We start from the raw sequence: 60,948 nt of genomic DNA, 5'->3' as shown, positions 1-60,948 counted from the left end.
AAAACAGTGAATACAAAAACTGTTTACGCTAACAAGGCCCATTAGTTCAGAGGACTGTGAATATCCACTCTTCCTGTTTGGCCACTATGGATGGCTGAAACCTCTGTGTGTGTGCTCCAGGGGAAGGGGGTGTGTGTGTGTGATTTTGTGTGTTTGGAGGAAGTGGAAGGGCTAGTGGTTAACACAAGCCTCCCTGTAAGCTCAAATTGATTGAGACAGATTGAGACACTTGCAGTCATTCAAATAATTTAAACCACCTTTCCCAGAGCTGGCAACAAGTAAATAATGTGCTGGGGCGAGGCAGTGCTCTGACTGGTCAGTTGTAGATGGTAACAATTTTCTGATTGGTTCATTATAGATAGCAACAGTGATCTGATAGCTCAGTTTAAGTGTTTAACAGTGCTCTAATTTGTCAGTCATAGATGGTAACAGCTCTCTGATTGATCAGTTCTAAACCATAACAGTGTTCTGATTGGTCTTCAAAAGACATAGAGAGTGCTCCAGTTGATCCATTAGATGATAACAGTGCTCTGATTGGTTGGTTGTAGACAGTAACAGTGCTCTGGTTAATAATATACAGGTCCAGTGTAATGATTGGTCAGTTAAAGACATGGAGAGTGTCCTGATCGAGCATTGATTCTCATTGACTGAGCTAATAAATTAGTTAATTCTAGATATCCTGAGGGAGATGCACACTGTTTGGCCATTTTCACCCCTTGCTCCCACCCGTCTCTCTCTTTCTATCCTAAAAATGCTGATTCTTCTTTCTCCACACATTCCAGCACAAATCTCTCTGCCTGACTGGTTCAGTAAAAGCATGCTTCTGGAATCCACCCCCACCTTCCTGTTTAAAATCCATACTGACGTGTAACAATATAAACACTCTGAATGTTACTGATAGGTTTTTTATACATATGATTCTCTCACTGAAGTCGAATTAGCCTTTTAAGTGCTTCCCTTCAGCCGAAGCTTCTAATGTAAAGCTCTTAGAACAAAGCACACTTAGATCTATTATAAAAAGGTCTTTCGAATAAGCTCTCAGCACAGGCCTGCTGAAAAAACCAGCATATGTTGGTTAGGTATGTTTTGACGCTGGGATGCTGGTTTATGTTGGTCCTTTGCTAGTTTATGCTGGTCCATAAACCAGCAAAAGAACCAGCATAAACCAGCATCCCAGCATCGAAACATACCTAACCAGCATATGCTGTTTTTTTTTCAGCAGGGAGAGCCAAAGGCCCCTGCTTTATTAAGGTATTTCCTACTAAAACGGGAAGTTGTGAAGGATCGAAAGGCTTATACTTTTTTTTTATTAGCTAATAGCTAGGACATGCAATTTTTTATTTATTTATTTTTTTTGTCACGTTTTAGTAGTACATTAGCTAATCAGTGTTAGCATCTATGCTAATGACCTCAAGTCCTCCAGGAAAGTTTATTTTTAAGAGTTCAAAAGTTGCAATTATGACACGATGTACAAAAAAATGTACATAAAACAGAACCGCCACCTAATAAATTGACTAAATGAATAGTATTACTGTATTTTGTATAACCAGTATCAGCTTGATTCTATCATGATATTTTAATAGACATGTCCTCTACTCAAAAAAAATTATAGCTCAAAGAAAATTTCACAGATGGTAATGCGACATTGCGGTGGCTTTCATGTGCAGACATCTTGTAAATACAATCCTTCCAACATGACTTGAAGGCAGCATAACATATATGGACTTAAAGTCATAAAACTCTGATTTTGTTTATATGAGGTCTTTAAAATATTCTTTAATCATGCTCCAGACTGCAGTGAAGTCTCCTGAAGCAGTTGTGAATATACAGCTGGGCTGTTACTGTGGCAAATGCTACCCAAGTTTATGGTCTGATGGGTACATGTGGCTGCAATAAATAGCAGCATGCCTATAACAACAGCAGAGACGACACATGCAAGAATTTTTTAATGTGCAGGTGATCATGTGTAAAGATTGGCTGGTCCATAGAGAGCTTTTTGAACAGCGTGTGTGGGTGATTGTGTGCTGCAACACTCAAGGTTAGGTACTGGAGTGTGGTAGTTTATGAGAATTCAAAGTAGAAATAATGCTTTTAATCTTCACTCTCCCACACACGCAAATAAACAAACAAATGCACACCTTAACCACCTGAAACTAAGAACCATATAGAGCCATGAATTCATAACCTATAACGCCAGCTTGTATGCATGTGGAGTTTGCACATAGCGAATGCCATTATACTTAACCGCTTGCTGTCAACAGAAAAAGCAATGTTCACTGTGAAGCAACTGAATGAGAGGTGTGATAGGAAAAGTGTGTGTGTGTGAATGAGATTGTGACGTGTAGCAAGAGGAAAGTTACAGATATTGCTCTAATCACCATCCCTGTGTAAGACAGAGCGAGCGTGTGTGAGAGAGAGATAGAGAGTGAAAGAGAGAAGCATGTTTCTGTTAAGATAAAGTGCCAGCTCTCACATACAGCTTATGACAATAATAGGAGCATCAGAAATTAGCCAGTGGGAGATAAGAGCTTACGAATATCTGAATGTTAATAGGGGTCATCTGATGCAAAACTTACTTTTAAATGTGTGTTGGCAGTGTGTGTACACAACCACCCTATAATGATAAAAATCTACCTAGTGGTATTTTTTAATCTCTATTAATAATATCCCCTTCTTGTCTTTGTGAGGTCACACAGACCCAGGCCCCTCCCACGATTGTTGAATGACACTGACGTATGTTCGTGCAAATTATTCGTGATCCAGCCTCACCTACAGATGAAGTGATTATAGGGATTTTTTATAAATCTTTGCAAATCGCCTTTCCTAATAATGTGCTAGTTAGCAAGTTTTCACAGCTAAATGCGGCTAAAGTAAACAGGACGGCTCGTCACCCCACAGAAGAGTGGGGCAGGGTGAGCAGAGCTCATTGGCATTTCAAGGGAAATGCAACAAAACGGGTTGCTGTGAATAGAGCTGATTTTAATGAGGTAAAAAGGGTGATTTTTACATTACCTTTTATTAACCAAAATCTTAACCAAAGAATGTTATAGACTTTTCATTAAGACCCTAACTTGTGGAAAACGGTACTTTGTCATACAACAATTGGTCTGCGCAGCGCAAACAAAGCCAAAACGTGGATATTTTAGGCAATATAGAAATCCTGGCCAGGACGTGTCCTGGGAAAATGGCACGTTTGTTCACCCCATGCAAGGCAAAGGCATTTAAAGTGCGAAACGACCGCTGCTGACACAGCTGACTGACATCTCGTCCTAATAATATAATGTACACCACATTAAAGACTTTATAAATGAAACAAAAAAGTTGCATTCATGTATCTGACTGATCAAACATTTTAGAGAATAGAATTGTCACGTTGCATGCATGTTTTTGATTCTGTTTTATTTTCATTGAGTGTTTTCTGTGTGTGTGTGATTTCCCTTGGCCTAGTTTTCCTTAGTTGTCTGATTAGTCATTCATTCCCACCTGTGTTCATTAATTAACTCATTGGTCCCTCATTTGGTGTAGCACTTATAGTCTTGCATTGCCTCAGTTTCTTTGTCTTGTCTATTGTTGTTTTAAGAGATCGTGTTGTTCTGATCCCCAATGTGGATTTACTGATAACAAGGTTATGGTACAATAAAATGATAATCATTTACTTCCAGGGTATGCATCATTGGAAAACATTACCATTTGATGCCATAACTATTACCATATCACCACCAGCACAGTACGTCTTCTGTACGTCATCTGTGTCTGCTAGCACAGTATGGAGTTCACAAACAGAACACTGCTAACAGGCTGTCTATAAAAGTACACACACACTAGCAGCCTTGCACCATATTAAATATTACAGAAACACCCCAAAAACATGGCCATGCCAAGATTCACACACAAGCCTAATGTATCCAGACCTCCCTTCAGGGACACAGCAAGGGCTAACACTGTGAGCAGCAGTTTAGATCTTAATTAGTCCTTGATTAATTTATTAAGTGTGGGAGAGTGTAAAGACCCAGTGAACTGAAAGAATGAACTCATTCTGCTCTGCTGGGATGTGTTTGTGCTTGTTTCTCTATACCTGCGAGGGACACATTTATAAAAATGTTCTCACAAATAAATCAAACCTTTTAAATAGGGCAGTTTATAAAACAGGCCAAATAAGGATTTAATAAAAATGTATTTAAAATGGAAGGGAAAGCTGTCAGTAGGTTTAAAGTATCATAATTAGCTTATTTTAGTCAAGTATATTTTTGGCATTTCATTGTTGGTCTTTTGGTTTAGGTGGTTGCCAGGCCTTGCTACGCAGTTGCTTAGATATTGTGTATTGTGGGTGGTTACTATGGTATTGGTGTTGTGGGTGGTTGCTAAGTGGATTTCAGCTGTCTGTCAAACAAAGGGTGCTTAGTAAGACAGAGCATAGTATTATACAGTCTAATAAAACTAGTCCATAGTTTTTATTTCTCTTTAGTTTACTACATTACATCCATAGCAAACTATTTTTAGATGATGCATGTTATTATTTATTCATTTAGTGCAATTTAACTCTCAGACTGAATGTAATTTGGAGTAGTTCATCACAGTAGTACATGCGTCAAAATACACAAAACCGAATTTGAATAATAATGGAAACTGTGGTGATATTGACTGCTGAAATAAAAAATATCCTGCTGTCAATTTCTGACATCTTGTCAGCTTAATCTAGGCACACTTAAAGATTAATGATTGTCAGTTGTATTTTACCGCTCTTTTACCATGTTAAGATTCAAGATTAAAGATTCAAGATTTTTATTCGTCACATACATAATTATATAGAGCATATATAACCAGCAGTGAAATGTGAGTCAGGTCCCGCTCCATGGACAGTGCAATTATTAAAGAATACAACACAGATGAAAATATACATAAATATACATATGAAAGAATGAAATAAAAGTAAACAATAAAAATATAAGGATAATATATATATATATATATATATATATATATATATATATATATATATATAATATATAAAGATGTATACTGTAGAATTTAATATAGATATAGAACTGTTAAGGCAATAATTCTGTTTTGTTTATTTTTTTTTCTTCTATTTCTCCGAAAGATTTTAAGAGATAAAGTAGATTTCTTATATTAATATGCACACACAATTTAATCTGCATTTCAAATCCATTTGACACTATTCTCAAATGATGGTGCTCACTACATAAAAGTCTACACACAATAATCCAATGTTGCGTTTTTAATTTAATGGACAGATTTAGGGTTAGGTTAGACTGTTGGGTTAGGGTTAGTAGAATAAGTGGACCTACATGCAAAGTTGCTTAAAGTCAGTAAAGCGTCTCTTGAGTGACCATCAAAATAAAATGTTACCAGACATTAAGCAGAGAGTCTACTAATAGTTGACATATAGTTGCAAAGTTACTTATACTGTAGGTAGTAGAATGTCTAAAGTAGTCTATCAAAATAAAGTGTTACCTCTGTTTCTACCTCTCTCTCTGTCTCAATCACTTACAGCCACTATCGATTCCCTCTCCAGCTGTGAATCATTCCATACACACACTTATAAGTCACATCATACACCGACTATTCACAGATTGTATACTATCCCACAAGCACACAGAGAAACTCATTACTCACAAACAAACCCTTATCATTGATTTTCTCAGGCAGAGAGCTGCCAGCATACATTTCTGCTCTGCTATTGGCTGACAGTGACACAGAAATATAGAAAAGTCAAGAGGGAAAGGAAAATGGGAAAACAGAAGGGCAGCGGGCAGGAATAGACAGAAATGGGGCAAATCTGAATATATGAATCAATGGAGGTGAGTGATGGAGAGCAGAATGCATGGATTATGTGCATTTAAAAGCACAGGCTTTGTCGCATACCAGAAAGTATCCTACCTTGATTATGTTTGGAATGGCATACTACCATACTCAACCATACTCAAAATGTCTTCTGACCTTTATATAAAACTCCCAAAACTTACCTATACATACAATGTACTGACGTTTCCAGCTAAAACAATAGTGGCAGTAAAACACTAACAATTTACTTTTCACACAAATTAGGATTACAGGGATAGATTATCACTTAACAGACACTTTTTTTCACACAGCTCCTTTCACAATGTTATGACCTCAGACAGTTTACCATTGTGCATGATTTGTTAACTAATACTAATACTTATACATTGTTTGTATCACAATAACCAGTTTCATACAGTATGTATGGTAAACTTGCTCAGTACAGCACTGCAGAGCGCTCAGGTACGAGTCCAGTTAAACAGGAGTCATGATAAAAGAGCTCGAAGACTTGAAGGAAAAAGCTAAAATGGCATGGTTGACTAGACAACATGCAATGTGATAAAGCATTGCTGAATTCACGTTCACCCATTTTGAATAAAACTCAACTCGGTTATCATGCAGCTTACTGGAAATTGTACCTTGAAAGTGTCACATGCAAGAAGCAATGTAATATCATTTTGCAGAAACGTCGCCACCGATACTTTTTTTTCCAATGAGCCTGGGTTGATCATATCCTGCTATATATGCAGCATGCAGGATTAATAATGTGTGCAGCATGTAAATTTTCTCTTTGCATAACAGATGACCTTCTACATATGCTAAAGTATACACCGTGCTGGGTACTGTATCCCACAAAGCAATGCGCTCCTGACTTTCCATTTCTCATGTGACAAATGAACTGATTTTTAGGTCTCTTTCTTTACTTATTTGATATTTTATACACAAATTTCGAAGAAACAATGTTAAAATAATTCAGATTTGGGCAGTGCAATTAAGTCATGTGATAATATATCACAGTCATTCCATATGGCACACTGCTGTATACTATTAGGCAATAAATACTGTGTATTACACATTCATATCTATTTGGAATCAAGTATGCTGGTACTCCATACTTGATTCCAAATGGTTCTAAATTCAGTCATTGTTTCTTTAAAATTCAGACGAAAATTGAAAAAATTGAATACTCCATGGCTGTTTACAGAGTACATACAACTATAGGCTGTTTTGTTGTAAATTATACATTATTAAGGGGAAAAAAATGACATTGTGGCCACAAATTAAGAATTCATTCATACAACTTGAGAACTGGCCAACTTTTATTGTGGCTATTGTGTACTAATCTGTTTTATTTAGTTAAATCATGGCCACAATTTAACTAAAACAAGAGAAGGAATTAGTACAATGTGACATTAAAAATTATCGTTTTTTATTATTTCCTCGTTGTACTTTAATCATGGCCATGTTGTACTAATTTATTTAATTTAGTTAAACAGTGGCCACAAATTCTTAATTCATGGCATGTGTAAAGCTCCATACATGTTGCAATGGTAAATGATTCAGATAATATAATGCTAGAATAATATCACATGACCTCACTGTGTTGAATATTTAATTCAGTCCAGGAAATAAATATAGCTATTTTACATTCTTATTCCAAGTTGTAAAAATAAAAAATAAATAAAATCTATTACTCTTACTGTATTTGCAGTATATAGTATGTATACTGTATGCTTGGAATATCCAGATTATCTACATACCTAATGTTAAGTATACAATACAGCATACTCTGTGAAATGTTGTTTCCCACAATGCAGTACACTCTGTTCTTCCTTTTCTAGCATGATGAATTTTCATATGCAAAGAAAATTTCAAATAACACATTTTAAGTCATTTTAAACAGCTTTTGTTTTTAACAGACGGCCAAAAGATAAGACGTCTTTTCTCCAAACTGAATTCAAAATAAAGAACCTTTTGTGAAACAGAAAGGTTCTTCAGATGTTAAAGGTTCTTTAATAAACCTGTCTGACAAAAAAGGTTTTTCTATGGCATCGTGAAGCACCTTTATTTATAAGAGTGTATACACTGTCTACATAGTGTACTGCAGAAATAGTAGTATGCTATTATCACATAACCAGTTCTGTGGTATCTTGCTATCATTCTTATGCAATCCTTTTACTTTCTCTTTTTTCTTCTGTGGATTTATATATCTTTCAATCTCTTTTCGTCATCTCTCACACGCATCTTTATTTTCCTCAAGGATCTCTGCCACCTTCTTTCTCGCTTTCTGTTGTTCTCTTGCTCTCTCACTCGCCTCCTATAATAATATTTGATTTAGCAGCTTTCTTTTTTGTAGTTGATACATCAGAGAGGAGAGTGAAGGGCAGCTAGATTGCAGAAGAGTAGGAGGAGGAAGAGGAGAGAGGCAGGCGCTCACACCTCCTGCTCCCGGGAGTGAATAATTGCTCTGATGATGTTGGCGGAGGGAGGGAGGGAGCGTGACGTAGTGCGGGAGGCGTGAGGATTCAGGGAATACCCTCATGAAGAGAGACAGAGAGGGTGTGTGGGTGTATGATGAAGAAACGCTCTCAAATGTAAAACCTCTCTCTCTCTCTCTCTCTCTCTCTCTCTCTCTCTCTCTCTCTCTCTCTCTCTCTCTCTCTCTCTCTCTCTCTCTCTCTCTCTCTCTTTCGTTTCTCCTTCAGTGGTGTGTGGCGTGAGAAAGCTGAGCCTCCAGCCCATGTTTAAAGATTCATGATGCAGAGTTCTGCGTCTCAGCAGAGAGCTCCACTTACACACACACACACACATACACTCCATATGCTTCTGTACCAGCAGAGAAACATTGTTCATGCTCACATTCACCATGAAGATGTGTGTAAATTAAATGCAGCTTAGACGTGAATGAACTGCACATCTAAGATGTTTTATTTTGTTTTATTTTGCTTGTTAAGTAAATGTATGTTGATTAAAGTAGATATTTATACTTGAAAACAAGACAAAAATAGTGTAGAATCAATTTTTGACTCATAAATTGCTACAAGACTATCTTGTTTTATTTTGCTTAAGTAAATGTATGTTGATTAAAGTAGATATTTATACTTGAAAACAAAACAAAAATAGTGTAGAATCAATTTTTGACTCATAAATTGCTAGTAAATTTCTCAAATTATTACAAAGACATGTAAAAGTTGCATTAAACATGTTGAAGTAGAAAGACTAAAATATTTTTTTCTTGGAAAACATACTCCAAATAATTCTCCATATAATTCTCCAAACATATTCCAAATAATATTAGAAGACATTTTTTTGATCAAGAACTCATGATTGTATGCATAAAACCTTAATTCAGAGGGATATTTTTTCCTACCCCACTGACAATTTTTTTTGTTTAAATAATCATGCAAAATAGGACAAAAGAGTGCACTAAATGTTTCAATCACTTATCCATCTTTATTCCCTGCATTGCAGCAGAACGATTTTGCAAATTTCATGTTAGAATTGGCCGTATGACACGTTATGCTTCATAATGCAGCACTGAACTTGCTTATCACTGCATGCCGCTATTTATAGTGCTTCCCAAGAGCAGAGAAAGACTCCCATCTGAAAGAGCACACACACACACACACACACACACACACACACACACACACACACACACACACACACACACACACACACTCCTGCTGAGGGAAGAGAGTAGCTGCAGTGGGAGGGGTAGAAAAAAAAGGAGATTTCTGAAACTCTCAGAGTGAGAACTTGAGAACAAGGTTAGACAGAGAAGGTTAGAAATACATGGATATGATTGATGGGCACAACACCAAATGAAAAGAGGTGAAGGAAGAATATAAAGGAGGTGAGACTGGAAGTGGAAGAATAGGAGAAAGATGAACAGCATGATGAATATTTCTAAAATCATCCATCTGAAAGATGTGCATTTTGCTTTTACCATGAATAAGGTACAAGATAAAGGAAAGAATGCTGCTGTCTGGCCTGAGAGGCAAAAGTTCTGTCAGATGACCAAAAGGATAATTGACATGAGAGCCCTCTAGTGGTTGGGCTCATGACTCCAGCCAAAGGTGTTTTGGTACAGCCATTGCCTGCATTACTGCCCATAGTGATAAACACGCAATTGTGATCACTGCCTGGCAACTGTAACCACACTACAGTTATTATTGGGTTGAAGAAAAAATATTTAGCATAATTAATATTAAATTAAAACTGTAACATCAGTGAATCACAATGGCTCAAGCCTTAATGGCCTCAGTAAACACAAACATCTTCTATTTCCTCACTTTTAGAAGGAAGTTGATTTAAAGATTATGCCAACATGCCAAATTATATCAGAAGGAAGTTCCCTGGTGTCATGTTATTATTATTATTATGGCAACCGATATAGATATCGATGACACTGTCTGAACAAATGGTTCAGATTTCATCACTGACATCAATATGACAGTGTGGACAATAAATACTAAAGCAAGCTGGAATTGTGTTTTCGCATACCGAAGAAGATCAGAAAGGAAACACAACAGCTTTTTGGGCGCATATTTTGCTTATCAGAATTGTGAAAATCTCAAGCACACTTAAAGATTTTATCTTTTGCTTGTCTTACGTTTCCCAAATCAGAATTCCAGAATCAACTTTTTCCATATCATGCTTACATATCTGACTTTATTCCTGCGGTGCGATTCCTATCTGAAATAAAAGCCAAGAATCTTGACTTTGTCAAAGAAACCCGCAGATGCACGTGAAGTAGAGCTGAGCCAGGCTTTGAGATGCTGAAGAGTGATTATCTATCACCGTTCATGTCTACATGTCATGCAGAGCGGTGTGGCGTCTTTGTGAGAAAACAAATGGAAAACATCCTCAAGAGATGCGGATAGAGCACCGTCGGAATTCAATCTGGCATGTCAAAGTCATGCAGAGAATGTAAATCGCATATAAAATGACTAGAGGTCTGGTTTGTATGAACATCGTCCAGAGTGTATTCCAAAAACAGGCACTCCTGGACAGATTGGTTGTTGTATGCCACAGCAGTGAATGATGAGATGGTGGGATTCGGTGAAAATGGCAACATACTATTAAAATCCCATCAAAACTGGGGTTTTGTGGCTTCTACTGTACTCAGTAATTATTAATAACCCACCATGCATTCATGGTCATAAATAGTTGTTTGATAAATGGCCTTCTAAGATGACCACCTGTCAGCGAAGTCATCATAGATGGGGAAACTTCTGTAATGATGAATGGGAGACTGCAGCAAAGATATTTTTTTGTTTTTCCATTTGCTCCAAAAGCAAAATAAAAAAATTGCTATAGTATTCATAGCATTTGCATGACCCTCCAAAAGAGGAAAAATATTAGAGAGACTGAAACCAATTTTTATACTAAAGTATAATACGATTATTATATAAAGTATAAGTATAAATCCCTTTTTAGTGCTCATTAAAACAAGAAAAAAAAATAATAATAATAATATATATATATATATATATATATATATATATATATATATATATATATATATATATGTTGACAACTTATACAAAGGAATCATGCATAAAAAATGATATGGTACATTCATAATACTGAGCTAACAACAGTTTAATATAAGTCATCCAAAACTTCAGAAGTGTATGTTGGCTGATCTGGATGTTCTGGAATGTTCCAGAAAGCTAGAATATTAGAAATAGAATATAACAGAAACTTCTAGAATGTTCTCATCCTTGCAAAATAAGTACAAAAATACCATCAATATTAAACCAATGTTTTATAATTAATAATAGAATTTCTCAAATTGACCTGAACTGAATATTTATCAAAATATTGATACATTTTTCAGGGAAATGTCCAATAAATGTCCAATAAGAACACACTAACCTTTGTGTTCAGTTTTATCTAGAACTGGTTTTATCAAAAAAAAAAAAAAAAAAAGTATTATGTTGGTTGTTGTAGGTATACTGCCGCAGTTCAGAAATGTCTGCCGAGTAGCTCTAAAAGTGAATTGCTTTATCGTGTTTGAAAATAACATAGTAACTTACACTAAAGCCAACCCTTAACCTAACTGAACATGTTAATCCCAGAAGCCTCAAGTCAGTCCATCACATCAGCATCTACGACAACAGAGACAACACCAACCACTGCTAAAGTATTGTATCATTTTTTCATGTACTGTATTTTCATTACACATAGTCACATGCCATTTTAGCTTGCTTCTACAAGACTTAAGCTCTATTATCATGACTCATGTGTGTTTAGAATCATATGTGCAATGCTGTACCAGGTGAGCTACCGAGCAAGTTCACTATGTCAGTAAAGCCACACATTTGGAGCAGGTTGTGTAATGCAAATTTTACCTTTTACATATTACCTTTAGCCCTGATGAAGACCTGTGCACAGAAACACGCTGGCACATTGACACATTGATAATCTGCCCCTGTAATGGTCATTTATGTGAAAAGGAGTACAGGTTGTTGGTGTTTTGTTGTCACTAGTGTTCATTTCAGCTGGAAACTGCAGTGAATTGTATGTATGGGTACATTTTTGGAGTTTTGAATTGTAAGTAGAGGCACTGCTGCTTTTGATGATAGTCACTAATGAAGGACTGACGCAATCAAGTGTTGTCATGACATTGTTTTCCTGAGACACTGGCTCTGCTGTTGACCTTCAGTGATTCTCATACCTCATCAGCCATTAGAATCAAGGAAAGATATGCCCATCTTTATACACACAAAGAGACCATTTCATCCATTCAGTGTACTGTTCTAGAGCTTTAAGCATCTGACCTTTCACTGAGCGTTTCACTGAAGTCCTTGTTGTCATATCGCCCATGTTTGCTTATTTCGTCCTGCTCTAGGTAAGATGAGCAGATTCAGCTGTCTTTACTGCTGTCTGCATATCCTGATCACTGCGAATTACAAGCAGCTGCGCAGCCATTATATACACTAGCCACAGAGCAGCAGCTGTGCACACCGTGATACATCCTCAATAAATAACAAGTAAAGCTGGCTTTGTAAAATCTCGAACTCAATGAAAGCAGTGCAGATCATAGAGTGAAAGAGAACAGCAAATAGGTTAGTCTGCAAAGAAAACATGCTTGTTTCCTGTGCTGAAAAGATCCCTCCTTATTTGCAGGCTAAATTAGATTCAAATGGGTTGGAAGCATTATCATTTTCCACATGCATGGAGATTTTGGCACCTCATTTGACTGAGTGACACTGACAGTGGTCAGTCTTTTTTGCTTATTTACATTTTTTATTATATATATATATATATATATATATATATATATATATATATATATATATATATATATATATATATATATATATATATTAAAAATGTTATTATTTTGTGCATACAATCACTCAAAAACACCTCTTCTATGATAAACACATTTTAATTTCTGAACTCAAATTCATACAGAAGAATAAAGTCAAACATATTAACTGGCCTTAAAACAAAATTCATTCTTTGAAAGAATTAATATTTACAAATAAAAGGAGTTTGGCACAATCTTTAAAAACATTGTTTTAAATAAATATCCTTAAGTAAAAAAAACCCTTTAAATATAAAAATCCTTGTATTATTTAAACAATTTACTTTTATTTTTTACACCAATTTTTTACATTATTTTTTTTTATATTGTTTTAATATTATATATTTAATATCATAAACAAAAATAATTGAGATATATATGTTCACATATATTCAAAGTGTAAGGAAAATATGTTATACTTTATTTTTGTCGGTTACGCTAGAGTCATTAAACTGAAGAAATAAAAAAGTGAATTCAAAAATGTATCTGAAACTTGCTACATATGTTTACAACTAATTTTTCCTTTTCTTTATTATGGACAGTTCTATTTCACTGACCCATTTATCATGAGCAAGTATTCTTCATAAACCAGCTCTGGCTTTGACCATAAGTCGAGATCCATCTGAGAGTTGTAAAATGAAATGTTGCAATATTATAAAAGTAGATTGGATTAACTGCTGACTGAGTGTGGCTTTAACCGGGCTTCTTAACCTACATTTACTTATCCTACTGGCATGCAACACTCTTTACTTATTCATGAAGACATGCTTCTGCCTGTTCTTGACTTGAGAGTGTAAGTATGGAGGGGCTATACTGTATATCCAAATCTACATTTTTAATGTATGTATGAGTGAGATGTGATGTGCAAACTTAAATCCCTGTAGATATAAAACATAATTCCACATGTGTTTACTGAAAATTAGTACAAAACCAGACGAATTGCTAATCAAATCTAGTCCAATCATAACCAAAACTAGCCCAGTTACATTCTGGGGCAACTTAGCTATCAAGATCGTTTCAAAATGACATTTCAGGGGGCTCCACCTGCATTCTGGGAGGGCAAGGAGTTTTGCTTCAACCCACAGACTAAAAAAACAACCCACAGCAACAGTATGACAATGACCACGACGACAACGTGACATACAGCCAAGTATGGTGACCCATACTCAGAATTCGTGAAAATTAAATTTCATTTTTTTGCTATATTTTATATTTCTTTTTTTATTATTTGTTAACATTAATACATGCGTATACATTTGTATGTGTATATGTATCTGTGTTTAATATAAGTATTGTATGTAAAATGAAACAATATATATATATACTGATAAATCCATCTCACCCCTTTCATGCCAATAAAACACAATCCATACACAAATGAAATATGACAAAAGAATATTGGAAACCAAACATTTTTGGTGACTATTGACTTCTACTGCATGGTCACGTGGACATTTCTCAAAATTGTTTCATTTATCTTCCACAGAAGAAATGAAGCCATACGCATTTAAAATGTCCAGTAAATGATAATTTTCTTGTTAAAATGAACTATCCTATTAGCACGGCTAGATTAGTCAGACACAAACCCTTCGAACACAGAAGCATCGTCACACCTAGGATGCATTTCCTGCTGCTGTGCCACTCTGGTAACCATGCCGACCACACAGATGGCCAATCCAATCTATTCCAATCAGAGCAGTGGCCTCCGCCACTCTTGCAAGGAATTATTAATAGCTGACAACCCCAGAGCCACATCAATCTCTCAGCAAAGCCATCATCAGCTGAGCTCATAATCATCCTGCTTGATGAAGCTCCCGTCCGCGAGGCTCTCATTGGACGACCGGGAGACTCTCCACAGTGAAACACGACCTCACAGCATCTGGAGGTCATGCCTGAAAAGGCCCCTAGATCTTGCAAACAACCTCTCTCATCCGTGTGATAGTTTTGTGTACGTCTGAATGATGACCTCTAGGAAAACTGCGTGCCAGTTCATGTCACACCGCAATCTGCTGTGATAATGAGAATTTCAGTGTTGCCGCTGGCTTCATATTTAATCTACATTTTATTTCTGGAGTGTTTCTGTCTTTTTTTTAGTTTTTTTTTTCTGCTTCTTTTGAACATAGCCAATGGATTAATGGATGGATATATGAATGGATTTCTGATCGAGCATCTAGTACTGTTATAGTCAATGTTGTTTTAACCTAAAATGTATTAATAGTGAGATTAGTTAATACATTTTAATGCAAAAGAAATTCTACATTTCAAATTTGAAAAACCCATATTGGATGACCACATCATGAATTTCATGAATGATGAATCTATGGTGATAATGGCCCTGGTACATTTGGTTTGAAGTGGGGAAATGTAATTTATTCAGGTCGCCTTTTCAAGTGGCTATGAAAAAACAAATGTTCTTCATTTTTCTGGGACAAAATTATACTGTTTCCAGAGAATGATATGGGGAATACATTTTCATTCTGTGGCCATGGCAAGAAATTCTCAGACTTTTTTTGCTCCAAGAAATTATGCTATTGGCGCACTAGATCTGCTATGCACACTGCTGCTGCAGAGCAAGTATGGACTCACTACTGCCAAGAGATACACAGACACACTGCTGTAAGCATGCAAGATATGATGCTACTGTATGAATAGGCATACGTAAATCTCGTTGTAGATCTAGACAGGTGGAGCTGGTGGAGGTGGAGGTTTTCTCATTCAGATCTCATCTCTGTCTATCTATACACACACACACACACACACACACACACACACACACACACACAAATACACATAATCCAATTAGGATTCATTACACTTTTTATAATAGTAGGTGTAAGCAATGTCACCTGCATCAACTTATTTCTTTTGTCTGTCTACAGGCAGTTGCTCTTTCCACGAATTTGTCTTAATGGGAGGTGGCAGAGTGGATATTTTTCTGTGCAAATACAGTGCTGCAAACATTTTGAATAGTAATTATCTCAGTCTGTGAGAACAAGTATGAACGTGATATAAAAATCTGTTGCCGTCTTACTGCATGCTTGGGGAGAGAGTGAACAAGGAGCAAGTTGCCTTGGCAACCGAAAAGACTTGTATGCTCATTCAAAGCGGCAAATTAGATTTTTGTGGCCAACTGGGTTCGTTTGCACAGATTTCACCAACTGATGAGCTTCTATTACTGATTGTTCAATATCTTTTGAGATGTCAAAACGAAATCCAATACAGAAGCCCTGTGACTTTGTGTGGACTGAATAGAGAAAAACAGGGAATGTTCTATATTTGTCAAGCTTGATAATCTTGTATTCACTTCTGTTCACAGGCTCCGATGGATTAAACAATAAAAGCAGAAGCCACGAATGGTGTCCACATGAAGGAGTGTGCAATAATTCACACAATCATAGGGAATCCTGTTAATGCCTTGCTATACAAATGAAGCCTGCTCTGTTTTAGGTTATATAAGATGCCGTTTGTCTATTTGCTTTGAACTCATGCTAAATTGCTTAATTATGCTTGATTTGTGCAAAAGGCAGCCACTTGACATCATGTGTTCTTAAGTCTGATTTTATGGAAGCTTAAAGTCATTGAATGTTTTTAAAGGTCATAGTCTGATTAATCACCTTCAGAATTTGATTGACACTTTAATATTAAGGATGGAGCTTGTAAGACTTGTTTCTGAAAATTTAATCTGACACATTTCATTTGGATATGTCCTCAAGACCACATTTGCCATGCAATTATGCTTTTTATGAATGCCTCATTGCCTTTCTTTTTATTTTTTATCCTTTCTGATATACTCTGATTCAACAATATATGTATAAACATGTATACATTTATATTGACAGTGGAACATAATAGTAATAAATAATAAATAATAAATTAATAATATATATTTTTTCTAACAATAAAAGGGAATAATGACCAGGGGCTGTAAAGGTCCAAGAAGCACCTTAAAGTGGTCTCAGAACCAATTAGTCGTTTTTATTTTTATTAATATTTATTATTATTTCATTTTGTATTTATTTTTTTATTTTATCATTCTGTGATACATTTTTTTTTTTTTGTGTGTGTGTGTGTGTGTGTGTTCCAAAGACACAATAATGGCATACAGGGTTTGGGACAAGTAAAAATAAATATTGACAAATTTTCTTCATTAACTCTTCCTTAGTTTTTATGTTTTTGTATTGTATTATCATCATTAATATTTATTTTATTATTTTTCTGCCCAATATTAATTTTTGTTTGTATGCATGTCCCTGCTGTTCTGTTTTTTTTATTTGTTTTGTTTTGTTTTGTTTTGTTTTGTTTTGTTTTGTTTTGTTTTGTTTTGTTTTGTTTTGTTTTGGTTGTTTTGTTTGTTTTGCACCAACATAAATGTGAGGGTGCAAAAACATCTGAGAAAGAATATTTCTTATAAAGAGACACAGACCAAGCTGGGAAATTGTCAAGTGTAGACAGCAGTTTCACTTTGCTATAGCACGGTCAAAGAAACAAACACACAAATAATATAATATAATATAATATAATATAATATAATATAATATAATATAATATAATATAATATAATATAATATAATATAATATAATATAATATAATATATGACCTTGTTGCACAGTAATGCAACAATCTTAAAAGACACTGCAGAAACTCATCTTGTGATGGCACTTATTTATATTATGTCGCCATCTTGTGGCATAATATATTTTGGTACCTCTCAGGTCACATGACAAGCTTAATAAAGGTATAAATATTGGCAAAAAGGCAACTAGTATTAAACTAGATAATTTGAGAAAAGTAGCTCTAAATTCATTGGTTACCCCCCATGGACTCAGAATGCAACACTTTATATTCTGAAATGAAACATGAATGTGTGGATGTGCTTCAAGTGTTACATATCTGTTGCTATTATTATTATTAACACTGTTAATATTATGAGTGATATAGACACATGGTCATCCACTAATGAGGGGCCACAGGGGACATATTTGTTACATTTCCCCTCATCAGTGTCACCGTGGATCCTCTCTGTTGTTGCTTGGCAACCGTTTCATCCTGCAATTGAAGCAAACATCAAAGACTCCATGATTTAAAATCCTCCAATTACACAATGAGATAAGTTGAGATGAAATATTATGTGATAGCCTTTCATTGTTCCATTTCATTTTCACGATTAATCCATCGTAATCAAAAATAATGACACTCAGACAATCCTTCAAATAGCCAGGACGATTCGCCCTTTCAGAAGTGTTTCACGGTCACCATAGTTGCCTACAATACAGAGGAGTCTGAGATGAGCTGTAACAATAGCACTTTAACCACTCAGAAAAGACCTACAGAGTAGAATAAACATCAGACAGGACTACCACCCTCTTGAGATGGCAGCAGAGCTTATTCGTCTCTGTTTAGAAGTATAAAGGATTTACGGGAGAAAATCTAGTGATCATGTTGATGAATATAAAATGATATAAATCAGAATCAGCAGGTTATCCTGTTTAATTTTAAATAATATAACGCTGGGTAGTAACATAATCAGATTACATTTACTTGTTTAGTTACTTTTACTAGTTACTTTTTTTTAGGATTTCAAATTATTCATGCAATGGTAGTAAATTCTTTTTACATTTTTGGTTCATGTTCAAGTTTGTTCCCAAACCTTTTCTCAGTCAGATACCTTTGACCTAAAATATTAACTGAGATTTAAGGTTAATATTTCAGTAGTGCGTGTGTTCTCTAATGTTGGTTAACGGTCATATAATTTAATTCTCTTTTGACCAGTTATGTCAAAAGTACTCTAAAAGTAATCCAAAAGTAGTCTAAATATATTACCAAAAAATGAGTAATCTTGATTATATTACTAACTACAACTATTAAACATGTAATTTGAAACCAGTAACAGATTCCAATTTGTAAGTAATCTACCCAGCACTGAAAATATAACACAAGATTTTCATCTACACTTTAATAATAATAATAATAATAATAATAATAATAAATATCTTCATCGATCAGATAGCGAAGCTTCTAATATCATTTCATTTACTTTTGAACAAATTAAACAAATTGTTAAGGCCTGTAACACAGCTGTGAGAGTTTAACACACACACACACACACACACACACACACACACACACATACACACTGAAAGCCCATGTTTTATATATTATTATATATGTTTCTAATTGTATTCTATTTTTATTAAAATGCTTTTAACAGAAACTGCTTTGGTTTGGTCTTTATTCAATTGATTTATTTATATTATAGTGATCGTTATACTGAGGTATAATGCAAGATCTGACAGAGAAGATTAATAAATGGAAGTGTATTCATTAATTTGACATCCAATACAGAAGGTGGCGATAATGTTCCTAAAGAGTTATTCACCATTAAACAAGAAGATGAAGTGATATTGAGGCGCTGTTCTCCTCGTGTCCGGTAGGTGGCGGTATATCTGCTGGAACGCTTCTATATACAGCAACACAGAAGAAGACGACGAAGCGCTTTATTTACTTTTGTTGTCATCTAAGAACTTCTGGGTTTTTTTTATCTTTTATTTCAAGCATTAAATATTAGACCTCGGTCTCGCCAGAATCTGTCGCAAGGCTGAGAGAGGTTTGTGTTCGTCTGTTACTGAGGGCAGTGGGTAGCGGGTCATAATTCATGGCAGAGGGCAGCAGCAGTCTGAGCAGTGCTCCTGCAGGAGACCCGCAGCTCATCGAGCTCATTGTGCAGCATCTGAAGAACAGAGGCCTGTTTGATGAGTTCAGACGAGACTGTCTGGCAGACGTGGACACGAAGGTGAGATCTAGTTGTACATAAAAACACAACCGAGCTGCGTCTCAGAACATGGTGAGCTGCCCACAGCATTTCTGGGCATCTGTCTATTCAGGCAACTCTCTCGGTTTAAAAACACACAAAAAACACTATCTCTGTGTGTGTGTGTGTGTGTGTGTGTGTGTGTGTGTGTGTGTGTGTGTGTGTGTGTGTGTGTGTTTCTGCCTGTCATCTATCTATCTATCTGTCTATCTATCTGTCTGTCTGTCTAATTATCCATCCATCTATTTCTGTCTGTGAATGTGTCAACTGGCTTCTCTTTTTTCTGTTTTATATTATCTGTCATTGGTTTTTCTATCAGTTCTGTTGTATATCTATCTATCTGTCTATCTATCTATCTATCTATCTGTCTGTCTGTCTGTCTGTCTATCTGTCTGTTTCTATCTATCTATCTATCTGTCTGTCTGTCTGTCTGTCTATATGTGTTTCTATCTATCTATCTATCTATCTATCTATCTATCTATCTATCTGTCTGTCTGTCTGTTCTTTATCTATCTATCTATCTATCTATCTATCTATCTATCTGTCTGTCTGTCTGTTCTATCTATCTATCTATCTATCTATCTATCTGTCTGTCTGTCTGTCTGTCTGTTGTTCTATCTATCTATCTATCTATCTATCTATCTATCTATCTATCTATCTATCTATCTGTCTGTCTGTTTCTATCTATCTATCTATCTATCTATCTGTCTGTCTGTTCGTCTATCTATCTATCTATCTGTCTGTCTGTCTGTCTGTCTGTCTGTGTCTGTTCGTCTATCTATCTATCTATCTATCTGTCTGTCTGTCTAATTATCCATCCATCTATTTCTGTCTGTGAATGTGTCAACTGGCTTCTCTTTTTTTCTGTTTTATATTATCTGTCATTGGTTTTTCTATCAGTTCTGTTGTATATCTATCTATCTGTCTGTCTATCTGTCTGTTTCTATCTATCTATCTATCTGTCTGTCTGTCTGTCTGTCTATCTATCTGTCTGTCTGTTTCTATCTATCTATCTATCTATCTATCTGTCTGTCTGTTTCTATCTATCTATATATCTGTCTGTCTGTCTGTTTCTATCTGTCTGTCTGTCTGTCTGTTTGTTTGTTATGTTTCTATCTATCTATCTGTCTATCTATCTGTCTGTCTATCTGTCTGTTTCTATCTATCTATCTATCTGTCTGTCTGTCTGTCTGTCTATCTATCTGTCTGTCTGTTTCTATCTATCTATATATCTGTCTGTTTCTATCTATCTGTCTGTGTATCTATCTGTCTGTCTGTCTATCTATCTATCTATCTATCTATCTATCTATCTGTCTGTCTGTTTCTATCTATCTATCTATCTATCTATCTATCTATCTATCTATCTGTCTGTCTGTTTTTATCTATCTATCTATCTATCTATCTATCTGCCTGTCTGTCTGTCTGTCTGTTTCTATCTATCTATCTATCTATCTATCTATCTGTCTGTCTGTCTGTCTGTTTCTATCTATCTATCTGTCTATCTATCTGTCTGTCTGTTTCTATCTATCTATCTATCTATCTATCTATCTATCTATCTATCTATCTATTATCTGTCTGTTTCTATCTATCTATCTATCTATCTGTCTGTCTGTCTGTCTGTTTCTATCTATCTGTCTGTCTGTATCTATCTATCTGTCTGTCTGTCTGTCTGTCTGTCTGTCTGTTTCTATCTATCTATCTATCTATCTGTCTGTCTGTCTGTCTGTTTCTATCTATCTATCTGTCTGTCTATCTATCTATCTGTTTCTATCTATCTATCTATCTATCTGTCTGTCTATCTATCTGTCTATCTGTCTGTATATCTGTCTGTTTCTATCTATCTATCTGTCTGTCTGTTTCTATCTATCTATCTATCTATCTATCTATCTATCTGTCTGTCTGTTTCTATCTATCTATCTATCTATCTATCTATCTGTCTGTCTGTTTATCTATCTATCTATCTATCTGTTTCTATCTATCTGTCTGTTTCTATCTATCTGTCTGTCTGTCTGTCTGTCTTTCTATCTATCTGTCTATCTATCTATCTATCTATCTATCTATCTATCTGTCTGTCTGTTTTTATCTATCTATATATCTGTTTCTATCTGTCTGTTTCTATCTATCTATCTATCTATCTATCTATCTATCTATCTGTCTGTCTGTTTCTATCTATCTATCTGTCTGTTTCTATCTATCTATCTATCTGTCTGTCTGTCTGTCTGTCTGTTTCTATCTATCTATCTATCTATCTATCTGTCTGTCTGTTTCTATCTATCTATCTATCTGTCTGTCTGTCTGTTTCTATCTATCTATCTATCTATCTGTCTGTCTGTTTTTATCTATCTATATATCTGTTTCTATCTGTCTGTTTCTATCTATCTATCTATCTATCTATCTATCTATCTATCTGTCTGTCTGTCTGTCTGTCTGTCTGTTTCTATCTATCAACTCAACTCAACTCAACTTTATTTATAAAGCACTTTCAACACCACAAGTGGAACCAAAGTGCTGTACAGAAAGTATAAAAGAGAAACATAACAAACAAGCAAAAAAAAAAAAACAGACATATAACATACACACTTACAAAGCATTATCAAAAGCTAAAGAAAACAAATAAGTTTTAAGCGCACTCTGAAAAACACCCAATGAAGGACAAGTTTTTACAGACAGAGGAAGGTCATTCCACAGCCTAGGAGCTGCAACAGAAAACGCCCGATCACCTTTACATTTTAAACGCGTTCGTGGAACCACAAGAAGCAACTGATCATTTGAGCGCAGAGATCTGCTGGATTGACAGTGGCTGATTAAATCAGTAACATACTCAGGGGCTAGACCATGCAAAGACTTAAAAACGTACAACAGCGCTTTGTGTTGAATTCTGTATCGTATGGGTAACCAATGTAGTTTAATCAAAACCGGAGTAATGTGTTCTCTCTTCTTAGTACCCGTTAAAAGTCTGGCAGCTGAGTTCTGAACAAGCTGCAAATGGGAGAGAGAAGCCTGACTCACACCCAGATACAGTACATTACAATAATCCAAACGTGAAGACACAAAGGCGTGAACAACCTTCTCCATATCATTAAAAGTAAGAATAGATTTCAATTTAAAATATTGATCTAAGATGGAAGAAACTATTCTTAACAACAGCATTGATTTGCTGCTCAAATTTAAGCTCAGAGTCAAAAATGACACCGAGGTTCCTCACGCTAGACAGTTTTTTCCCAGGAAACAAGCCCAGGCAGTCATCCACACTATCTATCTATCTATCTGTCTGTCTGTTTCTATCTGTCTGTCTGTCTGTCTGTCTGTCTGTCTATCTATCTATCTTACTATCTATCTATCTGTCTGTCTGTTTCTATCTATCTATCTATCTATCTATCTATCTATCTATCTGTCTGTCTATCTATCTATCTGTCTGTCTGTCTGTCTGTCTGTCTGTCTGTTTCTGTCTATCTATCTATCTATCTATCTATCTATCTATCTGTCTGTCTGTCTGTTTCTATCTATCTATCTGTCTGTCTGTCTGTTTCTATCTATCTATCTATCTGTCTGTTTCTATCTATCTGTCTATCTATCTGTCTGTATCTATCTGTCTGTCTGTCTGTCTGTCTGTCTTTCTATCTATCTATCTATCTATCTATCTGTCTGTCTGTCTGTCTGTGTCTGTCTATCTATCTATCTATGTTTTTTCTTTTTTATCTATCTATCTATCTATCTATCTATCTATCTATCTATCTATCTATCTATCTGTCTGTCTGTCTGTCTGTCTGTCTGTCTGTCTGTCTGTCTTGTTTAAACTGACATGAATTCATCTCTCTCTCTAGCCAGCTTATCAAAATCTGCGACAGAAGGTGGACAACTTTGTGTCCAATCATCTCAGTACTCAAGAATGGAGTCCGTCCATCAACAAGAACCAAGTGAGGAATGTCTTGAGACGAAGTGTAGTTCAGTATGTATCAACTCAGTGGACACTCATCATTTTTTGTATACTTTATTGTGTTGTGTTGTGCAGTGCTATACTGTCAGTCTGAACTTTAAGTTTTGTTTTAAAGGGGTCATATGATGCTGCTAAAAAGAACATTATTTTGTGTATTTGGTGTAATGAAATGTGTTTGTGGTTTAAGGTTAAAAAAACACATTCTTTTCCACATAATGTACATTATTGTTTCTCCTCTATGCCCCGCCTTCTGAAACACATTGATTTTTACAAAGCTCATCGTTCTGAAAAGTGAGGTATACACTGATTGGCCAGATCAGGAAACAGTGCTCCATAAAATGCGTTGCACACATCTGAATATTTGGGTTGAACTGTTCTGGAACAGTGTTGTTAATACAACTTAACCACTGATTTCTAGTTGTGTCCTCTTTTGGAAGGCCAAACAAATCACAGCGTCACACGGCGGTAGTGAGTGCCGGCGGGTTAAAGCCACATGTGACGACCCCGGGCTGGACTCTGCTTCTTCCACGGTGAAAGCCGATCTGGCGATCCACAGTGCAAAGTTGATGTATTTCCTCAGTGACCAGCACGGATCAGCTCTTGGCATGACGAAGCAGATATCGTCCTCTTTTGGAAGGCCAAACTAAGTAGTTTTGCTTTCACAATGAAACCCACAGCATCTCCACAACATGGCGGCAGCAACAATACTACAGCAAGAATAAAAGTTGAGCCTTCTTTCTTTGTGTGAACATTTGGGTGGCGTTATGCAAATCTTCCCACATAGTGATGTAGAGATTTGGGGGTGTGTTAGAACGAGCTGTTTTAGGGGGATGTGGTTGACTCTTAACTTTTATAAAGAATATCTCTTTGGATTTGAGCCTTTAGTCTTTGCAACTTTACAGATCTTCTTTATGCTCCAAGAGCTTGTAACACTCCAAAGAGAAAGGAAAAATTTAAATCGCATCATATGACCCCTTTAAATGTTTTGAATTATGTACACTTGGCCTTTTTGGCACAGTGTGAAATTTGTGATGTTTTAGAGAGCTCATAGTAAAAGAAAGGTAGCTAATGCATCGCACGAGTATATTTAATATAATTCTGGTTTTGTTTCCATTGTTATTGAAAACATTTGCTTATTCTCACAGGTCAGGGATGTTGGAATCAGGGGTGGACCGTATCATTACTCAGGTGGTGGACCCTAAATTAAACCATATCTTCAGGCCACACATCGAGGACGCCATTCATGATTTCCTAGCCGCAGACAAGAAAGAAGAGGGTGCATCAAATTCAGCCCCTGATGCTGAACAACAGGAAATAACTAGCAACACTGCAGCCAAAACACAATGATATGTGTGCTAAGAAATGTTGAAACAAGATGCTTATATCATCTCATATAGTACTGGAATCAAACAAAATACAATACTTTGTGCACCCCTAATAAACAGTTGTGGTTGAGGTCAACATGTAAAAACATAACACAACCAATGTTTTTCCTGCATGTAATACTACGTCATTTTCCAGGTACAAGGATACACTTTTTGCCGTCACATGAAGGTCACCAAAAGTTGTCCTTCCGTGCCTGGCTACAGTGGATGAACAGACGCTGAGCACTAGAATATTGGAAGTTTGCACTAATTTAAGGATTGGTTGGATTGATTTTTTTCTCTTTTTTTAGCATGTTACATGAAAGCAGGTTGTCCAGTCCATGCTTTTGAAGTCCAGTTTAGTTCTTTCAGCACTAAAGAACAACTAAAGCTGATTTGTCCCGATTAAAATAAATCCATCTCAAAATAACAATATAAAATACTGAATTTTTATTTAGACTTAAGCCAGACAGAAATGATACTTTTTATACAGCTGGATTTGTGAAATGCTTCTCATTTATTTCTTGCAATATTCTAATGGGACTCAAAGCAGCATTTCTACAATAAATGTAACCTTTTTAAGAAAAGCCAAGTTTGTTGCATCATTTCTGGTATTGTAAAACCTATGAATTACTGCAAGAGGTTACGGTTTGTTGTGGGAAACTTGCTACATAACAACATGCTCCTGAACTCCTTTTAGCAATGGCATTTTTGACAGGAGGTCTTCACCAGCATTTTTATGATTCCATCTGCTCCAGCGAGGACCCTCAAGAGTTCACCATGTTCTGTACCATGCAGACACAGTGTTACATGATTGAAACCATTTGGGGCTAAAAGCTTGTCGACCCCGAGGCCGCATTTAAAATCTCCAGCGTCCTCGTGGCATGAACTTCCAGAGAAGAGCTTTTTGGTAATAGAAGAGCCTCTGGAGAGGTGTCATGTCCCGGCTTGGGACAAAGGTCGACTGCTCCAGCTTGTTTCTGTCTTTCAGCACCTCTGCTCTGAGAATGTGCTGTACAGTCAGATGCTTGGTGGGATTGCTAAAGAGCTTTGGTCACATGTCTTTTGACATTCGCTGCTTGTTGCAGTAAAGCTCTTTGCAGCAGGCGCTGGATCCAAATTCCTGAGGCACTGTTTTACAATTGTGCAGCTGCAGATATTCTGTTGTAAATATGGTCGGTAATGGGATGCATAGCACGTTGTTGGTAATGTCCCATCCACAGACTTTGGATTCTCATTCGCTGTGCTTGATAGCAAAATGTTCTCCATAATAGCCCAGGTGCAAGCTCGTACTGTATTTCCAGCGCCGGTCTTGGCAGTGACTCTGTCCTGAACCCAGCGTCCACTCATGCCTATTAAGATGCTTTGCTGTAGTTCCTCCCCATCTGATGAAACTTGATCCTGCGCTCATTTGAAAGCCACAATGGGAATTGAAGGACTGTGCCGAGCTGTCAGCAAGCTCCTAGCGGAGCCTGCCAAACATCCATAGCCATGTGTTCACCTTTACAATTGAGAACCATAAGTTTAATGCCAGTAGGGGGTGTGGTTTTTCTGTGTTTGTTTTTTTTTTTTGTTGTTTTATCAGGTTGAAAAATGAAAAAAAAAAAAAATTATTCGCCTTTAGAACACGAAAGATGAATTTTTGAAGCATATTCTGTCCAATGAAAGTGAATGGAGTCCGGGGCTGTCAAGTTCCAAAATGAAAGAAAGCACCATATAGGTGGCCCATGTACTTAATTTCATGTATTATGAAGTCACTCTAAATTTTATCACATAAAACTAAAATTTGCTTTGTTTTTCACTGAAAATCATACTATCTAATCATCTCGGATGCAAAACACCATTTGTTCTTAATTGCTTTATTGTCATATTTGGTTTGAGAGCTGTGGCATAGGGTACCTAAATCTGATCATCTCAAAAAGCTATGTTATAGCACACAAATCATATGCTATGTACTTTAATGGTGCTTTTTTGTGTGTAATTTTGGAGCTTTACAAACCCATTTCTGTTTATGTTCATTGTATGGAAAGAGTGACCAGAAAAATAATCAAAAATTGCACCTATAAGAAAGAAAGTCAAATGGGTTTGGAACAACTTGAGAGTAAATGGGGAAAAAACTCTTTTTTGTTAAGTATTTCTTTGAGTACTTATAGACTAAACTGGTTTTAGAGTGACATCAGATATTATTTTATTAATATAATCCACCTGAAAATGTGTAACTGTTGTATTAGTTTGTCATTTTACCCTTCCTAGTGTACACCCAAATGTACAAGGGGTCATAAGGACAAATTTTGAAGATCCAGCTTTGTTAGCAGCTCTTGTGTTATTCCAAGAATTATGTGTAGATTACTGTGCAGATGAATTATGGTCTCCGATTTCATCCCTCACCAGCTCTCAAAGTGTCGAAAGAAGTTGTCCAATGTTGAAAACTTGCACTGTGTGAGGAAACAAGTGACACAGCACTTTTGGCCTCGGATATGCAGCAATTAAATCCCGCTGCCCTTGGAGAGGGTCGGTAATGTAGTGTGAAATTGTATGTTTAGGGCATTGGTTGGGGGGGGGGGGGGCGTCTCAGCTGACATTGCATTTGTCTTCTGGATATTATAAATCACCCAAGTAATTACCAAGTGGGGATGGGAGGGAGAAAATCCAACCGCCCATCCACCCCCAGCCTCTCCTGAAACACAGCTGCTGGTCGCTCTTGAGTTGGCCTTCCAAAGCTCAAGCCACAACAATGAAATCCCCATTCCTCAAAAAGTCCTGCTGCATCTGTTGAGTTTAATTGCACTTCAAATTTTCTCACCCCATGGTGGAGGAGATTCATTACAGTGGCCAACTAGATCGGCCCCGTTCTAACTTTTTCTGCCCAGATGTTGAGGAAGCCCAAGTGAATTGTCCCACTGAACAGGAATGGTAATTTTCAATGCAGCTATTTGTAGGAACAAAGCAGCACAGGAGTCAAATGTTGCTGGAGGTTGTCACTGTCGCCTAAATAGTTTCCCAGGATGCTTCATTGTGTAACATGTTAGTGTTACTGTACTCTAATTACATAGCTCACCTGAAATCCTCGAAATTGTAGTAGAGCATGGCACTAGCAATGCCAAGATCATGGGTTTGATTCCCAAAATATGCATTAACTCACAACAAGTATGCAATTGGATCAAGAGTTTTGTGTTAGGGAGAAACAGTTCCCTAAGCAGATTTCGCTCTGAATTTGCACTGACCAACATATAGTGATAAAAGCATCTGTCAAATGCATAAATGTAAATGCAACGGTTCAACTTAATATTCAGTAACTCAAACATTTTAGCCACAATATTTTGTGTATTATTTGTGCCACCAAGGAAAATAGTTCTAAACAAAGTCAAAAGCCCAATCAATCGTTGAATCTCCTAGCTAGCAAATACACAGAAGTGACACTTCGTTCCTGAATGAATCAGTGTTTTGAACAAATTGGATGAGTGAATGATTCAGTGACTCTCTCATAAAGGCCTCGTTTACACTGCCAGTTAAATGTGACCTAATTCCGATTTTTTGCTCATGTGAAACAGATCGGATCTGTTCTATGACAATGTCAAAAAAACGCATGCATTCGGATATTTCAAGATCGGTTTTAGGCCTCATTCATATGTGGAAATAAATCCGATATAAATTAGATATGTGCCAATGCGACTGTCATGTAAACAGGCAGATCGGATTTTCTGAGGCATTGTGTTCTGTACGTCATTAAAACTGCGACAATCTGGTACTTCTTTGCGGTTTAATGACGTCATATATGACCCGTGCTGGCAAAATGAGTGTAAATTTGCATGGGCTATTTTGAACTACAGGCAAAATAAAAATAATAATAATTATCTTTCTTTGTTCATTTTCTGAGAGGATTACATTTTCTCCGCTCGCTTCTCGTGCTGACTGTCATCTGAAGTGCGTGCATATAACGGCGCGCGATCCCGATAAATACACACATATTCAGAATTACAGTATTTCAGAATTCACGCAAACATAATCTGCTCTGTCTTAAGTGAACGCTTAGGGAACTGTTGGGGGGAACATCAAAGATCAGATGTGTAGCATTATATTAGATCCATGCATTAGAGTATAGGACGTCTGTATCATTATCAGAATGTTAATCTAACAATAAAAGAGGCCATCACTCGCTGCACTTTATTGAACTGCTTTTGTAGTTTTAATAATCAATTTATTTGTAATGGACACACTTGTTATTTTTACATTTAACTGTTTTTTTTTTTTGTACATGAATGTTTTAGTTTAGATATAAAACGATAAAGGTAATGCATTATTTGTTTCTTTCTAGGCTATTTGTTCCACTGTTTTTGTTGTTTGTTTTGTTTTTTTTTGCATCTGTTATTTACAATAGCAAAAATAAAATAAAAAATAGCTGTATTGTGACTATTAATATAATAATTATTAATAAGAAAAGACAGAGGACTTCACTATTGACTTCAAATGGGTGTGACTATTTTTTGTCTGATTCCAACAAATCATAAATCATTTGAAGGTCTTTTAATGGAGAATTTCATTGTTTTTTTTCTTTATTGCTCATTGTGACTCGTTTTGTCAGCACAAGTCACATTATTGTCATGAGGAAGCACATGTGGAGGTGGTAAATGACAACAAAGCATGCGCGATATTTCAGATGGTATGGCAAGTGTAAACACATGAATCAGATATGGGTCACAACTGAAAGAACATGTAAACAACAAATCAGAATTGGGCATCAATACCTGCAGTGTAAACGAGGCCAAAGATAGTTTTTTTTTGTTTTTTTTTTTGTTCCTGAATTGTCACCTGGTGGACCTTTGGCTTGCTTGGGTGGTACAGCTGCTTTATAGCAGAATTTTGGATTTGCATCATTATTTGAAATTTGCATCATTGGTTCTGTTACTTTCCTGTGTAATGTGGTGAAGCTGCTTCGAAACGATCTCTATTGTATAAAGCACTATAAAAAATAAACATGACTTGACTGGCTTAATCTGTTTTTTGAATGAAACAGTTGAGTGAATGATTATATGACTCACTTTCTCAGCTGTCATGCAACAATGTAGCCTACAAAATAAGACACTGAAAACTCATACACAGACTGGAGGGAAAAAAATGCAAATACAGACAAGCAGAATGATACAAACAGTAAGTTATATAAACTATTTAAAAGACTGATTCAGTTATACAGATGTGAACACACGGTGACTGTTGAATTCTGACACATGGGGAATTCTGCAGTTGCGTATCGACCTCTTTTAGGGTTTTAACCTTTGGCTTACAATCTCAAGAGCCTCATGCATGAAAAGCAACAAACTTTTGCAGTTTTATAAAACCCCATGGATGCCAGATCCTGGCCAAAGTTCTTGTTATTAACCTTGGCTATCCGGACATAACAGGCTTTTCCCAGGCACCCATTATCAATAATAGCTTTTTATAATTTTTTTTACATTTTATTTTATAATAAATATCGAATAAATTTTTATTATAAATAAAATTAGAAAATGGCATAATCACTTCCAATGCTTTACTTACTGTATGCACCCAGATCTTTTTATCTGCTACACTGTTAAAACCATTACAACCCAAATACACTACAGCAGTAATAATTCATGTTTAGCCCATTTTTTAGACCTCTGGAATGTGTGAAACAAGAAAAGTTGAGAAAGTCTTGTGCTAATGGACATTCTGTACAAACCGAAATATGTGTGTACGGTATGTACGCTGTAAAAAACAACATATGCTAAATACACAAATGCCCACTCATAGCCTTGACCCGCTTCTTCCTGGAACATACTCCGTCATGTTTATGTTCTTGATCATAACAATCATCGTACCTTTCCGTAATGTTTGTACAATATACAAGCTGTAGTCATGGCAGTGAAGTGACGTTTGAATAGCGTGACCAACAGAATACTTAGTGTCATCTCTAAGTGTACATACACATGGTATTTTGCATTCCTACCTAACACCTGGAATTAAGAAAGGCTTTTCCATACAGAAGAATTTAAAAAATGGTAATAATTATATCCAGCTGAACCATATCTCATTCAGCAAAAGCCCTTAAAGGTCTTATCAAACCAAAATTCCTCCCTTTCAGCATAATCATGCTGAAATACAGTAGTTTACTTGAGCGCAATGGTCTTCAAGCCCTCTGTACATGATCTACGTGCTGCATGTTTGCCACAGCTGCTCTGGTCATAACATAGTGGAGTACAAGAGTTCATGGGTACATGTATTTGTAAGAATGTGTTTGTGGGACAGGGGTCATCTTGCGATCAACAGTGGGGTTGACCGAGGTTAACGCCAACAAGTTGTGTAAATCTTCTCAAAACGGTGTGTGTAGGCAAGAGATCAGACACTCAACAGCACAAACAAAGAGCATAAACACGACTTCCCCCAGAAATGTCACCTGCAGGGGAGCATAGACCAGGGACGTCCAATCCTGCTCCTGGAGGGACAATATCCTGCAGAGTTTAGCTACAGCCAGCTCCAACACAAGTTTCTAGATTACTTTGGTTTAGGTGTGTTTCATTTCGGTTGGTTCCTGGACACCCCTGGCATAGACGGAGATGTATAACTTCTCCATTTGGCCAAATGCTGTTGTGGTGTACTCAGTCCTGTGGTGCACTATTCCTACTGATCTTGGCCTAATGAGCCTAGAATGACCCTCATTATTTACTGACCCTCATGTCATTCAAAAAACCCATATGACCTTTTTCTCAATGGAACATGAAGACTATTTGAATCATATACTGAATCAACATACACTCTTTTCCATGCAGTTGCAATGGATGAAGATGGATCCTTCAAGTTTGAAGGTGAAGTTCACCCAGAAATGAAAATTATGCCATCATTTGCTCACCCTTAAATTGTTCCAAATAGACCACAAAAAGTCTTTGAATAAATCTCTTCAATAATTTCATAGTCAACTATTCATCAAGGAGCAAAACATCTAGACAGAAAGTGGCCATCTATGGCATTGCTTGACAACTCGCAGAATTATTCATTCATTCATTAATGCATGATTGTATAAAATGCTTTGTAATATGCATGTGCTTACTGAGGAAAGTTGTGCTAAATAGTTTTATTTCCTGGGTTCCACTAAAATAACTCGAGATCCAATTGCGGAGGTGCCTGATTGGCACAGGATTCAATGAGCCCTAGAGTGCCTGTTCATAACTACAGTATGCTTACTGTGCAATATAATACTATTCTATACATTAAATCTTCTGTTAAAACTTGAATTAATTGAGCTGTGAAGCTATTTTAATTATTTTAAGAGTTGTGCTTGTGTTCTGTTGTTATGGTGGCAAAGTCGTAATATTGGATATAATTTTACACAGAAAAGTTTTTTTTTCATGCTAAAATCATGTTAATCATGTTAATACACACATTTACATTTTGGGGCTGCACTACTGAAACAGTGAGTATCTTAAAGCGACTGGAAGTTCAGTTGAAGTGAACAGAGGACCCCATACACTTTTTTTTATCACTGTATTCACCATAGTAATGCCTCAGTATAACACAAATTGTTGCTTTTGCAGAGAAAAGAACAAGTTGAAATGATTTTGTGGTAATCACCATGATGTGACAATTTCAGAAGTTTCCAGAGTCTGTATTTGTCATGTTTGTGAAGATATAACAGAAATGTTGTTCCCCTTAGCAGATTTGGACTCGTATGAGATGAGGACATGGCTATGACCTTTCTGAAAGCTATTGGTTTACTTATGCCCTTTTTGAGTTCTTGAGCTTAACTGAGACTTCATTGTTTGTAGATGTTTAAGAGGTTGCTGTGTTCAGCCTTGATTTATTGCAGTTTTGCGGTGTTCCGTTTTATTTTGATTTTAGTAAATGAACATGTGATTGCTCTCCTCACAAATCACCTGTTCCTTGTTTTTCACTGGCATTTCTCTTAGGTGTTAAGGACTAGTGGATCTTTGAGCCTACATTCAGCCCAAGTAAAATACTTAAATACTGTAAATCTGTATTTTTACTCAAGTATAGTTCTCAGCTAGGTACTCATCCTCTGAGAAAATGTTGTATTAAGGACCCAATAATGCATGAATGCAATTAATGCATGTCTGCAAGTCCAAATATATAAGTTTATCCAGGGGAAAAGAATCCAAAAGGGTGCCCGCTTCGAATGTTATCACTCGATGGAAGAAGCGGGTGACTTGGTGAGACACACAATGCTTTCTCTGTGTCAGAAAGATAGCATGTACCCACATGATAAACACAAGAGAACACCCCATAGGGAAGATAGTAAACGTGTCAGCGAGCTCAAAGAAGGGATCGGACAATGAAAAATACTGTATTCAACATCTGTGCTAAATTACCTAAAATGTAGAACTGACCCATCACCTTATGTTACGATAATGATGCAACCAATAAAGTGTGCTTTGTTCTTGTTTTTACAAAATAGAGAGAACGTCCATCACACAAATTAATTGGAGGAACAACTTGAAAGATGTTTTCCATGACCCTCTGCAATAACTAACCTGTCACATATTAAGGGAAATTTGTAAATGCAGTAATATTATCTTAACTAAACACACAGGGACCGAGCAGAGCCTCTTTGCTATTGGAAAGTAATAAATGACTGATGTTTTATACTGGTTTTAAAAGGAAGAAAGCATAGTTGCATACCACTACACAATTGGGTAAAAAAAAAAAAAGATATATGCTAATGTGTCTCTTTTGGTGGATTCCATTTCCACCTTAGTGTAAAAAATTGAAGTATTATAACTACCCCTAATTCTGCAGTTTAGATGAAATATTGACTATGCATCACAAAAAATTTAATGGGTGAACAAAAAGACAATATTTCAGTTCAAACCTGGGTCTTCTGTTATACTCATGTACTGAAATTGCCACAATTAAAACACCTTAAAGTTACTACACCTGTCTAGAACAAAGAAGAGCTGAATTTTAAAGCATGGAATCAACCATGTAATGCAACGTTTCATAGAACTTTAGCCACATGCTGAATGTTGCAAAACTGTTGTCATAGAGGTGGTCAAATTGGTTATACAAGTCTATTAAACAGATGCAACATACTGTTTACGAAGACAATGTTCATCACCATTTATCAAGCTAGGTTATCACCTTTAGGTCAACAGGTCTTACTGTGCATATTTCATCAGTCTTTCATCAAAAGGTAATAACTTGTTCCGCATCTGGCATCAACTGGTGTCACAAATTACTATTATTTTTCAACCACCTGTCTGCCTTATAATATTGTAGCTCATTTTTCACAATTCAATCAATTCCCAATGGAGTCCTCTGTTATTGTTCTACTATCTTCGTGCACAATTACATCAATATTTTTCCTTATGCCACTCTTTATTCTGGAAACATGCAATCTTGTTTTACAGTTCTTGTAAATTTATATTTATTATCTGATCATTATAGGCTATTCATTGTGTTCATGACCTCCAGCAATGATGCAGTATTCAACCACAGTGCTAAATAATGTCTCTAAAATAACTGACATTCAGTAAATCATATGTGGTTACAATTAAAATAATTTCAGCCTGCAAGAAGTGCATTTCTATGCCAAATTTAGCCATAATAAGCTTGCCATTCCTCCTCAGCTGGGGTCTCATTTCCAAAGCTGCTGCACTAACATATTATGGATGTAGGCCATTGACACTAATGTAAGGATGCCAAGGGGATATGTTTGGTTTGGCAAGAGGCCCCAGCGAAAGCATTCAACTGCCTCTCACCTCGTGTTCCTCCACTGCTCCAGCAGAATGAATAAATAGATCATGGTAAACAGATCATTCGTTATACACCTCAAGCAAAACAGTGCGGTGACTCCCTTTGCATTGCCTTTGATGGGGTAAATAACTTTGATTCGCTGTAGCAAGTTTTCTTGGACCTCATGACTATTTTACTGTGACATTTATTGTCAAAGCGTTTCAAAGAGACTAAATTTTGGTAAATTTGTAAGTCATGGGTTGTTGCAATGAGTGATAATTCCAGGGAGAAATTAAAATTAAATACTTATGACAGCAAATGTGGATTGACATACAAAACTGTTACATATTATACTTATATTGTAATAATTACGATCAATCATGGCCTAACATGTTAATTGTGTCTGCTTAACATGTTTACTAACACATAACTTATATTAGCTTATAGCTGTATATTATATCCATATTACTTTGATACACACATCTCTGACCAATAACAGAATCCTGAAAAAACACTGAAAAATGCATTTATTGTCAAGTTGCACTGAAACAATGTATGTTGTTAAAAGCAAAATACAAATTAACATGAATTTAATTGCAGAACGATTTTTTATTAGGGGTTCAAGCGCGTAATGCTGAAACCCTATTGTAATTGTTAGAATGGTCACAGATGAGCGATTTTCACATAAAACTGATCATGCAGACCAAACCTTAAGTCGTAGAGACTTGAAACTTGCAGGGATGGTAGTACTCACACCGCCTACAACGTGACCAAGGCTCGCCCCAATCGGCCTGACGGGGCGCTACAGCAATCTAAAGTACGAAATTGCTCATAACTCCTAAACCGTCAGTCGTAGGCTCAAGTGTCTTATGTCATTGGAATCCTTGGCTCATGACAGAAAAACACAGATTCGATCATGAGCCTGGCGAAATTTTCGTTATTTCGTATTTTTTACAAAACCTACTTTTGCAAATAGTCCTAAGTTTTTCGCCCGATCAGAACCAAACCAGTGCAGAAAGATTCTCTGCAGAGTGAACATCAATTATCAAACCAAAAGTTGAACTTTCGACTCACCGTTGCAAAGGGACACCAAAACGTTTGAAGGGGGCAGGGCCACTTTTAGTAAAATGCCTGTAACTCCTGAACGGAATGAGATTTCTTCGCCAAACTCAGAATACTTATGTAAGAGCTCAATCTGAGGTCACAGGAAAAAGATTGGCCACTTGGTGGTGCTATAAGAGGGGGGAAAAAATAAAAATGGCTATAACTAGGCAACCAAACATGAAAATCATTGTGCACGGTCTATGGGGACATTTGGTATCTCAAAAAAACATGGCTGATGAATTTTGAGCACCAAGACAAGGTTAACGGAGGCTGATCGGAACGAAACTCAGTGGGCCGAAAGGTCTGTGAGAAATTTGAAAGAAATCAGAGACTGGGAGGCGGTATTGCATTTTTTGAGGGCGGAAACGATTGTACATTGCGCTGTTTTCCACACATTCATGCAATATTCATATGATATGATAGACCTCCTCGTTCTGAACAACTCTGCCTCTAGAACCATAGCTGTCAATCAAACCGTTTTTAAAAAACATGTTGAAATTTACCCTTTGGGAAGCTATAACGGGTTCCTTGGCAAAAGGGGCCTGTCCAAATATACCCAAAAGCCTATAAAGCCTAAATGAAAACTCAAAACTTTACAAAACCTGCTGAACACATGCTCATGATTCTAAACAAGCATGCAAAGTTTCAGGGAGATCAGACCACAGCTGCCGCTATAACAGTCATAAATGTCATAAAAACATTGTATTTATATGGTAATTCTTGCCAAAAATGCCTTTTTAATGATTTATTTAGGTGGATAAAGGCTTGCTAAATAATATGTAATGTCTTTTTCCTTATGTACTTAAATACCTAAAGCACTTGAACCCTGGTAATTGCTGCTTGCAACTATATTTATTATTATTATTCATAAATAATACTGCGACCTGAAAAAAAAAAAAAAATGCACAAATCATTTTCTTATTGGTTGATATGGTTTCCACAGAAAGGCATGGGATTTTTGTTTTTGTCCACAATAATGTTTATATATATATATATATATATATATATATATATATATATATATATATATATATATATATATATATATATATATTATATTATATTATATCATATTATATTATACCTCTGGTCTGTTGGTCTAAAAACCTGCCAAATGACTAGTAATTGTGTAGTCTGTGATCATATTAAGAAGACCTATTTGATTTAATGTGATAAGATAATGCTACAGCTTATAAATATACAAAGTTATAGTGTTATATACACCTATTAAGAATAATAAGTAAACATTTTAAAACTATTAGTAATGTGTTTCTTTTAAACCTTTTAATAAATAAAAATAACTCGAAAAGTAAATGGTGATTCCTTGTTTTGGGTCTCAGGAGGTTATCTTGGAGCACTGCTGGGTTATATATCTGACTAATTGAGTCTGAATGTGAAAATCCCATTAGGTCCATCTAATAGATTTAACATGTGTACTTGCCACCTGATAGCTGGAGGCTGCATTACTGTAAGATCATATGACTATGGTGCGAATTACAGGATGGGGTGTGGGGGGTTAAATTCTACATTGGTTAATTAAGTGTCCACAGCTCTGTCTGAATGGAACATATCAGTAATATATAATTTAATGCATCATTAAAAGTAGGTCATATTGCCTGAGTGTGCCAAACTAAGTGCATTCATAGGTGCATGGACATGGACAGAATGAAATGTGTGTATAACAAAACTTCCCATAACTAAATGTAATATCAGTTGAATGAAGTTATACTTTGCATGTTGTTAAATCTCACATTAGGTTACGAGAAGACGAGCTGGGCAGTAAGATGAACAGGTGTTTCATGTCATAGCTGTTACTATATCATGGACTTTTAGCTCGGCTGGAACATTGTGTTTGACGAATCAGAAGCCAAGACGGAACTATTCAATTTAATAATTTAATATCTAAAGCTATAACTGCAACAACAGTGGAGATCAGGGCAAGTTGTCTCACTTTTTATTAAATGCATAAAAAATTTAATATTTAAAAAGGAAAATTTAAACAGTAAAAAGGGAAACACAAAACAATTACAGCTGCAAAAAAAAAAAAAAAAAAAAAAAAAAAAATAAAATATATATATATATATATATATATATATATATATATATATATATAAATATATATATATATATATCAAAACAGGATGCATACAAAATAGCAAACCAACAGAAATTTCAATGAATGAATTGCAATTGAATAAAATTACAAAATACAGCCTATATCTCATGTGACAACTTGAAAGACTATATCAAAAATATAATGTTTAAATCTTAGTTTTGGAGGTTGCAATAAAAAAAATGCATTTGGTACTTTTGACTCAAACCTTATAGTTAGTTAGATAGAACCACAACCCTTGTGACAACTAGCCCCGGTCTCCGATATACGTGCTGTGTGAACTTAGAATGGACGCACGGAGCTGTCGTCTCGCCGGTGACTGTGATTGGTCAGCACCTGCTCACCTCCTTCATCCAAACTGACATGAGTTGGAGGAAATATAGGCAGCATCCAATCCCCGACCCTCACTACGCGTCTGCGCTACTCCCTCCGCCGCGTGTGCTTCATTCTCTATGGTAACGCTACAGTGATCCGAAAATATTCGCAGTTTTAGACAGCGTTATCATCATCGTCGCGAGACATGCGTGTGCAACTGACCATAGGAGTGTTTGTATTGTTTTTGACGGTGCGGCAAACACACGCGACTGATTCCAGCAGCGCTCATGACTCCTCACAAGAGAAATCAGTGAACATCCAGAAGAGGAGACTCTCTCTGCAGAACACAGGTAACGTTAGGTTGTAACAGGGTAGCTTGCGCAGTGCATGCAAAGAAAATCAACGACAGACTATAAATGCGTGGAGCTGATTAAACTGTTTATATTAAAGCTGCATCAAACTTTTACCTTAACACGTTCTATCAAACAACTTATCTCCAGATTAGTGTGTCATCCCGGTTAGCACAACATTAAAATGCGTTACTATCCAACGTAGCCTAACGTTACTTAATCAAATGTCAGGGGGTTTTCGTTGGAATAATTATAAATGTAATAAATGCATTTTTACACCGTTGCAAAAACGTTATCAGGACGTTGTCATGTCCCGACGTTTTGGTTACCTCATTACTACGTCCAAATTGGTACATGTATGTCATTAAAATATTTTTGCCACGTAGTTTATATCTTTAAAGCAAAGCTTTAGCGTAGACATAGTAAATGGTGAGTCTTTAGCGTTGACATTTGAAGCATATATATATCAGCTGTTCTGACTATACTGAATAACCGTCATATATAACTATCGCTGGCTTAATTCTTCCCTTAACTAGTTAACCAACACATAAACGTTATAAAGGATTTGTTTTTTTTTGTAAATGTAGCTAACGTTACCTAATTTACCTCAGAAAATGTCCTCCTATCAGAATCCACGTGCGCGCACTGCTCTGTAGGTTAAGACTTTTCGCGCCAGAAATTAAAGTAAGCTCATTCAAACGGTCTGTTCTGTTGACAAAGTGGAAATAATACATTTCGAACGTTATTTTTTTCAACTTTTAGAACTTTAATATAGCCTCCATAATTGCTACTGAGTTTTGTTATTTAGTTTAAAAACTAGACAAATAAGGTTCCAAATGTTTTAATGTGGGCTACCAAATTTTGTAATGTTCTACTGAGTGATCTAACCGCAGTTGTTATAAGCCTAAGAATATTTACGTCATAAAGCTGCAAATTATACAAAGTGAATATAAATTTAGAACACTGCATTTCAAACCTTACCAAAGTCCAGTGATGCAGTGTCACAAACAAAGCTCTTTATGTCAAACATAACGGACATGGAACATTTAGATTATTTTGAAAGTTCTCAGTCGCAATCTTTATCCATGTTACCCACTGTGACTTAGTTGTTAAACCATTTTTAAGTTTAAACCTTAAGTTTGTTATTCTACAGTAAAGCCCTCTTATAGTTACCATATATGTTGGAGAAACTGTAAAGGGACAAACATGACATAATATGTAATTTTACTGTAGAATACAGACATTTTCTGAAACATCACATATGGTTTTTATAAATAATTTTGTGGTTCTTTTTATTTTTGTAATGAGTAATGTACATTAGGGTGTTTTGTGATATATTTTCTGTTACTTAAGGATTGTTTATGGCATTATTTTAGTGTTGTGTGTGTTAGTCTGATGGTGTTTTGTCTTTGTGTGCATGACCCTGAATATTAGCCATGTATGGACAGGCCACTTACAATTCACTCATCATGTGGCTTTCTATTGTGCCACATATAGTATTATAGTGTTTATCAGTCAGGCAAAAAAGCAGATTTTGATAGTTAAATTATGAATATTGACATTTTAAGTTGTGAAATATACAGGCATCCCTAAATCCCATTAGTTTTTTTTTTTTACTGTGAATTTAACCAGATATATTTAACAGTGTTTATATATCAAGAACAATGTGTATTTACTGTAAAAGCTGTAATGTGATGACTCAAAGATCTCTCTCCCTTGATCGTTCTCCAGTGGAGATTCAGCAATGTCTGGTGAATGCAGGTGATGTAGGCTGTGGGATGTTCGAGTGCTTCAACAACAACTCCTGCGAAATCCGTGGACTACACGACATCTGCATGACGTTCCTCCACAATGCTGGCAAATTTGACTCCCAGGTATGATCCTGCCCACTTCACTTATGTACTTAAATCACAATGTGCATAACATGTACACTATAATGCTATGTAATACTTAGTCTGAGGTTGGATTGGCATCGTGCATGCTTCCCACTGAGATCTACAGGCAGTTTGTTTGCCATGTGCCATTGTACTGCATGTGTTAACGACTCTGGCTTGATGAACGACTTATGCATCACCGCAGGGAAAATCGTTCATCAAAGATGCGCTGAAATGCATGGCCCATGGACTTCGCCACAAGTTCAGCTGCGTCAGCCGCAAGTGTCTGGCAGTGAAAGAGATGGTGTTCCAGCTGCAGCGCGAGTGTTACGTCAAACACAACCTCTGCTCTGCCGTGAGGGAGAACGTCAATGTCATGGTGGAGATGATCCACTTCAAAGACCTGTTTCCTAAAGGGTGAGTGCTTCAATATAGGGACAAAAATAGTAATAATTAGATTTTGCTGAGTGTATTTTTGTGCTGATACCTTGACTGGTTTAAAGGGATAGTTCACCCAAAAATTGTGTCATTAATTACTCACCCTCATGTCGTTCCAAACCTGTAAGACCTTCATTCATCTTCGGAACACAAATGAAGATATTTTTGATGAAATCTGCAGGGCTGCCCTCAACTAAAGATTTTTCTGGTCGACTTGTAGTCATTCATTTTAAGCATTAGTGGAATATTAGTCACACTTTTATCAATAAACCATATAAATCATAATAATGAATCAAAAAAGGCTTGCCACAGTGCACCAGCAAATATAATAATTATGAATGTGTTAGGGAAAATCAGCAAGTACACTGCATTAACGTTTTAATAATTTGTTGATAAACTAGTGCTTTCTGTTTTTGGAAAATGCTTTGTTCAGTCCAAATGCGAATAGAGCATTTGGCGTGAATGATTTCAATGTTAAGTCAATGTAAAGACACGTTCACGCGCGTCTGGAGGTCTCGCAGCGCAAATGAGGTGTTTATGAATGATTTCAATGTTAAGTCAATGTTAATTCGCGTGTCTAGTTCGCGCGAATGACGCGAATTGAGCGTCTGGCGCGATACGCGCGTTACGCGCGAATGTGCTTGGTGCTGCATTTATGTGTTTGACGCGAAGTCGCGTCTGCCGCCCGAGTTGAAAAATTTGAACTTTGGCGTCAATTCGCGCCGCGTTAACCAATCAGGAGCCTGCTCAGGAGTCACTCATTCAACATGGAGGAACGAATGATATTGTCAGTGAGCAGTCACCCGGAGCTATATGACAAACGTTCATATTTTTATAGACAGGAATAAAAAGAAACTCGCTTGGAAGAGTGTGTTGTAAATACACACTTTTAACTTTTGAGTCACGTACATGTTTATCGACACCCGCGGCCTTCCCGCCGTTTTTTACAAGTATTTTCCCCCTACTTTTCGCTAACAAGATAATGTGTTTATTCAGAGGACGTGTGCAGGAAAAAGTGGAAAAGCCTCGAATGCTCGATCAACACCAGCCATCATACACACAAACAAAACCGCCTAGCACTTGCCCCTCCCACAAGAAGCGGATTTCGCCTCGGTCGCGCGTCAATTTCGCTTCAACTTTTGCTTTCTACGCGCGTCTATTTCGCTCTAGACGCGCGAATGCATTCAAAATGTTCAAGCGGCAAACTAGACGCGGTAGACGCGAATTTGACGCTCTATTCGCGTTTGGTGTGAACGCAGTTTAAGAGATAAAGTCGACGACACTCGTCATCTCCGCAGTAGTGGATGCACCTGTATGCATGTTTCATACGGATTACATAATCTGAGAATATTTGTTTTCTATTTGAATAAGTTCATTTAAAAGTTTCACTCTCTTTAGATATATTTTTCATGTCTGTAATAAGGCAAGAATACACAGAGTTTCGAAGTGAGGCGCACAAGTTCACAGAGACAGATGGCAGAAAGCACATCCTGTTTGCTTTATTTTACAAAAGCACAATGCTTCATTGGTATTCTGAGTGCACACAAATAAATGTTGAGTCTTTACAGATACGAAAGATTAATTACTCTTATCTATATGACCAAAAATAATGAAGTATTTTAAGAGCAAATGATCGCAGCGGCAACTCCATCTCTCCTGCAATAGCCCAAGAGCACTACTGTTCAGCTTCTACACGTGAACAGTGCAATTTTTTTTTTTTTTAGGCTAACATTTGATTGAGCTGCCAAGTAAAGTTGCTACCGCACACATATTTCAGATTATAAGCCATATTTGAGGTCGATGAATGTTAGTTGAGCATATGGATGTCCTGCCCGATGTACTATATTTCCACATAGACCAGCCGTTAACGATTTGTCCGTCACAGACTGCGTGATTTCACCACTCTGTGTGGAATTTTTTTTTTTTCTGCGACTAAGCGACTAATAAAATTAGACCAAGCCTCTTTTCGTATGGTTAACCACTTACGGTTAGTCAACTATTAGGGGGCAGCCCTAGAAATCTGAGAGCTCTCTGACCCTGCATAGACAGCAAAGCAACTGAAATGTTCCCAGGCCCAGAAACTTAGTAAGGACATCTATAAAAAAGTCTATGTGACATCTGGGCTTCAACTGTAATTTTACAAAGCTACGAGAATACTTACAGAAATAACGACTTTATTTAACAATTCTTCTCCTCCAAATGTATTCCTTCATTATCGAGAGTATCACAATATATTCTACGTCACCAGCATCATGCGAATGCGTTGTTTACATGCAGAGGTACTCTTGATAATGACAGATTTGGGGGAGAAGAATTGTTGAATAAAGTCGCTATTTTTGTTTTCTTTGCATACAAAAAGTTTTCTCGGTTGAACCACTTATGTCAAATGGACTGTTATAACAATGTCATTACTAAATTTTTTCTGGATCTGGGAACATTTCAGTTACATTGCTGTCTATGCAGGGTCAGAAAGCTCTCGGATTTCATCAAAATATCTTAATTTGTGTTCCGAAGATGAACAAAGATCTTACTGGTTTGGCACAACATGAGGGTGAGTGAGTGATGACAGAATTTAAAATTTTGGGTAAACGATCCCTTTAAGCCTTTCATATTCTGTTCAGTAGTTTAGTCACAACAGAAATTTATGGAAATTAACTTTTTTCATTATGAGATTATACTGTAAATTCCACCTTAAATTGATTTTCAGGGACCTTTTTACCTTTATATGGGAAATATATGAGATTTATGCATCATCTTTTTTGTCAAAGTCTTACATTTAATCAATAACTTAAAAGAATAACTGTATCAGTGTCCACACGAACGCACAATAATATTTGGTATTTGGACTATGTGTTTTGTTTTGATTTTGTTGTGTTTATATTTTTTTTTGACTTCAGCTTAAAAAGACCATAATATGTTTTCAGATATTTAGGACACAAGTTTACATAATTGTTTTTCTGAAAAACAAAGCTACAGCCAGTTATTCTACTTGGATATGTGTGTTCCGTGTCAGAGTGTCTGTTTTTGTTTTTGTCTGTGTCACTCCGCCCACTGCCCAATTTACCCAATAGTATTTCGACACACCGGGTTGCCAGTTGGTGGAAAACACAGGCATGTAAGCCTGCAAATGAACTGGGACAGAGACTGCAAAGTCAACCCAACATAAAAAGCCTCAGCATCCATCGAAAAAGCTCTATGATCAGAGGAATATTAAAACATGGATAAATCATCTCATCAACTTACAGTGTAAGGCTTGCAGCCTTCCATTGTCAGTTGCAATGCTTCCTGTTGCAAGTCCTCAATGTGGCAACCTATGTGAGCATCCAGTCTGAGAAGGAGAGGGCTGGAGAAAATATGCTAATATTTTGCATTTGGACTGCAATACCCATTTCAACCACTAGCTATCAATATCACATACTGCACCTTTAAACGTTCAAGCTATTTAAAGGGTTAGTTCACCCAAAAAGGAAAATTAGCCTGTGATTTACTCACCTTCAAGGCATCCCAGATGTATATGACTTTCTTCTTTCAGACGAATCCAATCGGAGTTATATTAAAAACTATCCTGGCTCTTCCAAGCTTTAGAATGGCACTGGGTGGGTGGTTTTTTTTTTTCAACAGTCCAAAAAAGTCAAATAAAGTGCAACCATCCATAATAAACCGTGCCTCACATGGCTCCGGGGGGTGAATAAAGGCCTCCTGCAGCGAATCTATGCATTTTTGTGAGATGTTATAAAATGTTATAAACACTTTTCTCTCACTTCCACTATCTGTCGTACGAGGAGGCTGTTCCGGGCGGATGGCGTAGGGCGTCACAGAAGAGGCACGTTTTATTATCGATCGATGCACTTTATTTTACTTTTTTGGACTGTTGAAAAAAAAAAAAAAAAAAACACCCACCCAGTGGCATTCTAAAGCTTAGAAGAGCAAGGACAATTTTTAATATAACTCCGACTGGAAGAAGAAAGTCAAATACACCTAGGATACCTTGAGGGTGAGTAAATCATGGGCTAATTTTCATTGGATGGATTCTAATTGGATGTCAGAGTTCATAGTTACTTATAATTTTAAAAGGAATTCCAATGATATCCTTACTCTGTGCCATTATGATTATAGTTTCATTGTGTATCGTTCTTGATGTGAACGGGCCATAACTGTGGTTTTACTTTTCTAACTGTCTCCTCTCCTTCACTGAAAGGCCCCATGTGGAGTTAGTAAACATCCTGCTGGGATGCGGCGAGGAGGTGCGCGTCGCCATCGCCCACCGAATACGAACTCAGTGTGAGCAGAACTGGGGAGCTCTGTGCGGGAGTCTGAGTCTCTGTGCCCTCAGAAAGGTGGAAAACCAGGCCGGTTCCACCCTCGCCCCTGTCCCAGACATCACCACCCCCCCGGCAGCCAGCGGCAACTCCCTCCCTCCCGCGAGCCCGCGTCTCCCTGCGGCCGACGGGGAAACGGTCTGGACACTCACAGAAGATGAAAATCAGTCCTCAGGTCCTCAAGACAACGCCTCTGATGCTGAAAAAGAGCTAAAGAGGTCTCTAAATGCCACCAAAAGGAGGTGAAGGGAAGCGGGTTCTCAGTGCCTTTAGCCCACACGTCCAAAAAGGCTCGTTCACTGCTCTCCTTTCCTGCCTCTCTCAAGGACAGATAAGCTGCAGTCTCCAGTGCTTCTATAAGAGCACCAGCGACGACAGGGTATTTCAATGTGACGTTACATTTAGAGCTGTCATCGGTCATTGTGTTTGTTTTGTAAGTCATTCTGTGAGAACACGGACTGGTACAATATTTAAGAGGAGTCTCAACAATTTTGCAATATTTCAGTGGCATTTCACCCTTTGTAGATATATTTGTAGATTGTGGAATAAGTGCATTCCTCAGACTGCAGACTCTTCAGAATGCTTAGAGAGAGTCTGTCAGGCTGCAATTCTAATAGCATTATTACAAAAACTGGGCCTTGTGTTTTGTGATGACATCATTCCATCTGCTCAGTATTTGTCTGCTTTGAAGCAAGTCCATTTGGGTGAACATCACAGAAACATGTCCAGAACACATTTCACCCCAAAAGAAAGAAAGGAAATGACTATTAATAAAAATAAAATAATTTATACATTGGATTACACTACTGTTTAAAAGTATGAGGTCAGTCTTTTTTCTTTTAAGAAATTAATACTTTTATTTTGTAAGGTACTGATAGTAAAAATAGTTTTTGTTACAAAAAGTCTATATCAAATAAATGCTGCTCTTTTGAAATTTCTAGTCATCGAAGAATGCTAAAAAATGTATCATGGTTTAAAAATATGAACGATAATCATCATTATTGTCAGTGCTGAAAACTGCTTAATATTTTGTTTTTTCAGGATTCTTTGATGAATAGATCAAAATAACAGCATTTAGTTGAAATAGAATTTTCTTTACCGTCACTGTTGATCTCTTTAGTTTGTTCTTGCTGAATGCATGTATTGATTTGAATCTTGAATGGAAGCATGTCAGCATTGATAATAAGAAATATTTCTTGAGTAGAAAATCAGCAGATTAGAATCATTTCTGAAGGATCTCGTGGCACTGAAGACTTGAGTAATTCAGCTTTGCCATCACAGAAATAAAATATATTAAAATAGTAAACAACTCTTTTTAAACTGGAATAATATTTCACAATATTATTATTTTTACTCTATTTCTGAATATTCAAGACCATTAAATGTTTTGAAATGTGGCATTATTTCAAGGCAATTTGGCCTTAATGTACTTTACTTTTTTAAATTATTTTAATGGTAAATCTTTTCACTGCATTTCAGTTAAATTCAGTACATGAAATACCATGCTTTAACTACCTTTAATAATATAGCGTTTTCTACTGTCTTGTAATCTGTTTCTCTTGATTTGGGGTGAAATGTGGATCTGGTTTGCTGAGATCCACCTCTTTGGATTGTTTTGAGCACAGGTAAAGCCTCAGCAGCAGATATAAGCTCTTATATGCCACGTGCTTCATGCAGTACACTCAGGTGTGTCCACTGCAGTGTTGCAACGTGACATATCTAATATGTAATATCAGATTTCATATTTTTCTTGCTTAGAATTTAGAATAGACATTTTTCATACATGATTAAAAACTATGCCTTCCTTAATAAATTGCAGTTATATACACAAACATTTTCAAATATAACAGAATATGCAGATTGATTTTGGACCTACCTCATCTCTGTAACATGCACCTGTACTGAAATACTGTATAATATATTGCATAAAACATGTTAGAATGGGTCCCCTATTTTTACAAGGCAAACTGGTCAATGCCTAAACTCACTCCCCTCTGTTTTAGTCTGTTCCTTGTAAATATTTTACATTATTATTATTATTATTATTAATTTAAATTAATTTCTTCAAATTTATGCATGAAGTGTATCTTGTGGATTTTCAGGTCAGGCTCATTTCAGCCACTATAGAGTGCTGGTAAGGCATTTTATATACATGCTTGTACTATTTATTTTTTTATTTTATTTTATTTTAGTTATTTTATCAACTATTTACATTTTTTATTTGGGATCTGTATCAAAGTAATCAAATGTATTCATTGAAAAAAAAAAAAAATTTCCACAATAAATTAACCTTGTATCCAATTTTTGGCCTTTTGTGGATTCAAAACATGCATAAATCATCACAGCTTCTGAAAGGTTATAAAGCAACTATAATGCAATAAAACAAAATAGCACACCTGGCATTTAGGTAACTTTTTACCCTCAGAAACCAAGTGCGGCAAGACCACAATGTTTGTTTTGTGCAACACACACACACACACGATCATTTCGACACACTGCTGTATCATAGCAAAACCTTAGAGCAAAGAGCTCGACTGCAACAGAAGAAAAGCTTGGTGTAATAAACATAGCACAAGATACAGGGCCTAAAGAGATACATGTGACTGCATTTCTAAAGCCAATTTGCATTTACATCATTTTTGGAACTAGAGTTGTATAATTAAAATGTTTTAATGTCTCTAAAAGAAGTCTCTTATGCTCACAATGGCTGCTTATATATATAAAAGTAATACTGTGAAATATTATTGCCATTTAAATTATTGTTTTCTATTTTAATATATATTTTATTCCTGTGATGCAAAGCTGAATTTTCAGCATCATTACACCAGTCTTCAGTGTCACATGATCCTTCAGAAATCATTCTAATATGCTGATTGTTTACAAATTTACTGCTTTTACTGTATTTTTGATCAAATAAATCCAGCCTCGTTGAGACTAAAAAATCATTCAACATTTTTTAACAGTTTTATAAATTAATAAGTGACAAAACTGATCAGTTCTTCATAAAGTCACCTGCTTTTTAAGACACAACCAGACATATACTACAGTAAAACAGAGATACTACACCCCCTAGTGGTTCATTCCACTGAAGAACAGCCTAAAATCATGCTCTGAAAAACTATTTAGTCAAGTTAAATCAGATGTTTCCAACTCAGGAAATCCTGGCTTCACTGGAATGACTAGAATAGCAATCAATTAGAGAGACTGCTGCTGCTGTAAACAACATCAGATACGCCAGCTGCGTCAGCTGCAAAGTCCAACGTTTAAATTATTCCACGTTTTTCATGCTCTCCAATTAAGGTTGAACTGATCTGATCACAAAAACATGTGAAAAGTCATCATTTAAAACAGTTTTGTTAAAATGCATTTTAAAATGTCATTTATTTCTGTGATCAAAGCTGAATTTTCAGCATCATTACTCCAGTCTTCAGTGTCACATGATCCTTCAGAAATCACTCTAATATGATGATTTGCCGCTCAAGAAACATTTCTTATTATTATCAATGTTGAAAACAGTTTTAGCTGCTTAATATTTTAGTGGAAACCATGATACACTACTATTCAAATTATTATTATTATTATTTGTGGTTATTCAGAAAGCATGTATTTAGCTGATAATTGAGATTTTATAAAAGCACTTCAATATCCTCCATTATTGTGTCCCCAGAGAACTCTGAAGCTTGTCATCATCTTTAAGGTGGTGAAATGATGACAAACTCCTCGTTTGGAGAGAACTGCTGGTTCTGAGAACTGTGGGTCTCATCTGGGTTGTAACATTCACAGAATGATTTATGGAAAGCAGTGTTAAGTTGACACAGTTCCCTTTTCCACTAAATGAAGGGGAAGAGTCTCTTTTTCAGGATGTAGAGCACTGTAGCCAGAAACAGAGCAAGAGCTAAAAAGATCAGCAGTTTGTCGGTCAGCTCACGCCGATTATATTTCAGGATAAGTTTTCGCCCCGAGTGAATGGTTCCCGTCATGGCCTTAAACTCTTCATTCGTCTCTTGCACAGTCCTTGAGGATGAAGCTGGAAACAGAGCAAGTGGAGAACATAAATTTGCAATATTCATAACGAGACAGTAGAAATGTCATAGCCGTGAGGTTAGATGTTGTTCAGAAGCTGTGTTCCATGCTCATGTTGTCAAGGTTGTTTTTTAAAATCAAATGTAAAGATCTTCAACCTGAATATATCAAATTAATCATTCATATTCAAACCAGACCAGATTTGCATCTCAAAACATCACAGATTCTTTGACCTTAATCTGCAGGTATAAAACAAACATTGAAATACTTCCACAAGCTGTTTTTCACTAGAAATTTTTCCCCAAATTAGTTCATGAAAAAAATTAGTTGTGACCCTGGAGCACAAAACCAGTCATATTTGTAGCAATAGCCAACAATGCATTGCATAGGTTAAAATTATCGATTTTTGTCTTTTATGCCAAAAATCATTAGAATATTAAGTAAAGATTGTGTTCCATGAAGATATTTGGTAAATTTCCTACTGTAAATATATCAGAACTTCATTTTTGATTAGTCATAGGTATCACTAAGGACTTCATCTGGACAACTTTAGTGCCCACTTTTTTTTGTTTTTAGAATTTTTTTTTTTTTTTTTTTTTTTTTTGCACCCTCAGATTCCAGATTTTCAAATACCTGTATCTTGGCCAACTATTGTGCTCTCCTAACAAACCACACATCAGTGGAAAGCATATTTATTCAGATATTCTCATACATTTTATAGATGGATTAATTGATGGATGGGAGGATAGATAGATCATATAATGTATGCGTTGATAATAATAAGAAATGTTTCTTGGGCAGCAAAACAGCATATTAGAATGATTCTGAAGGATCATGTGACACTAAAGGGTTGAGTAATGACGCTGAAAATTCAGATTTGCTTCACAGCAATACATTTTAAAATATAGTCAAATATATCTTATTTTACATTCATTTTATTTTAAATTAGAATCATTATTTCGCAATATTACTGTTTTCACTGTATTTTTGACCAAATAAATGCTGCCTTGTTGAGTGTAATTTTTTATTATAAAATAAAAAATGTATAATATAAATGTTATAATATTATTATTTAATTAATTTAGTTTTAATGATATATATATATATATATATATATATATATATATAATTAAAATTAAATTAAATGTATCAATTAATTAATAATTAATTAATTAAAATATATAGATAATTACAATTATTTTTTCTTTCAGAAACATTATAAAATCTTACCAACCTCAAGCGCTTGAACAGTAGTGCATATAACAGTGTGTCTGGCTTGCTTGCTTTTTTTATTTTTTTTAGATAAATTTATTTATTTATGCTTTCTTACCATTTTGAGCACTAATTATTATTTTTATTTCTATTAGTAACTCGGTGCATGAGACAGCTTGTCATGTGACGTCAACATGTGGAATAAATCAACCTTTTTCTTACTTATGATATTTCTTTAGGCTTAAAACCTTGTTAAGTAGCAATAGCAATCAATCACCTACATATGACAATTCTGTGAAATTCCTACTCATGTGTCAGCCAACTACTAATAGATTTACGTCCTTATATCATGAAGGTTATGATCTCAGGTGACCCAGAGCGCATCGGTTCTTTTACCCAGAGTTCCGATGCTCTCCTCGCTCTGCTGCACCTGCTGGGCCATCATCCGGCTGATGCTCATCAGACTCTCTGTGATGTCACTGGATGTCTGCACCAAACTCTCTTTAGTGGCCTTCCTACAATCACAAGATGCATTTAGTAAATATGGCTTAGGACAGTGTTGGGAAGTAAACACCATCCATTTAAATACCACATAAATGTGCAATTGTTTTGCTTTCTTTGTGGTCCCACTTTATATTAGGTGGCCTTAACTAATATGTACTTACATCAGTGTGTTCATACTGTATTGCACAACACTTTTGCTGCTCTTGAGGTGGGATACGGGTGAGGTTAGGGACAGGTTTGGTGGTATGGGTAGATTTAAGGGTGAGTTAAGGTGTAAGGGATGGGTCAACAGTGTAATTACAGTATAAATGTAATTGCAGAAATTAATTACAGATGTAATTACATGCAGGTATTTGCAAGTACAATGTAAAAACATGTGCTGTATGTACACAATAAGTACATTGTACAAAATTATTAATTTTAAAGACACTTAATATAAAGTGGGAGCTTTTTTGTTTTTAAAAATCATAGAAATGTTTTGATTTGATTGTGCTTGACTGAAAATAGCAGCCTTGAGAGCAGCTGTAAAGCAGCATGATTTACCTTTGTCTAACCGAATCACCACCTTGAAGCAGTTCGTCCTTCTCCAGGTTGTCAATGGCCTGCTTGCAGGCAAGATTTGCCTTCCTCCACGCAATCTGGTTACTGAAACACAGGAGCAGGGATAATACTGTAATTCAACACACAAACAGAAAGATGATTAGACAACAAAAATGATTTTCTAACCTTAACATCTGCTTCCGATGGCGTTCTGTCTCACTCAGGATAGCTTGTTTATCAGTCTCTCGGTCTTGTTCTTTTGCCATCTGTTCCATGTCCTATCAAAAAGTTTGGTTTCGCTATTATCCGCAATGTTATCCCTGTAAATGTTATCCCTTTTTAATGGTATCATTTATTGAACCTTGAAACAAAACCAAAAAAAAAATAGTACATGTGTTTAATATCGCTTTTATTTATGGTTCATATAGTGTGATATAAGAGAATATGAAACTCACACCATTGCAGATGTTATTATTATTTATAAGGCCAAAGAGTAAGAAGAAATTCTGACAGCTTGCGATGTAAATCAATGAGATAACGGACTACTTACATAAAACACAAATAAATAACAGATGTCACTCTGTATCTCAGAATAATGTTTTATTAAGAATGCTTAGTTTTATGATCAAAGCTCTGTAGTTTTGATTGCAGGGTAAACATATAATGCAATGAAATACAACGATGACTAATGTACACATGAATACTCCTCCTATAAATAAGCATGTTGTATCATATCTGATACATTTGAATATTATTTGTCTGAGAATATGTAAGGATAACGAGTAAAACTAAGCTGCTTCAGTCCAGTAAAAGTTCACCATGAGATACTGAAAACAACAGAAAAGTTTTTTCTACCTTATGGGATTTATTTATTTATAGATTTAGATAAATACCTCCAAAACGTCAATAATCTAATTAGAATCATTCAACCATTATGATGGATATTATCCAGCTGTCCATCACAAGACTTCTGACTAGTTTTTAACTAGTTTTAGTCATACTGAACTGCAAGAAAGTCGTAGTAACTTTGCATTAAATACTTTCATCAGTCAACCAATAAATAAGAGCAAAATAACATGCATTCTGGAAGCTTCTTAGATGTTGAATTTGATTCCATACTTTTATTATTATTATTTGTTTACAGTACTGACAGCAGTTTTGACAGAAACATTGACATTTTTTATCTATATGGTTACATGAAATGACGAAAGTACCTGAATCCTCTGTCTTAACTGATTGAACTTTTCCTTCACTGTAGAGTTCAGGTCCAGAAGCACTGCCTGTGGCCCACAGCACTCTCTTATATCCTGACACACAAAGAAAAGAAACAAGAATCTATTCTGACACAGACGCGACAATTATGGCCACGTCTTTCAGTTACTATAACGTTAGTTAGCTTGTCGGACAAACCTGACAGTAAGACCATAACAGACACATTAATATAAAGAATGAAGTCTACCTGAATAAGAGCTTTGATTTCCAGATCATATTTGATAATCTCTTGGCCACATATCCGGACAAGCACATCAGAGGAGGACGCCATGTTTGTTGTTATACGACACGCCAGAAGGTCCAAACTTGAGTGCATTTTCAGAACGCCTTTTTGATTCTCCCTACAATTTAGTTCTGAGAGCAAAACAGCGCATAATACTGCTTTACAACTTTTCCTAAGAATTCGTATATGATATATGATTGACAGAAAATAACTTTTTAATTCTGCAAAAGTTCCCATATAGTGTTTTTTTTATAACTTTTAAAAAACTTAAACAAAATGTATCATGTTAGTTCACCATTAAATATTGGTAACAACATAAAAGTAATTCTTACATTTTAAAAATAGTTAAATATTTATAGATTTACATATAAATACCCACAAAATGTCAATAATCCAGTTATTAGTTAATCATTATACTGTTATTAAAATGAATATTATCCAAATGGAAAAAAAATAAATAGCCTAAATAAACGTTACCATGACAGACAGACAGATAGATAGATAGATAGATAGATAGATAGATAGATAGATAGATAGATAGATAGATAGATAGATAGATAGATAGATAGATAATTATATGGAACACCAGACAGACAGACAGACAGACAGACAGATAGACAGATAGATAGATAGATAGATAGATAGATAGATAGATAGATAGATAGATAGATAGATAGATAGATAGATAGATAGATAGATAGATAGATAGACAGAGACAGACAGACGGATAGACGGACAGATAGACAGACAGACAGACAGACAGATAGATAGACAGATAGATAGATAGATAGATAGATAGATAGATAGATAGATAGATAGATAGATAGATAGATAGATAGATAGATAGATGGACAGAGACAGACAGACAGACAGACAGACAGATAGATAGATAGGATAGATAGATAGATAGATAGACAGACAGACAGACAGACAGATATACAGACAGATAGACAGACAGACAGATAGATAGATAGATATATGGATAGATAGATAGATAGATAGATAGATAGATAGATAGATAGATAGATAGATAGATAGATAGATAGATAGATAGATAGATAGATAGATAGATAGATAGAAACAGACAGACAGACAGACAGACAGACAGACAGACAGACAGACAGACAGACAGACAGACAGACAGATAGATAGATAGATAGATAGATAGATAGATAGATAGATAGATAGATAGATAGATAGATAGATAGATAGATAGATAGATAGATAGATGGTCAGAAACAGACAGACAGACAGACAGACAGACAGACAGACAGACAGATAGATAGATAGATAGATAGATAGATAGATAGATAGATAGATAGATAGATAGATAGATAGATAGATAGAGAGACAGACAGACAGACAGACAGACAGACAGACAGATAGATAGATAGATAGATAGATAGATAGATAGATAGATAGATAGATAGATAGATAGATAGTCAGAAACAGACAGACAGACAGATAGACAGATAGACAGATAGATAGACAGACAGACAGACAGACAGACAGAAAGACAGACAGACAGACAGACAGACAGACAGACAGATAGACAGATAGATAGATAGATAGATAGATAGATAGATAGATAGATAGATAGATAGATAGATAGATAGATAGATAGATAGATAGATAGATAGATAGACAGACAGACAGACAGATAGATAGTCAGAAACAGACAGACAGACAGACAGACAGACAGACAGACAGACAGACAGATAGATAGATAGATAGATAGATAGATAGATAGATAGATAGATAGATAGATAGATAGATAGAAACAGACAGACAGACAGACAGATAGATAGATAGATAGATAGATAGATAGATAGATAGATAGATAGATAGATAGATAGATAGATAGATAGATAGATAGATAGATACTATATATTCACGTACGTATATATGGAACAGATTTGCACTATTTAAAAATAGGTCACATAACTTCTCGACATTTTAACAGTACTGTGAATGAGAATATAACCTCACAACTATTGACAGAATAATAGTGGAAAGTTTGTGGTTTCATTCTGACTTAGAAATGCATGACTGTTGCCAGAAAAACTAGGCATCCAAGAACTGAGTGAGGAAGAGGGAAAGAATTGGAGGAAGAGAAGAAAGGAAGAACAGAATGAGGTAGCTGGGTCACTGAGCCAAACATGTCATTTGTGACGCATGCGAGCAAATCTACTCCCTGCACAATTTAAATGTATGTGACTCTGAGTTAAGAAGTATATTGTTCAATAGTCTAGTGAAACTGCTTCATTACATCTGTTACTAGTCATTCAAGACTAAACCTCAAGGCCCTGGCAGAGACGTGGATCAAACCAGAGGACACTGCTACTCCTGCAGCACTCTCCAATACTTTCTCTTTTTCCCACACTCCCCGTCTGACTGGAAGAGGTGGAGGTACTGGTCTGCTTATCTCTAATGATTGGGAATATATTCCTTTACCTTCTCTGGGTATTAGCAGCTCATTTGAATCACATTCAGTCACTATTACCCACCCTTTTAAAATCCATTTTGATGTTGTTTATCGACCCCCAGGACCACAAGGTAACTTCTTGGATGAATAAGATGTGCTGCTCTCTACTTTTCCAGAGGATGGTACTCCCCTGGTTACGCTTGGAGACTTCAACATCCACCTAGATAAACCTCAGGCTGCAGACTTCCATACTATGCTTGCCTCTTTTGATCTCAAGAGATTGTTAACTACGGCTACTCTGCACACCTCGGATCAATTCCTCCGAACTCTTAAAGGGATACTCCACCCCAAAATGAAAATTTTGTCTTTAATCACTTACCCCCATGTCGTTCCAAACCCGTAAAAGCTTTGTTCGTCTTCAGAACACAATTTAAGATATTTTGGATGAAAACCGGGAGGTCTGTGACTGCCCCATAGACGGCCAAGTAAAATACAATGTCAAGGTCCAGAAAAGTATGAAAAGCATTGTCAGAATATTCCATCTGCTATCAGTGATTTACAACATGGGGGTAAGTGATTAATGACAAAATTTTCATTTTGGTGTGGAGTATCCCTTTAACCTTACCATGGTCCTGACACAACACATACCCCTCCACATGTCATCTTTCGACGTGGTTTCATCTTCACTTTCTCCCCCTGAACAGTTATCATCTCTTGATGCTAACAGTGCTGCTGATACTTTCTGCTACACTCTTACATCTAGTTTAGACACTGTCTGCCCCCTGCCTTCCAGGCCAGCCCGTACCACCCCTTCTGCCCCTTGGTTTTCCGCGAGCATTGTTCTAAGCTTAGAGCTGCTGAAATGGTGTGGCACAAATCAAAAAATACTACTGACATTAATGTGTATCAGTCACTCTTCCTTCTCTGCTAATGTCTCCACTGCTAAAAGGACATACTATCATAACAAAATTAACAATTCGTCTAACTCTCGCATGCTCTTTAAAACATTTTCCTCCCTTCTTTGTCCTCCTCCTCCCCCTCCTTCATCAACTCTAACAGCTGACGACTTTGGCACGTTCTTCATTAATAAAATTAAAACCATCAGTTCATAATTTTCCACACCACAATCTGTCAAGCACATCTTACCAGCAAACATGCACTCATTCACATCCTTCTCTTCACTCTCTGAGGCAGAAGTCTCCAAACTCATCCTTTCTAATCATCCTACTACTTGTCCGCTTGATCCTATTCCATCTGATCTTCTTCAAGCCATTTCTCCTGCAGTTGTACCTGCACTCTCACATCAACACGTCGCTTCACACTAGTGTTTTTCCCTCAGCATATAGACAGGCTCGTATAACCCCACTACTTAAGAAACTCACCCTTAACCCACCTCTTTCAGAGAACTACAGACTGGTTTCCCTTCTTCCTTTCATTGCAAAAACACTTGAACGAGCTGTGTTCAACCAAGTCTCTGCCTTTCTCACACAGAACGACCTCCTTGACAGCAACCAATCTGGTTTCAGAAGTGGACATTCAACCGAAACTGCCTTGCTCTCAGTTGTCTGTCCGCAGCTTTTGACACTGTTAACCATCAAATCCTCCTGTCAACCCTATTGGCAAAGGCTGTCTCAGGAACCACACTCCAGTGGTTTGAGTCTTATCTCTCAAATAGGTCCTTCAAGGTATCTTGGAGAGGTGAGGTGTCCAAGTCGCAACATCTAACTACTGGGGTGCCTCAGGGCTCAGTTCTTGGACCACTTCTCTTCTCGGTCTACATGGCATCAATTGGTTCTGTCATTCAGAATTGTGGCTTTTCATATCACTGCTATGCTGATGACACTCCTCTCTACCTCTCATTCCATCCTGATGATCCGACGATAGCTGCTCGCATCTCAGCTTGTCAAATAGACATTTCTTGCTGGATGAAGGACCATCACCTTCAACTCAGCCTTGTCAAGATAGAACTGCTTGTGGTTCCCTCAAACCCATCGTTTAGAAACCTTGGAGTTATGATTGATGATCAGCTAACTTTCTCAGACCACATTGCTAAAACTGCCTGGTCTTGTAGATTTGCTTTATTCAACATTAAGAAGATCAGAGCCTTTGTTTTCGCACATACTTCACAACTCCTTGTTCAAGCTCTTGTTCTGCCCATGCTGGACTATTACAATGCTCTCTTGGCAGGTCTTCCAGCCAGTTCTATCAAACCTTATTAATCAAATTAATCCAGAACACAGCAGCAAGATTCATTTTTTACGAGCCGAAAAGAATGCACATCACACCTCTGTTTATCAATTAGCACTGGCTACCAATAGCTGCTCGCATAAAATTCAAGGCATTAATGTTTGCCTACAAAACCACCACTGGCTCTGCGTCCTTTTACCTAAAGTCATTACGTCAGACTTATTTGCCCTCTAGAAGCTTGCATTCTGCAAGTGAACATCGCTTTATTGTGCCATCTCAAAGAGGCTTAAAATCACTTTCAGTGACTTTTAATTTAATTGTTCCCTCCTTGTGGAATGACCAACCCAACTCAATCCAAGCAGCTGAGTCCTTAGCCATCTTCAAAAATCAGCTAAAAACACATCTGTTCCATCTTTATTTGACCATCTTACTCTCTCTATTCTAATTCTATTCTTGAGATATATATATATATATATATATATATATATATATATATATATATATATATATATATATATATTGCCCCTTTTAGACTTGCACTCCATTGATTTACTGCTTGTTTTCTTAAAAAAAACTAACACTAGCTTCTCTAATCTTTTTGTATTCTGTTTTCTTTTTATTTATTATACAATTAAAATCAAAAAAGGCCTTTTAACACTAGCTTGCTCTATTCTTTTTCTTTTGTCGGTTTTCTTTTTATTATATGATTAAAAACAACCTTGCTACATGTTCTTCATTAAGCTAACTGAGACTTGTTATAGCACTTGCATATCATTGCTCTTTTGTTGAATTTGATTGCTTCCATCGTCCTCATTTGTAAGTCAGTTTGGATAAAAGCGTCTGCTAAATGTGTAAATGTAAATGTACATTTATTAAGGTAATCTAGTAAAAATGCACAACAGATGAAGAGCTGCAGTTTCTAATGTTTATTTTGATAGTAAAATCAATAACAGAATTAGACTATCGTGGTTACAAGCAGAATTGTGGTACCAACTCCTGGCTGATACAATGCAGTGACATAATTAAGGATACTACAAAAAACTGAAATCAAATAATAAGAGGCACAATAACACAAACAGACACATTTTGAAGATCAATCACAACTGCTTTTAAGCCTACTTCACATGTGTACACTAACAAGGCTCGATAAACCAAGCTGTTCTCCAACTAGTTGTGCCAAAGAAAAGAAAAAAAAACAAAAACAGAAATAACAGTAAAAGAAAATGTCCAATGTATGTCAAAACCCAGCACAACACTGAAACATAAACAGAACAACTGTCAAGATATTGTATTTGAACAGGCATATATGTGAACTACAAATATAGACATTGCTAATAGGATCAAGTAACTGTTAGTTTCAGTAGGATACACTTCTGCAGAGTTTTGCTTAAGAATATCACCAAGAGATCTATGACAGAGCACTTAGCAATGACATACAGCCTTCCTACTGTGACTAGAACCAACAAAATAAAAATACAAATTAAACAAAAAAAGGAGAAAGATTTTATACTTGGGGAGTACACACACAGTACTAGCTACTTAAGGATCCCATGCTAAATTATCAAGTAGAATACCATACAACATTAGAAGCACAAATTCACGTATTGTGTATTGTAAAATTTTTTTTTAGTTCTTTTTTCAAATAATTGACACTTCATGTCAATCATTGTAAATTGAATGTTGTATGGATTTTCGAAACTAAAGAAACGAAAAGGAATCGAAACAAAAAGGTTTCGGTGGCCCTGGTTGCATTTGCGCAAACCTGCTTCCAATGTTGAAGGTCAATTTAGTCACTCGATGCAAATTTGGCAAAAGGTCGGAAGGGAATGTAAATCACTGCAGTGTAGAAAAATATGCGATCGGACAGGTGTGAGCGTTCCTCGACGACCTTTTTGGTAACATTGATTTCAGAGTAGTGATTCGAATGAGTCCGGTGCACTTCAGTGCAAGAGATCTGGGTCCTACAGTCCAAGTGACCCGGGTCCTACAGTCCAAGTGACCCTACTAGCTCTCCATGTCTTCCACAACAGAAAATGAAATAAACAAGCAAACAGACAATCAAAATAAGCTATCACCGCTACATTAGCACGGCCCTTTTCCTGCCCGACCACTGGGTTCGGTCCAAGTCCAACATGAGCGCCCGGTGTGGGGTCAGGTCTTGGCACAGGTGTTGCAGTGGCTTGAGGAGATGTCGTAAGAGCAACTTTATTTCGGAACGGTTTCTAGCGTAAGATCGGGGAAGGAGAAGAGTTCATGGACCTGACAGCGCATGCCAAGTCACAGCTCTGAGAGTGTTCAAGTACGTATTTTGAAATTCAGCACCATGGGTGGTGAGACAGGACTCCTACCCAATGTCCAAGTTTTTTTGAACCCAATAAAACGAAGAGCTTCTTTCCCCCCCATCGCCATGAAGGGAGCCGTGCAGCGGAAACCACCAAAAGAAGACTCAACTTTTCTCTGAGGGAGTGACTGAGTGCAAGGAAAGCGTCCCGACCGGGCGAACTGGGACGTCCGTCAGCAATTCGCCGGTCCACCGAGACTTCCCGACCGAATTCCGTCTCTGGACGATTTAGGCCGAGCAATGCGCACCTCTGTTTGTGTCATGGAAAAACCTTGATTCTGTTCGTTGGAGAACAACTGCTGAAGGCCATTTCAATTCGTTGGTGAGTGACTCTGCTCCAGGTCATAGCCGGCGATCTGAGGAACAGTAGAACCAGAAGAATCGGGAGGCACTATAATCTTGAGCGTTGGTGAGGGGACACAATGTTGACAAGGTTTGACATTGTCTTTGCAAAGCTTCTTCTTCTTCAGGGCTTCAGAGGAATCCACCACTGCGTACGTCCAACGTATATAAAAGTTACAATGTATCATGTACAAATGGATTTACTTGCTTCTACCAAGGTCAAAACAGAGGCAGAGTCACAATTCCAACCAAGAACCTAAACAGAAGAAATCTCACATGGTTTATATATGATATAAACATTTAAAAAATGAGTCTATGATTGCAGCACTCTTTGGATAGTCTCTCAACCAAAACATATTGGACACAGTCTTTACGTTTAATCATATTGGACTCCACTGAAGGAAGACTACATTCATCTTTCAATGAAA

The 60,948-nt window shown here is 36.4% G+C and overlaps 2 protein-coding genes across 2 annotated transcripts; one reads left to right on the top strand and one right to left on the bottom strand.

Annotated features, from left to right (window-relative positions):
* The first annotated feature begins 19,569 nt into the window (after positions 1–19,569).
* On the top strand, positions 19,570–46,285 carry LOC109080325. Its single transcript, XM_042748366.1, has 7 exons — positions 19,570–19,917; positions 23,760–23,884; positions 25,018–25,216; positions 38,649–38,820; positions 40,552–40,694; positions 40,900–41,111; positions 45,331–46,285. The coding sequence occupies exons 1-7, from the start codon at positions 19,780–19,782 to the stop codon at positions 45,695–45,697; spliced, it is 1,356 nt and encodes a 451-aa protein (XP_042604300.1). The 5' UTR covers positions 19,570–19,779; the 3' UTR covers positions 45,698–46,285.
* Positions 46,286–48,913: 2,628 nt separating this feature from the next.
* On the bottom strand, positions 48,914–53,380 carry LOC109045317 (vesicle transport protein SEC20-like). Its single transcript, XM_042747589.1, has 6 exons — positions 53,190–53,380; positions 52,945–53,037; positions 51,917–52,008; positions 51,734–51,835; positions 51,083–51,201; positions 48,914–49,478 (listed from the first exon to the last, which is right to left on the bottom strand). Exons 1-6 carry the CDS (start codon positions 53,316–53,318, stop codon positions 49,282–49,284), a joined length of 732 nt encoding a protein of 243 aa, XP_042603523.1. The 5' UTR covers positions 53,319–53,380; the 3' UTR covers positions 48,914–49,281.
* Positions 53,381–60,948: the final 7,568 nt, after the last annotated feature.

Source organism: Cyprinus carpio, chromosome B21 (genome assembly GCF_018340385.1).
Source record: "Cyprinus carpio isolate SPL01 chromosome B21, ASM1834038v1, whole genome shotgun sequence".
Lineage (NCBI taxonomy): Eukaryota > Metazoa > Chordata > Actinopteri > Cypriniformes > Cyprinidae > Cyprinus > Cyprinus carpio.
Note: the sequence above shows the minus strand (reverse complement) of the source record. Positions and strands in the feature narration are given on the sequence as shown.

Excerpts from the sequence above, each read along its gene's own strand:
- LOC109045317 (XM_042747589.1), bottom strand. The coding sequence starts at position 53,318 with ATGCACTCAAGTTTGGACCTTCTGGCGTGTCGTATAACAACAAACATG. Across the intron at positions 53,038-53,189 it reads AAATCAAAGCTCTTATTCAG|GATATAAGAGAGTGCTGTGG; the intron begins GTAGACTTCATT and ends TTTGTGTGTCAG. Across the intron at positions 51,202-51,733 it reads GGTGATTCGGTTAGACAAAG|GAAGGCCACTAAAGAGAGTT; the intron begins GTAAATCATGCT and ends TTGTGATTGTAG.
- LOC109080325 (XM_042748366.1), top strand. The coding sequence starts at position 19,780 with ATGGCAGAGGGCAGCAGCAGTCTGAGCAGTGCTCCTGCAGGAGACCCG. Across the intron at positions 25,217-38,648 it reads ACACTGCAGCCAAAACACAA|ACAGCGTTATCATCATCGTC; the intron begins TGATATGTGTGC and ends TCGCAGTTTTAG. Across the intron at positions 38,821-40,551 it reads ACTCTCTCTGCAGAACACAG|TGGAGATTCAGCAATGTCTG; the intron begins GTAACGTTAGGT and ends ATCGTTCTCCAG.